General features: G+C 49.1%; 2 protein-coding genes and 1 long non-coding RNA gene across 8 annotated transcripts in view; all 3 read right to left on the reverse strand.

The window, feature by feature from the left end:
• Positions 1-10,635: 10,635 nt before the first annotated feature.
• On the reverse strand, positions 10,636-37,344 carry LOC138722124 (uncharacterized). Its single transcript, XM_069859981.1, has 6 exons — positions 36,998-37,344; positions 34,114-34,229; positions 13,951-14,041; positions 13,496-13,617; positions 12,533-12,622; positions 10,636-11,854 (listed from the first exon to the last, which is right to left on the reverse strand). The coding sequence occupies exons 1-6, from the start codon at positions 37,342-37,344 to the stop codon at positions 11,733-11,735; spliced, it is 888 nt and encodes a 295-aa protein (XP_069716082.1). The 3' UTR covers positions 10,636-11,732.
• LOC138721729 (uncharacterized) lies at positions 19,638-25,379 on the reverse strand. 2 transcript variants are annotated; one of them, XR_011337609.1, is made up of 7 exons: positions 25,296-25,379; positions 24,531-24,808; positions 22,793-22,915; positions 22,064-22,354; positions 21,706-21,815; positions 20,924-21,020; positions 19,638-19,879 (listed from the first exon to the last, which is right to left on the reverse strand). It is a non-coding gene; the product is annotated as an uncharacterized lncRNA (long non-coding RNA). The 2 variants fall into 2 exon arrangements; XR_011337610.1 differs by lacking the exons at positions 24,531-24,808; positions 25,296-25,379 and adding exons at positions 23,517-23,654; positions 23,742-23,826.
• Positions 37,345-41,070: 3,726 nt separating the features above from the next.
• The window catches only part of SMARCD3 (SWI/SNF related BAF chromatin remodeling complex subunit D3), a 69,699-nt gene continuing 40,048 nt past the window's right edge, over positions 41,071-70,721 (reverse strand). For all 5 annotated transcript variants that reach the window (XM_069859099.1, XM_069859096.1, XM_069859095.1 and 2 more), the window contains exons 4-13: positions 66,660-66,782; positions 57,146-57,268; positions 55,264-55,359; positions 54,062-54,163; positions 51,892-52,053; positions 51,388-51,485; positions 49,487-49,622; positions 47,239-47,361; positions 43,881-43,982; positions 41,071-43,782 (exon numbers count right to left, since the gene is read on the reverse strand). In XM_069859099.1, the coding sequence (XP_069715200.1) occupies positions 43,729-43,782; positions 43,881-43,982; positions 47,239-47,361; positions 49,487-49,622; positions 51,388-51,485; positions 51,892-52,053; positions 54,062-54,163; positions 55,264-55,359; positions 57,146-57,268; positions 66,660-66,782 (1,119 nt within the window). In that variant the 3' untranslated portion in view covers positions 41,071-43,728. The remainder of the gene's footprint in view (positions 43,783-43,880; positions 43,983-47,238; positions 47,362-49,486; positions 49,623-51,387; positions 51,486-51,891; positions 52,054-54,061; positions 54,164-55,263; positions 55,360-57,145; positions 57,269-66,659; positions 66,783-70,721) is intronic.

Below are 70,721 nucleotides of genomic sequence, written 5' to 3' on the forward strand. Positions count from 1 at the left end.
CTCTGTCTGTAGGGCTCCTAGTTCCTCTCAAACACGTCAGCTCTTCTTTATGTACACACGTGGCTTTACAAGACCCCTAGGCTGAAATGTTTCTCTAAGCTCCTGCTCAGAGAACTGCTGCTGAAAAGATCCGTGTGTTGATATCTTCAAGATGTCTGAAGTAGTAGAGCTTTAGGACATTTTCTTCCCCTCTCCCCACCCCAGCGCTCCATAACTTAGAGGCGTGGGACCCTAGCTGACTTGCTTTTTGTACGTGCCTGGGATTCACAGAACCCTGCAACTGGAGCCTGACTGATGGTGTTGCAGCAGTGACCGTATTGACTTAGTTCTGTGAGAGGAAGGGCCACAACTCAGCTGATAAAAGCACAGGCTGTCTCTGTCCTTGATGTAAATACAGGAGTTTCACAGCCTTTCCTCTTATGTCTAGGGTCTGTTATTACAGTTAACATCTCTGTGACAGCTTTATTGTTCTTCTCGGCCTGGACATTTTAGCCTGATGACTACACAAAAGATGTGGCTGTATGCAATGGTAAGGCTGTTGGGAGAAGGGCAAGAAGAGGATCAATAACAAAGAGTTGAAAAGGCCCTTTAGAGTTTGTTGCTTCGTTGGCTGCTGAGAAATAGCACAGTCTCTGTGATTTTGCTACTGTATGAGACAGATCAAAGATGCTTAATCAATGCTCAATTCTATCTAAATGATGCATGAGAGTATGATTATGTAATGCATAGAATCACCAGGTTGGGAAAGACACATTGGATCATTGAGTCCAACTATTCCTATCAAATACTAAACCATGTCCCTCAGCACCTCATCCACCCATCCTTTAAACACCTCCAGGGAATGTGACCCAACTACCTCCCTGGGCAGCCTCTGCCAGTGCCCAGTGACCCTTTCTGTGAAATATTTGTTTCTAATGTTCAGCCTAAACATTCCGTGGTGGACCTTGAGGCCATTCTCTCTTGTCCTGTCCCCTGTCACTTAGGAGAAGACCCCAGCTCCCTCACCTCCACAACTTCCTTTCAGGTAGTTGTAGAGAGCAATAAGGTCTCCTCTCAGCCTTCTCTTCTCCAGGCTAAACAACCCCAGCTCTCTCAGCTGTTCCTTGTAAGGCCTGTTCTCCAGCCCCCTCACCAGCTTTGTTGCTCTTCTCTGGCCTCAGTCCAGAGCCTCAACATCCTTGTGGTGGGGGGCCCAGAACTGAACACAGGATTCGAGGAGTGGTCTCACCAGTGCTGACTACAGAGGGAGAATAACCTCCCTGGATCTGCTGGTCACGCCGTTTCTGATCCAAGCCAAGATGCCATTGGCCTTCTTGGCCACCTGGGCCACTGCTGGCTCATATTCAGTTGGCTGTCAACCAACACCCCCAGGTCCCTCTCCTCCAGGCAGCTTTCTAGACAGACTTCTCCTAGTCTGTAGCACTGCATAGGGTTGTTGTGCCCCAAGTGCAGGACCTGCCATTTGGCCTTGATAAACCTCATGCCGTTGGACTCAGCCCAGCAGTCCAGCCTGTTCAGATCCCTTTGCAGAGCCTCCCTGCCCTTCAGCAGATCGACACTTCCACCCAGCTTAGTGTCATCCTCAAACTTGCTAAGGGTGCACTCAATGCCTTCATCCAGGTCATTGATAAAGACATTGAACAGGGCTGGACCCAGCACTGAGCCCTGGGGAACCCCACTTGTCCCTGGCCTCCAGCTGGATTTCACACCATTTCCCACCACTCCCTGGGCCCTCCATCCAACCAGTTTTCCACCTAGGAGAGCGTTCGCCTGTCCAGGCCAGAGGCTGACAGTTTCTCAAGCAGGATGCTGTTAGAAACTGTGTCAAAGGCTTTACCAAAGTCCAAGAAGATACATCCACAGCCTTTCCCTCGTCCAGTATGCAGGTCACTTTGTCATAGAAGGCGATCAGGTTTGTTTGGCAAGACGTGCTTTTCGTAAACCCGTGTTGGATGGAACTTGTTGATATGCTTCTTAAAATCGTATCTCAGAGAGTAAAATATTCACTGTACTCTGGACAAGTTTTTAACAAGGATTATTGATACTTAATCAATAATGATGAGCTCTATGAGCTCAATAAGCTCTTCAAAAAGGAAGTCCTAGCAGCTCAGCAGAAAGCCATCCCTGTGTTCCGGAAAAAAAGCCAGCAGGGGAGAAAGCCAGCTTGGTTGAATAAAGAGATCTTGAGTGATATCAAGAAGAAGAGAAATGTTTATGGGCTCTGGAAGAGGGGACAGGCCTCTTGGGTGGACTAGAGGAGGGAAGTGAGATTGTGTAGGGAAAAAATCAGAAGGGCTAAGGCTCAGCTAGAAATCAGATTGGCCAAGTCTGTGAAAGATAACAAAAAATCTTTCTACAAATACATAAATAATAAAAGGAGGACTAGGGAGACCATACAGTCCCTATTGGACGCAGAAGGAACAACAGTGACAGGGGATGAGGAAAAGGCTGAGGTACTTAGTGCCTTCTTTGCCTCAGTCTTTAGTTGTAAGGAGGGTCGTTCCATCTGTGTACAAACCCAGGAGCTAGAGGAGCATAATGAGGCTCCCGTGATCCAGGAGGAGGTGGTCAGAGCCTTGCTAGCCCAACCAGACACCCACAAGCCTCTGCGGCTGGATGGGATCCACCCAAGGATATTGAAAGAGCTGGCAGATGTGCTGGCCAAACCCTTTCCATAATCTTCCAACAGTCCTGGAAGACTGGGGAAGTCCCACTGGACTGGAGGCTGGCTGATGTTGTGCCCATCTACAAGAAGGGTCGCAGGGAGGACCCGGGGAACTACAGGCCTGTCAGTCTGACCTCAGTGCCAGGGAAAGTCATGGAACCATAGAATCATAGAATAACCAGGTTGGAAGAGACCCACCGGATCATCGAGTCCAGCCATTCCTATCAAACACTAAACCATGTCCCTTAGCACCTCGTCCACCCGTGCCTTAAACACCTCCAGGGAAGGTGAATCAACCACCTCCCTGGGCAGCCTGTTCCAGTGCCCAACTGGAAGAGATGATCTTGAGTGCTATCATGAAGCACATGCAAGAGAACCAGGTGATCAGGCCCAGTCCAGACAGGTTCACAAAAGGCAGGTCTTGCCAGACTAATCTGATCGCCTTCTATGACAAAGTGACTCGGCTGCTGGATGAGGGAAAGGCTGTGGATGGATCTTCCTAGACTTCAGTAAAGCCTTTGACACAGTTTCTCACAGCATTCTGCTTGAGAAACTGTCACCTCTGGTCTGGACAGGCGCACACTCTCCTGGGTGGAAAACCGGTTGGCTGGCCGGGCCCAGGGAGTGGTGGGAAATGGTGTGAAATCCAGCTGGAGGCCAGGGACAAGTGGGGTTCCCCAGGGCTCAGTGCTGGGTCCAGCCCTGTTCAATGTCTTTATCAATGACCTGGATGAAGGCATCGAGTGCACCCTTAGCAAGTTTGCGGACGACACTAAGCTGGGTGGAAGTGTCGATCTGCTGGAGGGCAGGGAGGCTCTGCAAAGGGATCTGAACAGGCTGGACCGCTGGGCTGAGACCAATGGCATGAGGTTTAACAAGGCCAAATGGCAGGTCCTGCACTTGGGGCACAACAACCCTATGCAGTGCTACAGACTAGGAGAAGTCTGTCTAGAAAGCTGCCTGGAGGAGAGGGACCTGGGGGTGTTGGTTGACAGCCAACTGAATATGAGCCAGCAGTGGCCCAGGTGGCCAAGAAGGCCAATGGCATCTTGGCTTGGATCAGAAACGGCGTGACCAGCAGATCCAGGGAGGTTATTCTCCCTCTGTAGTCAGCACTGGTGAGACCACTCCTCGAATCCTGTGTTCAGTTCTGGGCCCCCCACCACAAGGATGTTGAGGCTCTGGAAAGAGTCCAGAGAAGAGCAACAATCATAGAATCATAGAATAACCAGGTTGGAAGAGACCCACCGGATCATCGAGTCCAACCATTCCTATCAAACACTAAACCATGCCCCTTAGCACCTCGTCCACCCGTGCCTTAAACCCCTCCAGGGAAGGTGAATCAACCACCTCCCTGGGCAGCCTCTGCCAGGGACCAATGACCCTTTCTGTGAAGAATTTTTTCCTAATGTCCAGCCTAAACCTCCCCTGGTGGAGCTTGAGGCCATTCCCTCTCGTCCTGTCCCCTGTCCCTTGGGAGAAGAGGCCAGCTCCCTCCTCTCCACAACCTCCTTTCAGATAGTTGTAGAGAGCAATGAGGTCTCCCCTCAGCCTCCTCTTCTCCAGGCTAAACACCCCCAGCTCTCTCAGCCACTCCTCATAAGGCCTGTTCTCCAGCCCCATCACCAGCTTCGTTGCTCTTCTCTGGACTCGCTCCAGAGCCTCAACATCCTTCTTGTGGTGAGGGGCCCAGAACTGAACAAAGCTGGTGAAGGGGCTGGGCACCCAGTTACGTAACCGAAAAAGGTTTATAAAGAAACAGCTAAGTTCAATAAACTGAACATTCACTGATCACATTGATCTCTGCATCTTGATTCCATGCTCCTGTCAACATCTTTGTGCATTTGGAGGGGCTGTGGTCCCATTTTTGGGATCCTGAGGCTTCTCTTGGCAGTCTCTGTGCCCATTGTTTGAGTCTGTGCCTATTCGGGGGACTTGTTTTTTGGATCTCTGAGCCCATTTTGGGGGGTCTTAAGTTTGGGGTTTGGGTCTCCAGACTTGTTTTTGGCATTTCTGTGCCCATTTTTGTTGTCTCTGGCCTTGTTTTGTGGGTGTCTGCGCTCTTTCTTTGTGTCTCTACTCCTATTTTTGTGCTCTCTGTGCAGGTGTCCCCCCACATGCTGTATTAATCGTAGGCCTGGCTGAGTAAAGAGCTCTGGCTGGAAATCAGGAAAAAAAAAAGAGAAAAATATACAAACTCTGGTAGAAGGGGCAGGTAACTCCTGAGGACTACAAAGACAAAGTGGGATCGTGTAGAGAAAAGAATCTGAAGGATTAAAGACCAATTAGAATTCAGATTGGCCCATTCTCTGAATGATAATAAAAAATCCTTAAAATATATTGATAATGAAGGAAGGAACCAAGGAGAATCTCCATCCTTCATCGGATGCAAGGGTAAAAATAGTGACCAAGGATGAGGATGGGTAAGGTGCTTAAGACCACCTTTGCCTCAGTCTTTAGGATTCAGCCCAAGGGTAATGAGAGCTGGCGGAGGTGCTTGCCAGACTTCTTTGTATCATCTCCCAGCAATCTGGAGGAATTCTTACCCCAATATTACTAATATGTTGCCTGAACTTGCCCCTTCATGCAACTGCTTGGCTGTGAATCTAATGATTAGGTGATTTCTGAAGTCTAGCAACGGAGACGGAGCTGAAGTTGTCTCTGCTAAGAGTGAGAAAGAAATGGGCTTTAGCCCAAACTTAGAGTAAACCTTCCCTAGTTGACATCTGTAGCAGTAAACAAAATGGCTCCAGTAGTCGACTGGTACAGTCACACGTACCGCTGCTGAATCCACGTGGCTTCACAGAGTGGGTCCTTGCATCCAAGTTACTAGGACCCGTTCCAGAATCAGTTGAGCTCCAGAATTGCAACTGATAGGTCTTTGGGCCAAGAACCAAAGTACCAGTACCGAGGACTGGTCTAACGCTACAGCTATTTGCAATTGGCCAAGTAGAAAAGTACGGATCCCTCAGTACGTGGACTTAATACCATAATAACAAAATAGATTATTTATTTCAGAGTGCAGACTGAATCTTGATGCCACATACAAATAATTCAATAATACATCCACATTTTAGGGCTACGAGCAGCAAAAGATTGTTCAAGTAGTGCATCAGTTAACAGCTAAAGGGAAAAAAAAAAAAAAAAAGAGAAGAAAAAGAGCAGCCAATGAGATCTTTCCTGCTGGGAAAACAGACTAAGAAGGAATTGAAAACTGCAAGCTGTGACTTGGTATGATTACCTTCACTGCTCCAGGCCTACAGCAGCTGCCTGAAATGTTCTAGAGATTTCAGAAAGCTTTGAGACTGATGGGAAACCAAGTTCCATATACTGCAAGGCTCGAGAGTGGATTTCTAGGCAGGAGATCTACCATTACAAGAGAATTCAGAGCAGCTGGAGGGGTTTTGTTCATCTTTTTGTTTAGATCCAAATCTTTTTGCTTAGATCGAAATCATAAGCTTCGAAAGAAAAATCTTTTGGCATGAATTGACTGAAGAAAACATTTCTCTGTGTGTATTTGAGAGACTCTGTTATTGCCCAATTAGTTACTTAGCTATTGCAGAAAAAGTTTTCCTCTGCTGTCAGAGGCTGCTTACAGCTTACAGCAAGATAAGGCTTTTTATTTTCTCTTCTGCTAAGCTATTGAGTCACTTCTTTCAGTTAACTCTGCTATATTCCCAAGGGATAAAAATCACATTACCTGAAAAGCATCCAGAAGTTAGTCTAAGTCCGAACAGTTGCACTAAAGCTTCATACAAGCGGTCAATCTGTCAAAGCTAACAAATAAGGGGGCATCCTACCCATATTGCGAGCATATGGAAATTATCTTTCTTGAGATACAAAAGCAATTGAAATCTTCATTGAATTTAAGTTCTCAAAGTGAAGAAACGGCATTTTTTTTTACTCCGTGAAAAAAAGGATTTAAAGGTAAGGAAATAAGTATATATATTAGCTGAACTGACAAAGCAGAAAGACAAGGTGAACTTAGGTAAAGCCATATTTGAAGAAATATGGATAAGCAGTTTTTTAAAACCTGTCCACACGCAGAGTAGAAAAGTTTTAGTAGCTAACAGAGGAAGATGGCGAGCGCAAGTATAATCTTTTGGAAAAAAACTACCAGTGTTCTCTTAAATATGGTAATACCTTTATCCTGGGATAATGGACTCCTTGACCTTTGGCATTTGAGCTCATTTATCTCAAGGTATAGTAATTATTTCATGAACCTAAAACACCCAACCATGTTGCAACTTACAATTATTAAAACATTTTTAGTCTTAACCAAGCAGACAGGGAAGAACGTGAGCTGCACTTGGGGAAGGAGTGAAACATCATACCAGCTCAGATGCACACACATATTGACATGTCAGCCATCTCAGGAAAGCTTCATTAACTATAGCAGAGCTACACAGATGACAACTGTTGTGGGTCTGCTGGCCCAATATCTTAAATATAGATGCATCTCGTCAGGTCCCATAGACTTAGATATGTTCAGGTTCCTCAGGTGGTCACAAATCTCATCATCCCCTACAGTGGGAGGGGTAGTTGTTGAGTACCTCAGCCTTCTCCTCATCTTTTGATATGAAGTCACAATTTTCATCCATCAGTCGGGGGTTATGCTTCTTTTAACCTTCCTTTTCTGGTTGACATACCTGTAGAACCCCTTCCCTTGCCACGTTCTGCTCCGGCTGTGCCTTGTCCTTCCTGACCCCATCCCCACACAAACGGGCAGCATCCCTCTACTCTTCCCAAGTTCCCCGATCCTGCTGGCACTGCCAGTGCAGTTGCCTCTTGTTCTTCAGTTTGACCAGCAGGTCCCAACCCAGTGATGCTGGTCTCTTCCCTTCCCTGCCCAATTTCCTACAATGTGGAACGAGCACTCTTGCACTTTATGGAAAGCATCCTTAAATATTTGCCAGCTCTGTTCTTCTTTCTTGTTCCTGAGGGCAGTATCTCAGGGGGTCCTACTGACTAACTCCTTGAAGGGCTGGTAGTTTGCTTTCCCAGAATTTAGGGTCCTGACTATACTCATTACCTGCCCCATAACCCTCAGCACTTTGAACTGCACCAATGAGCGATCACCACAGTTCAGGCTGCCCCCAATCTCAGTGTCACTGATGAGCTCCTACCTCATCCATCTTACTATGTCCACACCTCTGAATTGCTAAGTAGTAGTGAGAAGGCGCTCTGTAATTTATAGAGCCTGCAGAAGTTTTTAAAGAAAAATAGAAGTTATACATTAAGTTTTTGTATCATATGGTTCCTGTTTAAGGTTCTTCAGCCCTCCTGGGCCCCAAAACTGAACAAAGTGTTTGAGGTGCAGCCTCACCAGTGCTGAGTAGAGGGGCATAATCGCTTCCCTGGTCCTGCTGGTCAAGCAGTTTCTGATAGAGGTCAGGAAGCCATTGGCCTTCTTGGGCACGCTTGGGCTTAGAGTCAGTGTTGGCCCTCTCGCTACAAGACAGGCATTGAGGAGCTGGAGCGTGTCCAGAGCAGGGCAATGAGGCTGGTGAAGGGGCTGGAGAACCCGTCTTAGGAGAGGTGGCTAAGGGAACTTCTTTAGCTTAGAGAAAAGAGGGCTGAGGGGAGACCTCATCCTGCTCTGCAGTTCCCTGAAAGGAGGTTGGAGCAAGGCAGATGTACCTAGAGACAGGACAGGAGGAAATGGCCTCGAGTTGCACCAGGGGAGTTTCAGATTAGATATCAGGAAAACTTCTTTCATGGAAAGGGTTATCAGACACCAGAAGAAGTCACTCAGGGAAAATGAGGTGCTGAGGGATATGGTTTAGTGGTGGATGGGTACATTCGGACTCTGATCTCAAAGGTTTTTTTCCAACCAAATGATTCTATGATATGAATTCAATTATTTTATTTTCATTATGTCAGTAATGATGAGAAAAAAACAGTAAAGAATTTTGAAGTTTGCAAGTCAGTTGAGACTTTCCTTTGAAATAAGATTTTTATTTGCTTTTCCTAAGTGCTTAAGTGTTTTTTTTCTGTGTATGTTGAAGTAAGTTAGAGTATAAAGTAAAAAGTAAAAATAAAGACATTGAAAATACAGACAGAAAATATTTATTTGATGGTGACATAATTGGTTTTTTTAAACAAGCAATACCATGACTGAAATTGCAAAGTCATATTCTTCACCGCACTTAGTCACACTAGAGTTAAGGCCACAGTATTTGTGAGTATTTTGTTTATAAAACATGCTATACAGCTAGAAGTGCACAACCATAAAGTCTGTCTTTCCACTGGAGTTACTAATATATTGCAAGTTGTGAACCTCGACCCCTGAGCGAGCACTGCTTCAGAAAACAGTTCATCAGGTCAGAAATAATCAGATGGACCTTTAATTCTCTGTGGAATAACATTAATTACATTCCTTAGAGAAGTACCGTCGCAGAAAGCACTGCAGAAAGGACTAATTCACAAAAATAGTTTTAATGGGTTCATGTTTCAGTGCTAGGGGTTTTGTGGATGTATTCTCCCTCCCCTCTTCTTTCTTTAAATCACATGAGCTATACCTTGCACCATTCAAAAGTCATTATAAGAGTAAGATCTACTGAACTGTACAGAATCATTAAATCCATAAAACAAGTTTGACAAATCTAAATACGCAATTAAAAAAAAGACATTTCCCAGTGACTCCTACTACTTTTATACGTTCAAATATTTTAAGCTTCTGTAGTGACTGCTTAGAGTATTCAGGTATGCCTAACACTCACGTGTGCCGCCTTTTCAGCATCATAAGCATTTCATAAACAACATCAATAGCAGTAGATGGTTTTTCCCCTCAAGATTAATTTTTTGATTTGTTTTCAAGACAGCACTTAGTGAGAAAGACAAAAGCAAGTCACGGTTGGGGCTTTGCTTACCTAAGCCAGAGGCGGATGGCATTCCAGGGACAGGGAAGCACCATCAGAATAACTGCCTTGTACAGTATTCATCACTCAGATAATTATCACTTTGAGTTGCACTGCACTTACAGGACTAGGGGATGCCCTACACTAAGCTTCCAAAAGAGAACTTCTGGCCTAAGCCCTTTAATGACTACAATTTAAGCCAAACTGATGAATAATCAAACAGTAAAAAGCTGTACCCATAAAAGGGATATTGAGAAATGTTATGAAATGCACAGAGCCTTTATGCACTTTGGGTGGAAAAGGAGTTTGAAACATGCCTAGATCATGCAGATGCATATATTTGGTCAGACAGAGGGCTCCTTCCCCTCCCAACTGTTTGTATGGATTCCAGAAGCTTTGCCTTAAAATTCAATGAAGAAAAAAAGATGCACTTGATATTAATACAGCCACTGAACTCCAGACTCCACAGTTTGTCATTATTACGGAGAAAATATTCTTCTTCCTATGGACCGGCAAATAGGAATGTTTGGATTGGCATTTCCTCAGTGACTAAAGATGCAAGACATGGGCAGATGATCCATATCAGGTCCTAATTATCATTCTTGCTTCTGCAGACAGTCACTTTCTGATCTCATGATAATCTCCGGCCTCACATCAATAAAGGAGTCAGGCATGGCAGCAAGCCCTCCACGCTATAGGGGAGAGGAAAACAGAGCCTGTTTAACAGAGGGAGTTCCCTAGCTCCAGGGGAAGGCGCTTGCAGTTATACAATTGTTTTGGTTACTCCCTGTGTGAAATTTTATGTGAGGATGTACTGCAGAAGCCAGAACCAAACCGAGGGCGTTTTCCAAGCAATACACAGCAACTCCAGCTGAGAGAGACACGATGTGGACAGGGCTGGCAGTGCCCTCTGCGCTAACTCGCATAAACCTCACTGCATCCCAATGTGAAAACCAGTTCACCCTGCACAATGGCTCCATTAAGTACCTTTACGGAACAGAGATTGCCAATTGTATTTAACTGTGCCAAGCCATGTGATGGTTTTGGAACAACTTCTAGAAAGGGCAGAGACCGAGTTAGGGCTGAGCTCTATTTACAGTAAAATTGTAGCAGTTTTGTTCGGCATAACAGTCTGAAATAAAATACATAAAATATGAAAAAAAAAAACCAGCTTGGCTAGGAAGAGGCAAGCTAACAGTTTTCTTGGGCATTTCGTCAAAAAGGCAAACATAATTTTCAACTGCTTATGACACAAACCCCAAATCAAACCAATGACCTCTGGGAAAAACAGTAACAGATATTGCTAAAACTACACTGGAAATCTGGAAATCTTATTTAGGCTGAGCCTAAATCCTTAGGGCCCCAATAGATTAAAAAAAAAAAAAGCTAAAAAAAAATAATCCCTACTTCTACTAATAAAACAAGAACAAAGAAAGACGACATTGACTGCAAACGTTTGTGGTAACATTTCTCTGAAGCTGCCACATTGCAAACCAGTTTTACTCTAAGACTAAAAAGCAAACCCACAAGCAAAAGCATTACCTGAAACTCACAGAAGAAACGATGACAGTAGGCTCAAATGCACCACGAAGAAAACCACTCAACTGTTCAAAACCCAGCAAAGAAAGGAAGAAAGGCAGGCTTCTGTAGCCCCTTCCTTCACTGAATGCTCGAGCTGCAGGTGAGAGCCAGCTCTAAATCAAGAGGCCTTTTAAGGGGCAAACTCTTCACCTGTACCTAATTGCTGACCACAGGTGTGGCACAGACTTAACCAACCCAACTATGACCTTCAGAGGTTTTTGAACAAGACCCACCCTTTTAACAGCATAACTATAGCATCCCCCTTAGGATGAGTAATAAGAAATTACTCCTAAGTATAAAATGTTGGTGGTTTACTGAAAGTTCAATGTATGACAGCCAGGCTTGATTGAAATGACATAAAATTATAGATGTTATTAAGCCACCAAACATCAATTATCATTGTTAAAAAACTGTACAGATTAAAAGATTCCTTCCATGTTCTGGCTGCTGAGATACAGTGCGTGGAAGCGTATTGGTTACAGGTACATACAATATGCTTTACATAAGCACAGTTCCATCTACCATTTAGATAGAACTGAACTTCTATTAAACTTCTTCAATCTGTCTCATGCAGTAGCAAATTCAGAGACACTCCCAATTCTCAGCAGCGGGATTAGCAGGAAACTCTAAAGGGCGTGTTCCACTGTTTCTTGCCGATCCTCTTCTTGCCATTTTCCCAGCAGTCTTCCCGTCACATACAGCCACGTCTTATGCTCAGTCATGAGGCTAAAACTCAAGTCCAATAAAGCTGTCATAGAGAAAATAAAAAAGAGAGCAGACATAAGAGGAAAGGCTGTGTATCCCCGCCCTCCCCCTGGCCCCATGCGGCACCCTGGGCAGGGACAGGAGGGTTTCAGGGGGACGGGAGGGACACGGGGCGCTGTCCCTCTCCCAGTCCCAGCCTGCATCCCATTGGCCGCAGCCAGCGGGAGGGCAGCGCGCTGCCGTGTCTGTGGTGCGTGTAAGCATGTACGAGGCATAAACATAACAAGCACATGGCGTGTGTGGCGTGTGTGACATGGTGCTTGTGTGTTCAAGGCGTGTGTGTGTCATGTGGATGGGGTGGTTGTGGCATGAGCCTGGCACATGCACAGCGTGTGCATGGGCGCAGTGGCGTACGCAAGGCTTGTGCATGGCGTATGCATAGGGTGAGCATAGCGTGAGCCTAGAATGTGTATGACGTGTGCATGGGGCACTCACCTTTGCCTCGAAGCAGAGCCCAGCCTTCAGGTCTCACGGCCCTTTCTTCTCCTTCACAAAACCAGGATCGGGAATCGGGTTTCAGTCACCTCCCATGACAGAACCCCCCAGCCGTGTGCAAGTTCTCCCCAGAGAAACGGCCCTAGTTCCCTTGCCGGCCCCCAACAGAATGACGCTCACGACGTCTGTTCTCATCCGTTTCAGCAGTGGAAACTCCTTTGCTCACCAGGCATCAGCGTTTCTCCCCACTTTGAGTCTAGCTGGCCGCTTGCCTCGCTCTGGTTTTCTCGGCCTTGCAGCCCATCCTCGGCCCGCTCTAGAGGGGAAGAGAAAGCGGAGGTCGGCTTTCACACGGCTCCGAGGAGACACACCACCCGCAGGACACTTTTTATGTAAGCGCGTCACCCATCTCCCATGTGCCCCCTCCCTGCGCGAAGGGTGTCTTTGGTGCAACAACCCACAGGCAGCAGCAGGGGTTACTGCAGTCGGGGAATCCCCAAACTTCCCTTTCTATGGGACCTGGGAGCATACAGAGCCTTCTGCGTTCGCTTGAAGGATGAGATCTGCCCAATCTGTGCAGAGAGAGGCAAAAGAAGCCACTTCAGCTGCAGACACCCTCATGCTAAGGAGGCTCCCGGTGCTGCCGGCTCTCGTGTGGCGAGGACGCCCAGCACCATGTCACCTTTCCACCCCTAGAGCTGGTCCCTCTGGCTTAGCAAGCAGATCGGCGGTCCCAGCACACGGCCTCCACACGGGAAAAATTCAGACCCACGGGACGACCCCACAACAGCTTCCAGCTGCAGATACCAACAGCGAAGCTACCCGCTTAGTTACACCACCATCCGTCTCCACGCCAAGTGAACATGAACGTTCCACCCTTGCAGGGCCCTGAGGTGCCTCTGCAGGCTCGTCAGGGATCCAACCGCCTTCTGAACAGCGTCAGACGGCCTGCGCACATTCTGCTTGGCAATCGCCTTCCCCGGGGCTTTCACCCGACAGCCCTGACACAACATCAACTCGTGCGTAAGCGCACGCATACACACGTGCAAAGGAACGTTAAACGGCAACAACACGAGGCCTCGCTCGGCAACGATGCCATGAAGATGGTCCCACAGCCCTTTCATTTAGCCAGCGGAGAGCAGATAAAGTTCATCCTCCTCCTCCCTCCGTGCCGTGCCAGCTCACTCACCGTTACTCCTCACGACGGGATGGAAGGTGGAAGAATATCGGGCTTTGCAAAAGCAAGGGAGTTCTGTGAGACTTTTGCCAGGTTTTCTGCAGCAAGGACATTCTCCAGACTGGCTTCTTGGGCTGCGAGGAAAGAGAGACGTGCACGATACGTTAAGGAATTTTTAACGCCACCTCGGAATACCATCACGATGCTAAGAGAGTCATTTGTCCAGTTACAGGTGACAATCGGAGCTTAAGTAAGAAAACAGATAAAGCCCCCCACCCCCACACACGATGAATGACGATGTGGTCAACGACAGGACCACGCCACTGGCGCAGAAGCCGGGCCGATACACCGAGCCCTCATCCACAGAGAAACAAACGGAGGAGCCAGAAGCTGCTCCCCAAACCAGGAGTCAGCATCACAAATGTCACCCTTGCTCAGAGCTGCAAAGCGGACGTTTCTCCTCTCACCTGAATGGCAACCGCTTCCGTTTCACCCGTGGGCACCCTCCTCTTCTTCCGCCGCGAGCGTATGAGAGAGATGGGAAGGCTCCACAGCGCTCTGCAAAGATGAGGGACCTCTAAGAGGTGCGTCTGCATTTCCCCAAGGTACTTGAGGTACCTTAACTCTACAGTTACCGTTAAAAATGCAACAACTCCCCTTCCGTACCACTGTTACGGGACATAGTTTAACACAAACACTAAAAAGAAGTCTAAAAAGACGTTAAGCCTCAAAATAGGTGAGAAGGCTGAACAGGTATTCTGTGTAACTGGAAACAGAGAAATGCCTGAACCAGGAGGATCTGCAGCAAGCGTAACGGATGTTGCACCGTTATAAACCCTGTGACACAGAAGGGTTTTAAATGCAAAGAAGCCTGGTTGTAGAAGAGAATCAAAGAAGCGACCTCCCTCCTGGCACTCTCTACACTAACATAAAAGCGCTTTCCAAAGCTCCCCTTCTCCTCCTTTCCCTCTTCACGTGTGTGCAGCGTGCTTGCAGTGTGGCTGGCATGTTATCTTCATGGCATGTGCTAGCATGTGCATGGCGTGTGTATGGTATGTATGTGGCCCATACATAACATACGCATGGAGTGTGTGGCATGCGTGGCATGCTGCCTGCATGTGGAAGGCGTGTGCGTGACATGTGCTGGACTGTTGTGGCATGAGCCTGGAATGTGCATGGAAGCAGTGGCGTGTGCGTGGAGTGTGTGGCATGTACACAACACATGCATGGCATGCGTGGCCTGTTGCCTGCGTGTGCAATACATGTGTGTGGTATGTTGCTTGTGTGTGCAAGGTGTGTGCGTGGCTGGTGTGTCATCTTCATGGTGCAAGCTAGAATATGCATTGCCTGTGGATGGCATGTACACAGCATGCACATAACATGCGCATGGCCTGTGTGACATTTTGCGATGTGTACCAGGGCTCTGTGGCGTGTGTGGCATGCCACTTCATGTTCGAAGCATGTGCATGGGGTGGTTGCGGCGCTAGCCTGGCATGTGCATGGTGCGTGCATGGGCAGCACAATGTGCATGGGGGAGTGAATTGCATGTGTGGGGCGTGGGCCTGGCGTGTGTGTGGCATGTTCATGCTGTGAGGCGTGCACAGGGTCGGCTGGCAAAGCCCCTGGCACCCTAGTATTGTTGTCTCGATCCAGCGTTCACTAAACGTCACATACTAACCCAAAGTGGAGAACACTCCAGCTAGTGCCGTCAACTCGATTGACGGTGATTAGCAAAGAGGAATGAGTCCTGAGAAAGCCACGTACCCGAAAGCTGCTGGCCTGGAGGACACGGCCACATCACTTCTCCCCCTCTCCCTGAGGAGGGGTCAGGATCCCGCAGGGGCTCTCTCATCGCCAACACTTCCGTCAGATTGTCTCTGCTGACAAAGCAAAAAGAATCATAGAATCACTAAGTTGGAAAGGACCCACTGGGCCATCGAGTCCAACCATTCCCATTGATCACTAAACCATGTCCCTCAGCACCTCCTTCACCGGTCCCTTAAGCCTCTCCAGGGAAGGTGACTCAACCCCCTCCCTGGGCAGCCTCTGCCAGTGCCCAATGACCCTTGCTGTGAAAAATTTTTTCCAGAGGCCAGCACCCTCCTTCTCCACAACCTCCTTTCAGGGAGTTCTAGAGAGCAATGAGGTCTCCCCTCAGCCTCCTCTTCTCCAGGCTAAACACCCCCAGCTCTCTCAGCCACTCCTCATAAGACCTGCTCTCCAGCCCCCTCACCAGTTTTGTTGCTCTCCTCTGGACTCGTTCCAGAGCCTCAACATCCTTCTTGTGGTGAGGGGCCCAGAACTGAACACAGGATTCGAGGAGCGGTCTCACCAGTGCCAAGTACAGAGGGCACTTACTTCCTTACTATTAAAGACTGAGGCAAAGAAGGCACTAAGTACCTCAGCCTTGCCCTCGTACCCTGTCACTGCTGTCCCTTCTGCACCCAATAGGAACTGAACACTCTCCCTAGTCCTCCTTTTATTGTTAATGTATTTATAGAAAGATTTTTTGTTATCTTTCACAGACTTAGCCAATTTGATTTCTAGTTGGGCCTTAGCCCCCCTCATTTTTCCTCTGCACGATCTCATTTCCTCCCTGTAGTTCACCCAAGATGCCTGTCCCTTCTTCCAAAGCTCATAGACCCTCCTCTTCTTTTTAATGTCTCTCAAGATCTTCCTAGTCAACCAAGCTGGTTTTCTCCCCTGCCGGCTCCTTTTCCGGAGCATGGCGATGGCTTGCTGCTGAGCTGCTAGGACTTCCTTTTTGAAGAGCTCCCAGCCCTCGTGGGCTCCCCTGCCCTTAAGGACTGTCTCCCACAGGACTTTGCCAACCAGCCTTCTGAACAGTTCAAAGTCTGCCCTCTGGAAGTTTAATGTGACTGTTGTGCTAATCTCCCTCTTCACCTCACCTAGAACTGAAAACCCCATCATCTCGTGATCGCTTTGTCCCAGGCGTCCTCCTACCACATCCCCCACAAGGCCTTCTCTGTTCATGAACAGCGGGTCCACGAGGGCACCTTCCCCTGTCAGTTCACACACCAGCTGTGTGAGGAAGTTGTCTCCCACGCACTCCAGGAACCTCCTAGACTGCTTCCTCTCCGCTGTATTTTACTTCCAGCAGATATCTGGAAGTTTGAAGTCTCCCACGAGGACCAGAGGGAGCAATCACGAGACTATCCCCAGTTGTTCATAGAAGAGCTCATCAGCTGCTTCTTCTTGGCTGGCTGGTCTGTAACAGACTCCATCACAACATCAGCCTTCTTGTGGGCTCCCCTGATTTCAACCCACGGGCACTCAGTCCCAACCTCCCCATAATCCTGTATCAAAGCAAAAGGAAGGAGCTGTTACAGCAAAATACTCCAAGTAACCGTGGTTGAAATGAACCCCCCCTGCCCCTGAACCTCCCTTTCCGCTCCTTCCCCTCTTCCCCACCTCCTTCTTTCCCCCCTTCTCCTCCCGTTGTGCCCCATACTCCCCCCCTGCTTTCCCCCTCTCTCCCCTCCTTCCCTTCCCCCCCTCCCTCCTCCCCCTCCCGAGCGGGGATCTCCCCCGCGGGGCCGCACGCCGAGCGCAGACGCAGCCCCGAAGGCCCCGACCGCCCCTGAGCCCGAGCCGGCCCCGGGAGGGCCGCGGCTCACGGACAGCGAGCCCGGAGCGGCGCCGCCGGCCACAGAGCGCTCCCCCGCGCCTCTCCGGGCGCCTCTGACTCACCCGAGCCCGGCCCCGTTCGAGCCGCTCCCGACCTGGGAGGGACACGGGGGCCCGGGGGGCGCTGTCCATCTCCCAGCCCCAGCCCGCACCCCGTTGGCCGCAGTGGCGGCGGGCGGAAGGGCAGCGGAGAGCAGAGCCGAGCCGTCCCGAACGGCGCCGCGCGGACGCAACCCGCTCTTCGCCTCTCTCCCCGCCCCGCCCCTCCCGGCTCGCCCGCCCCTGTGGGCCGTCCCGTTCCCCCGCCCCGGGCTGCAGTACCGCTCCGCGGCCACGGCGCGGCAGCACTGAGTCCCCGCCCCATTCATCCCGAGCGCAGGGATTCCGGCCAATGGGAGCGCTTGCTGCAGGGCCCGCCCTACAGCCGCTCTGCGGGCGTTGATTGGCTGGCGGGCGCTGAGTGGAGGATCCACTGCGCATGCGTGCCGTACAACATGGCGGCGCCCACAAGCAGTCATTGCGCATGCGTGCAATCCAACATGGCGGCGTCCATGTACACTCACTGCGCATGCGTGCAGTCCAACATGGCGGCGCCCATCAGCAGTCACTGCGCATGCGTGCCGTATAACATGGCGGCGCCCATAAGCTGTCAATGCGCATGCGTGCCGTACAACATGGTGGCGCCCATCAGCAGTCACTACGCATGCGTGCCATGCAACATGGCGACGTCCCTAGGACTCACTGCGCATGCGTGCCGTACAACATGGCGGCGCACCTCATGGAGCCGCTGCGTTCCGTTTAGCATGGCGCCCGCTGTTCCCGCGGGGCCCGTTTCAACGGCAGCCTGCCGGCACCGAGCGGAACCCAAGGCAGCCTGAGCGAGCCGCGCGGGGCCGAGCCGAGGGGACTCGTGCACCCCGGGCAGGGGCGGGGGAGCTTCAAAGCGGGACGCGGGACGCTGTCCCTCTCCGTTCTGCACCGCTCCCCTCCCCGCGCCCCGCCCTGCTCCCCGCCCCGCCCCTGTGGGCCGTCCCGTCCCCCTCAGCCCCGGGCTGCAGTACCACTCCGCGGCCACGGCGCGGCGGCACTGAGTCCCCCCATTCATTGCCTAGGGTATCGAATGGCTGTCCGTTCCGCGCTCTGATTGGTCACTTCTCGATCCCACCTTGACAGCGCTGCCTTCTGATTGGCTGTGTCTCCACGCTCTGATTGGTCGATTCACAATCCCACTTTGCCAGCTCTGTGTTCCGATTGGCTGCGGACTCCGCGCTCTGATTGGTCGCCTCTGGATCCCACTTTGCCCGTGCTGTGTCCTGTGCCCGTTTGATGGACGATTTGGCCCAGTTTGCCTTTATTTGCTCAATTTGCCCTTTTATGGGCAATTTTCTCAGTTTGCCTTATGTGCTCAATTTGCCCTTATATTGTTAATTTGACCTTTTATGGCAATTGACCCAGTTTTCCCTTACAGGGTCACTTTTCTCTTTTATGGCAATTTGCCTGTATATGGTCAATTTGCTCTTTTATGGCAGTTGGTCAAGTTCGCCCTCATATACTCAATTTGCCCCTTTATGGCAATTTTCGGGTTTATGGCACTTGGCCCGGTTTGCCCTTATATGGTCAATGATCGGGCCCCTGGGCGCCCCCCGCCCGGGGCTGCAGTACCGTCCGCGGCCACGGCACGGCAGCACTGAGTCGCCACACGTCCCCGGGCTGCAGGACCGCTCCGCGGCCACAACGCGGCAGCACCGAGCCGGGCGAAGCTCTTTTTGCCGTCGTTCCCGTTTTTACCGTTTTCTCCCGTCGCGGGTTCGATCCCGACGGGCGCCAAACCGCCCGGAGCAGCAGCTCCCGCGGCGCTGCCCGCACACCCTCCCCCGCTGCCGGGCTCCGCAGCAGCGCAGACCCCGCCTGCCTTCCCCCGGGCTGCCCCTTCGCTCCGGTCCCGCGGGCTCCGCTCTCCCTGCCGAGGGGCCGCTCGCTCTCCGAGCCCTCTGCGGCCGGGAAACCTCACTGCCCTGCACCGCTCTCCCTCCGAGCGGCGGCTGAAAGGGAGAGGTGGCGCCTCCAGGGGAAAGGCCGCGGCTTTCCCCGCTCCCGCACGCCGTCTCCGGACGACGGACGCCGTTCCGACGGGAGGCCCTGCGGCTGTGCCATAGGGGCAGGCTGGAAAGGAACAACTGACCCGCTGCAGGAAAGGACATGGAATTCCAGTCCGACACGAGGGGACTTTGGAAGCGGCAGACGCATCGACAGCGAGAACACTTCCCTGTCGAACGCCCACACGCCATCGCGATCCGGCACGTGCCCCCGGCCGCCAGCGAGCCCATCTGAGCCCATCGGCCGCCCGTACAGCGTGCAGCTGGCTGCCAACTCGGAGCCTGCGCAGCACAGCGCTCCCCGTGCCGGACTGTGGCTCGCGGCGCCATCGCCACGTGCCCCGAACGGCCTCCGCCGCCACCTTCTTTCTTCATTTCCAACACTGAAAAAGCAAAACATGTAACAGCAGTCGGCGACCAATCAAAAGCTTTAATGTGGACACCACTGGTTTACACGGGGTTCCTCTGGCTTCCCCACACCTGGGCAGAAGAGGCCAAAGGATCCTTGGAGACAGACACGCTCTTCCCAGTCACGCAGCAAAGGTGGCGGCAGCGCGACTGGGACAGAAGGTCTGGATGAGGCCGCGCCTTCCACCTGGGCGTGGGCAGGAGGAGAGGAATCCACTTCCTAGGCCGCACAGAGGAGAGAGACCTGCAAGAGGGAACACACAGAAAGGATCGTTAGCAGGGCGATGAGATGAGGTGGCCCTTGGCCCCAGGACAAAAATGCTTTCCTCCTTCACCCATGTTTCCTTCTCTGACCTTCCAACTCCCACAGCCCCTGCTCTACAGCCCCCCCAAAGCAAGCCGAGAAGAGAATCTCCTTCAAAAGAACGGCCAAGGGTTTCACTCATCCCACCCAAAAGGAAACCACAAGGAACGGGAGGACTCGCCAGATGGAAAGCAGTGTCACCGGACCAAGTTTCAGGAAAGTCCAGAGGGAACACGATTCATTTTAATAGTTATTCAGTTAGACGTACTTGGTCAAAAAGAGAAAGGAAACCAAACCAAGTCTTACCCACTGTAAACTCGTTACGCTAAGATGTTCTAAATCACGCCCATGTGACAGCCCAGCGTAGAAAAGCAGCCCGGGCACCCTGCTATTTATCCTCCTCCTGAGGCACAGAAGGCTCCCTCCGGCACGCCTCTTCTCTTGCCGGGGTCAGACCTGCAACGCGCCGGCTGGCAGGAACCACGTCACTGCACGCAACTCGAGGTTGGCCCAGACTACAGGCCTGAGAAACACGCGCGTGGAGGCGAGAGGTGCGACGGCAAGGCAGCTCTTCCAGACACACGTGCCGGCACCCGTTCAGCAAGCGCCTGTCACCAAAGCCTCTGCAGGAGAGGACTCAGCCCGGCAGAGAGGGGCAGCGATCGGGTGAGGCATTTTGGTTTAGTTCAGGCACACGATATTTGTAGGAAGGAACAAAGCCTGGTTTGGCCTCCAAAGAACAAGATGCCTGGATGCGAAGCGAGGCCACAGAGACCACATGGCACTGCCCGTGTGCCGTGCCTCAGATGCAGGTCACTCCCACCCGCACATCAAGCATAACAAGAACGGAACCGAGTGTAGGTTTGAGGCTGAGCAGCCGCACAAAAGCAACCGCTCCCACTCCTCTCCGCCTGTCAAGAGAGCAGAGAGCAATGAGACCTCCCTCCTATGATCACATGCAAGCCCATCCACGCCAGCAACTACCTGAGACGTCGGGAGACTTCGGCACGGTCAGTGGCTGGTTGCCAGCTTCACTTCTACGCTGCCGTATTTATTTGCGCACCGGGTTTGCCTCGTGAACCTGTGAAAACAGCAATCAAAGCCCAAAGGAAGCAAACGCTTGCAGTTTTGACGAGGGTGAAACTGGCAGCAGGGGAGTGGGGTTGGGGGGGGATCATCGGTGCGAAGAAGGCAGGAGGCGCCTGTCAGTAAGTGCGCTCGCTGCCTCCGGCACTGGAGTGAGCCACCAGGAAGACGCGAGGCACGTTTCGAAGTTGTGGATTTTACAGAGATCATTCTGCTTCCACAACCATGTTTGTAGAGCTTGGCAACCCAGCCAGCTTGGCAGAGCTGCCTCTGTCGTTTGCGGGGCTGGCTTTCGGAGCCTTTTTTCAGAGCAGCTGTAAAGTTAACGAGGAGTCAGTTTGCAACAGGGAAAGTGGAAAAGACAGTCTGAAGGCAGCTCAACAGCGACACTGGCTACTTTAGTATGCTCTTGCATAATCCCTCTTGGGGTTACTTCACAGCTCCCTTTTTGTTGCCGGCACAAGGAACAATTTTGTTCCTCACATTGAAAGCAACGCTTCCCTTCGCACAGGTTCGCCTGGCGAAGCACATCGCACCCTAGTACTGTCGTCTCGATCTGGCACAGACTCAAATGCGATGCCGTCACACGCTAACTCGACGTAGAGAACGCTCCAGCTCGCACCGTCAACTTGACCGACGGTGATTAGCAAAGAGGAGTGAGTCCCAAGAAAGCCACGTACCTGAATGCTGCTGGCCTGGAGGGTCAGCCATGTCGCTTCCCCCCGACTCCCTGGGGAGGGGTTGGGATCCCGCAGGGGCTCTCTCATCATCAGTTGTCAGACTCTCTCTGCTGACACAGCAATAGGAAGGAGCTGTTACAGCAAAACATTCCAAGCAACCGTGCTTGAAATGAACTCCCCCTGCCCCTGCAGCTCTTGCCACCGCACACGACATCCCAAAAAAGCGACCCCCCCCATCCTCGCTCTTCACACGGCTCCGAGGAGACACACCACCCGCAGGACACTCTTCACGTAAGCGCGTCACCCATCTCCCATGTGCCCCCTCCCTGCGCGAAGTGTCTTTGGCACAACAACCCACAGGCAGCAGTAGGGGTTACTGCAGTCGGGGAATCCACAAACTTCCCTTTCTACGGGACCTGGGAGCATACGGAGCCTTCTGCGTTCGCTTGAAGGATGAGATCTGCCCAGTCTGGGCAGAGAGAGGCAAAAGAAGCCGCTTCAGCTGCAGACATGCTCATGCTAAGGAGGCCCCCGGTGCTGCCGGCTCTCATGTGGCGAGGACGGCCAACACTGCGTCACCTTTCCACCCGCAGAGCTGGTCCCTCTGGCTTAGCAAGCAGATCGGCTGTCCCAGCACACGGCCTCCGCACTGGAAAAATTCAGACCCACGGGATGACCCCACAACAGCTTCCAGCTGCAGATACCAACAGCGAAGCTACCCGCTTAGTTACACCACCATCCGTCTCCACGTCAAGTGAACATGAACGTTCCACCCTTGCGGGGCCCTGAGGCGCCTCTGCAGGCTTGTCAGGGATCCAACCGCCTTCTGAACAGCGTCGAACGGCCTGCGCGCATTCTACTCGGCCATCCGCCTTCCCCAGGGCTTTCACCCAACAGCCGTGACACAACATCAACTCGTGCGTAAGCGCACACATACACACGTGCAAAGGAACGCTAAAGGGCAACAACGCGAGGCCTCGCTCGGTAATGATGCTGTGAAGATGGTCCCACAGCCCTTTTGTTTAGCCGGCAGAGAGCAGATAAAGTTCATCCTCCTCCTCCCTCCGTGCCGTGCCAGCTCACTCACCGTTACTCCTCACGACGGGACGGAAGATGGAAGAAGTACCAGGCTTTCAAAAAGTGGGGCTGTGCTGCGAGACTTTTGCCAGGTTTTCTGCAGCAAGGACATTCTCCAGACTGGCTTTTTGGGCTGTGAGGAAAGAGAGACGTGCACGATACGTTAAGGAATTTTTAACGCCACCTCGGAATACCATCACGATGCTAACAGAGTCATTTGTCCAGTTACAGGTGACAATCGGAGCTTAAGTACAAAAACAGACAAAGGCCCCCACCCCCACGCACGATGAACGACGATGTGGTCAACGACAGGACCACGCCACTGGCACAGAAGCCAGGCTGATACACCAGGCACTCATCCACAGAGAAACAAACGGAGGAGCCGGAAGCCATTTCCCGAACCAGGAGTCAGCATCACGAACGTCACCCACCCCATTTCCCACCACTCTCTGAGCCCAGCCATCCAACCAGTTTTCCACCCAGGAGAGCACGTGCCCGTGCAGTCCAGAGGCTGACAGTTTTTGAAGCAGAATGCTGCGAGAAACTGTGTCAAAGGCTTTACTGAAGTCCAAGAAGGCAACATCCACAGCCTTTCCCTCATCCAGCAGCCGAGTCACTTTGTCATAGAAGGCGATCAGGTTAATTTGGTAAGACCTGCCTTTTGTGAACCCGTGTTGACTGGGCCTGATCACCTGGTTCTCTTGCATGTGCTTCACAATAGCACTCAAGATCACCTGTTCCATGACTTTTCCCAGCACTGATGTTAGACTGACAGGCCTGTAGTTCCCTGGATCCTCCCCACGACCCTGCTTGTAGATGGGCACAGCAACAGCCAGCCTCCAGTCCAGTGGAACTGCCCCAGTCAGCCAGGACTGTTGGAAGATGATGGAAAGGGGTTTGGCCAGCACATCCACGGCTCCTTTAATACTCTTGGGTGGATCCCATCTGGCCCCACAGACCTGTATGTGTCTAGCTGGGCAAGCAAGGATCTGACCACCTCTCCTCTTGGATCATGGGAACTTCATTCTGCTCCTCTAACTCCTGGGTTTGTACACAGAGAGAACAACCTTCCTTACTATTAAAGACGGAGGCAAAGAAGGCACTAAGTACCTCAGCCTTGCCCTCGTACCCTGTCACCATTGCTCCTTCTGCACCCAATAGCAATTGAACAGTCTCCCCAGTCCTCCTTTTATTGTTAATGTATTTATAGAAAGATTTTCTGTTATCTTTCACAGACTTAGCCAATTTGATTTCTAGTTGGGCCTTAGCCCCCCTCATTTTTCCTCTGCACGATCTCAATTCCTCCCTGTAGTTCACCCAAGATGCCTGTCCCTTCTTCCAAAGCTCATAGACCCTCCTCTTCTTTTTGATGTCTCTCAAGATCTCCCTACTCAACCAAGCTGGTTTTCTCCCCTGCCAGCTCCTTTTCCGGAGCACGGCGATGGCTTGCTGCTGTGCTGCTAGGATTTCCTTTTTGAAGAGCTCCCAGCCCTCGTGGGCTCCCCTGCCCTTAAGGACTGTCTCCCACGGGACTTTGCCAACCAGCCTTCTGAACAGTTCAAAGTCTGCCCTCTGGAAGTTTAATGTGACTGTTGTGCTAATCTCCCTCTTCACCTCACCTAGAACTGAAAACCCCATCATCTCGTGATTGCTTTGTCCTAGGCGTCCTCCTACCACATCCCCCACAGGCCTTCTCTGTTCATGAACAGCGGGTCCACGAGGGCACCTTCCCCTGTCAGTTCACTCACCAGCTGTGTGAGGAAGTTGTCTCCCACACACTCCAGGAACCTCCTAGACTGCTTCCACTCCGCTGCATCGTACTTCCAGCAGATATCTGGAAGTTTGAAGTGTGCCACGAGGACCAGAGGTAGCAATCTTGAGACTATCCCCAGTTGTTTATAGAAGAGCTCATCAGCTGCTGCTTCTTGGCTGGCTGGTCTGCAACAGACTCCATCACAACATCAGCCTTCTTGTGGGCTCCCCTGATTTCAACCCACAGGCACTCAGTCCCAACCTCCCCATAATCCTGTATCAAAGCAAAAGGAACGAGCTGTTACAGCAAAATACTCCAAGTAACCGTGGTTGAAATGAACCCCCCCTGCCCCTGCAGCTCTCGCCACCGCGCACGACACCCCAGAAAAGCGACACCCCCCCCCGCTCTCTCTAGACCGACAACACAAAAGCGCTTTCCAAACCTCCCTTTCCTCTCCTTCCCCTCTTCCCCTCCTCCCCACCTCCTTCTTTCCCCCCTTCTCCTCCCGTTGTGCCCCATACTCCCCCCCTGCTTTCCCCCTCTCTCCCCTCCTTCCCTTCCCCCGCTCCCTCCTCCCCCTCCCGAGCGGGGATCTCCCCCGCGGGGCCGCACGCCGAGCGCAGACGCAGCCCCGAAGGCCCCGACCGCCCCTGAGCCCGAGCCGGCCCCGCGAGGGCCGCGGCTCACGGACAGCGAGCCCGGAGCGGCGCCGCCGGCCACAGAGCGCTCCCCCGCGCCTCTCCGGGCGCCTCTGACTCACCCGACCCAGCCCCGTTCGAGCCGCTCCCGAGCGGTGCCGCTGCGGCCGCGGGCCCCGGCGCGCAGCGAGGGCGGGCGGCGCCCGGGCCCCGAGCGGAGCTCGAACCACCCGCCCGCGCTCCGCCTCGGGCCGCCCCCCGGGCACTCTCCCGGCGCTGATTGGCCGCCGCTCGCTGAGTGACGCGCGGCGCAGCCAATGGGAGCGCTCTGTGCGGGGCCCTGCCCAGGGGCAGCCGAGCGCAGCCGCACCGAGACGAGCGCTGCAAAAACACGCGGAGTCGGGGCACGCGGGGCTGTCAGGGGACACAGGGGACGCGGGCACCCCGGGCAGGGACAGGGGACAAACGGGGCTCGGGGAGGACGGGGGCGGGGGCACGGGGGCCCTCGGGGCGCTGTCCCTCTCCCAGTCCCAGCCCGCACCCCGTTGGCCGCAGCCGGCGGCGGGCGGAAGGGCAGCGAAGAGCAGAGCCGAGCCGTCCCGAACGGCGCCGCGCGGAGCCGACAGCAGCCGAGCGGATCCGAGCCGCTCTGCGAACCGCCCCGCTCCCCGCCCCGCGCCGCCCGGCTCGCCCGCCCCTGTGGGCCGTCCCGTTCCCCCGCCCCGGGCTGCAGTACCGCTCCGCGGCCGCAGCGCGGCAGCACTTGGCACACCCCTTTCATTTCTTAAGGCATAGAAGGGCTGTAAGTTCCGCGCTCTGATTGGTTCTTTCTGGATTCCTCTTTGCCTGTGCCGTGTTCTCAATGGCTGTGGATTCCGCGCTCTGATCGGTCACTTCTCGATACCACTTTGCCAGCGCTGTCTTCTTATTAGGTGAGCGAGCCGCACTCTGATTGGTCCTTTCTTGATCCCACTTTGCTGTGCCGTGTTCTTATTGGCTATGCGTTCCAAGCTCTGACTGCTCGCTTCTCGATGCCACATTGCCAGCTCTGTCTTCTGATTGGCTGTGCTTTCCACGCTCTGATTGGTAATTTCTCAATCCCAATTCGCCAGCGCTGTCTTCTGATTGGCTGCATGAACCGCACTCTGATTGGTCGTTTCTCGAGCCTACTCTGCTTGTGCCGCGTTCGGATTGGTTTTGGCCCTTTTATGGTCATATTGCCCTGTGACGGCAATTGTCCCAGTTTGCCCTTATAGTCTCAAGTTCCTTTTTAACGGTCAATCTATCCTTTTATGGCAATTGGCCAAGTTTGCCCTTGTATGATCAATTCGCCCTTTTATTGCGATTTGCCCCTTACATCGCTTATTTGCCCTTTTATGATTTATTTATTTGCCCTTTTATGATTTATTTGTCCTTTTATGGCAATTTGCCCTGTTTGTCTTATATGGTAAATTTGCCATTTTATGAGCAATTTTCCCAGTTTGCCTTATATGCTCAACTTGCCCTTATACTGTTAATGTCACCTTTTATGCCAGTTGGCCCAGTTTTCCCTTATATGGTCAATTTGCTCTTTTATGGCAATTAAAGTAGTTTGCCCTTGCACGGTCAATGACAGGGACCCTGTGCGCCCGCCCAATCCCCCCGGCTGCAGTACCGCTCCGCGGCCACGGCGCGGCAGCACTGAGTCCCCCCGTTCTCCCCGAGCGCAGGGATCCCGCCCCCGGCCGCGCTGCCGACGCTGATTGGCTGCCGCGCTCTGAGCGACGAGCGGCTCAGCCAACGGGGGAAGGAAGCCGGGGGGAGGCGCGGCGTTTGAAAGCCGACGGGGCGGGGAGGGGGGGAGGATCTTTAACCCCTCGCTGTGTTTTGCGGAATCAAACTCTATAACTCAGGGTGCGCGGGGGGGTTGGGGCACGACTGTCGTTCCGTGTTGTGTTGTTCCGTGTTTCCATGTCGCTCTGTGTCGCTCCTTATCGTCTTATATGGCGAATTTGCTCTTTTATGGTGAATTTCCCCTTTTATGGTCAAGTTGCCTTTTTATGGATATTGGCCTTTATACGGTCAATTTTTCCTTTATGGTCAATTTGCCCTTTTATGGTCAATTTTCCCTTCTATTGGCGGTTGCCTCACTCAAGATGGCGGCGGTCCCATCCGTCTTCTTCCCAGTGTCCTCACTCAAGATGGCGTCGTGACCTCTCGTTACCCTCACTCAACATGGCGGCAACACCGACACGTCATGCCCTCACTCAGGATGGCGGCGAGAACCCCCCTTCCGCACCCGTGCCCTCACTAAATATGGCGGCGACACCAACACGCCATGCCCTCAGTCATGATGGCGGCGACACCGAGACGCCATGCCCTCACTCAGGATGGCGGCGAAACCCCGTGCCCTCACAAAAGATGGCGAAGAGATATTTTCCCCCCTTGCCCTCACTCAAGATGGCGGCGAAGACGACACGCCTTTCCCTGATTCAAGATGGCGGCGATAACCGTGCCCTACCTCATGAGGGCGGCGACACCGGAACGTCGTGGCCTCACTAAAGATAGAGGTAGGCCTGCCAGTCTCCCTCCCACGTGCCCTCAAGATTGCAGAGAATATAACACGCCGTGCCCGCACTGAAGATGGTGGCGAGCCCACCCGTCTCGCTCCTCGTGCCCTCACTCAAGATGGCGGCGACACCAATACGCCATACCCACACTCAAGATGGCGGCGAGCCCGCGCATTCTCACTCGCCCTTGCCCTCACTCAAGATGGCGGCAGTTGCCTCGTGCCCTCACTCAAGATCGCAGCGACACCGACACGCCACGTCCTCACTCAGGATGGCGGCGAGGACATCCCCCCCGGCCCCGCGCCCTCACTAAAGATGGGAGGGAAACCGAAACACCCTGCCCTCACTCAAGATTGCGGCGGGCCTGCCTGTCTCCCTCCCTGCGCCCTCACTCAAGATGGCGGCGATACAGACACGCCGGGCCCTCATTCAGGAAGGCGGCAACACCGACACCCATGCCCTCACTCAAGATGGCGGCGAGAATCCCCCGTGCCCTCACTAAAGATGGCGGTGAGACTTTTTTTCCTTGCCCTCACTAAAGATGGCGGCGTGAACCGTGCCCTCCTTAAAGAGGGCGGTGACACCGGAACGTCGTGGCCTCACTAAAGATAGAGGTGGGCCTGCCAGTCTCCCTCCCCTGTACCCTCAAGATTGCGGAGAATACAACACACCGTGCCCTCACTGAAGATAATGGCGAGCCCCCCAGTCTCTCTCCCCGTGCCCTCACTCAAGATGGCGGCGACACCAATACGCCATACCCTCACTCAAGATGGCGGCGAGCCCGCGCATTCTCACTCCCCCGTGCCCTCACTCAAGATGGCGGCGACACCGACACGCCCTGCCCTCACTCAAGATGGCGGCCGGCCCGCCCCGAGTCTCTCACCGTCTCTTCACTCAAGAGTTTTCGGTAATTCGCCCAGTTTGCCCTTTTAAGGCGTTTTCCCGGTTTGCCTTATATGGTCGATTTGCCCTTAGAGGGTCAGTTCGCCCTTCTATTGTTTTGGGGAATCACCCTCTCTCACTCGGTTAAGGGTTATGAAGCAGGTGTGTGTGATGTGCGGGCATATGAGACAGGGGAAAAGCTCGAAAAACTTAGAGGGCTTAGCTCACTGAAATACGCACTGTCTGCTAGCAAAGGCCTTCAAGACCCTGGATGGTGATAAGGGAGGAGCTCAGTCACTGATAAGGGGAAGCCGACTGCCTCCTGCTCTGCGGACTCGGAGCTCGACCAGGACGAGAAGGCGCCTGCGCACAGACTGGGCTCACGGACGATTCACGAGGAAGATAGAGGCGACTTCAGCCCTGAGCCCCAGACCACGACACTGCACCTGCGCAAGTATCTGCTTGTCAGACCATACGGTGTGTGAGTTAGGAGCATTAGCCCCTCGCACCCGCCGGCGAATAAACACATACCTGCTTTATAACCCTTAACGGAGTTATAGAGTTTGATTCATTATCCATTCCCTCCAGTTATACAATTGTTTCGGTTACTCCCTGTGTGAAATTCTATGTGAGGATGTACTGCAGAAGCCAGAACCAAACCGAGGGCGTTGTCCAAGCAACACACAGCAACTCCAGCTGAGAGAGACACGATGTGGACAGGGCTGGCAGTGCCCTCTGCGCTAACTCGCATAAACCTCACTGCATCCCAATGTGAAAACCAGTTCACCCTGCACAGTGGCTCCATTAAGTACCTTTACGGAGCAGAGATTGCCAATTGTATTTAACTGTGCCAAGCCATGTGATGGTTTTGGAACAACTTCTAGAAACGGCAGAGACCAAGTTAGGGCTGAGCTCTATTTACAGTAAAATTGTAGCAGTTTTGTTCCGCATTACAGTCTGAAATAAAATACATAAAATATGAAAAAAAAAAACCAGCTTGGCTAGGAAGAGGCAAGCTAACAGTTTTCTTGGGCATTTCGTCAAAAAGGCAAACATAATTTTCAACTGCTCACGACACAAATCCCAAATTAAACAAACCACCTCTGGGAAAAACGGTAACAGCTATCGCTAAAACTACACTGGAAATCTGGAAATCTTATTTAGGCTGAGCCTAAATCCTTAGGGCCCCAACAGATTAAAAAAAAAAAAAAAGCTAAAAAAATAATCCCTACTTCTACTAATAAAACAAGAACAAAGAAAGACGACATTGACTGCAAACGTTTGTGGTAACATTTCTCTGAAGCTGCCACATTGCAAACCAATTTTACTCTAAGACTAAAAAGCAAACCCACAAGCAAAAGCATTACCTGAAACTCACAGAAGAAACGATGACAGTAGGCTCAAATGCACCACGAAGAAAACCACTCAACTGTTCAAAACCCAGCAAAGAAAGGAAGAAAGGCAGGCTTCTGTAGCCCCTTCCTTCACTGAATGCTCGAGCTGCAGGTGAGAGCCAGCTCTAAATCAAGAGGCCTTTTAAGGGGCAAACTCTTCACCTGTACCTAATTGCTGACCACAGGTGTGGCACAGACTTAACCAACCCAACTATGACCTTCAGAGGTTTTGAACAAGACCCACCCTTTTAACAGCAAAACTATAGCATCCCACTTAGGATGAGTAATAAGAAATTACTCCTAAGTATAAAATGTTGGTGGTTTACTGAAAGTTCAATGTATGACAGCCAGGCTTGATAGAAATGACATAAAATTATAGATGTTATTAAGCCACCAAACATCAATTATCATTGTTAAAAAACTGTACAGATTAAAAGATTCCTTCCATGTTCTAGCTGCTGAGATACAGTGCGTGGAAGCATATTGGTTACAGTTACATACAATATGCTTTACATAAGCACAGTCCCATCTACCATTTAGATAGAACTGAACTTCTATTAAACTTCTTCAATCTGTCTCATGCAGTAGCAAATTCAGGGACACTCCCATTTCTCAGCAGCGGGACAAGCAGCAAACTCTAAAGGGCGTGTTTCACTGTTTCTTGTCAATCCTCTTCTTGCCATTTTCCCAGCAGTCTTCCCGTCACATTCAGCCACGTCTTATGCGTAATCATGAGGTTAAAACTCAAGTCCAACAAAGCTGTCTTAGAGAAACTAAAAAAGAGAGCAGACATAAGAGGAAAGGCTGTGTATCCCCGCCCCCGCCCCGGCCCCATGCGGCACCCTGGGCAGGGACAGGAGGGTTTCGGGGAGACGGGAGGGACACGGGGCGCTGTCCCTCTTCCAGTCCCAGCCTGCATCCCATTGGCCGCAGCCAGCGGGAGGGCAGCGCGCTGGCGTGTCTGTGGTGCATGTGAGCATGTACGAGGCATAAACATAACAAGCACATGGTATGTGTGGTGTGTGTGACACGTTGCTCGTGTGTGCGAGGCGTGTGCGTGTCATGTGGATGGGGTGGTTATGGCATAAGCCTGGCATGTGCACAGCGTGTGCATGGGCGCAGTGGCGTACGCAAGGCTTGTGCATGGCGTGTGCATGGGGCACTCACCTTTGCCTCGAAGCAGAGTCCTGCCTTCAGGTCTCACGGCCCTTTCTTCTCCTTCACAAAACCAGGATCGGGAATCGGGTTTCAGTCACCTCCCATGACAGAACCCCCCGGCCGTGTGCAAGTTCTCCCCAGAGAAGCGGCTCTAGTTCCCTTGCCGGCCCCCAACAGAAGGACGCTCGCGATGTCTGTTCTCATCCGTTTCAGCAGTGGAAACTCCCTTGTTCACCAGGCATCAGCGTTTCTCCCCACTTTGAGTCTAGCTGGCCGCTTGTCTCGCTCTGGTTTTCTCGGCCTTGCAGCCCATCCTCGGCCCGCTCTAGAGGGGAAGAGAAAGCGGAGGTCGGCTTTCACACGGCTCCGAGGAGACACACCACCCGCAGGACACTCTTCACGTAAGCGCGTCACCCATCTCCCATGTGCCCCCTCCCTGCCCGAAGGGTGTCTTTGGCGCAACAATCCACAGGCAGCAGCAGGGGTTACTGCAGTCGGGGAATCCACAAACTTCCCTTTCTATGGGACCTGGGAGCATACAGAGCCTTCTGCGTTCGCTTGAAGGATGAGATCTGCCCAATTCGGGCAGAGAGAGGCAAAAGAAGCCACTTCAGCTGCAGACACCCTCATGCTAAGGAGGCCCCCAGTGCTGCCGGCTCTCGTGTGGCGAGGACGGCCAACACCGCGTCACCTTTCCACCCCTAGAGCTGGTCCCTCTGGCTTAGCAAGCAGATCGGCGGTCCCAGCACACGGCCTCCGCACTGGAAAAATTCAGACCCACGGGACGACCCCACAACAGCTTCCAGCTGCAGATACCAACAGCGAAGCTACCCGCTTAGTTACACCACCATCCGTCTCCAGGCCAAGTGAACACGAACGTTCCACCCTTGCAGGGCCCTGAAGCACCTCTGCAGGCTCGTCAGGGATCCACCGGACGGCCTGCACGCATTCTGCTCGGCCATCGCCTTCCCCGGGGCTTTCACCCAACAGCCGTGACGCAACATCAACTCGTGCACAAGCGTGCACGTACACATGTGCAAAGGAACGCTAAACGGCAACAACACGAGGCCTCGCTCAGCAACGATGCCATGAAGATGGTCCCACAGCCAGCGGAGAGCAGATAAACTTCATCCTCCTCCTCCCCCTGTGCCGTGCCAGCTCACTCACCATTACTCCTCACGACGGGATGGAAGCTGGAAGAATACCGGGCTTTGAAAAAGCAGGGGAGTTCTGTGAGACTTTTGCCAAGTTTTCTGCAGCAAGGACATTCTCTGGACTGGCTTTTTGGGCTGCGAGGAAAGAGAGACGTGCATGATACGTTAAGGAATTTTTAATGCCACGTCGAAATACCATCACGATGCTAACAGAGTCATTTGTCCAGTTACAGGTGACAATAGGAGCTTAAGTACAAAAACAGAAAAAGCCCCCCCCACCCCCAATGAACGACTATGTGGTCAATGACATGACCACATCACTGGCACAGAAGCCGGGCCGATACACCGAGCCCTCATCCACAGAGAAACAAACAGAGGAGCCAGAAGCCGCTTCCAGAACCAGGAGTCAGCATCACAAACGTCACCCTCACTCAGAGCTGCAAAGTGGACGTTTCTCCCCTCACCTGAATGGCAACCGCTTCCCTTTCACCCGTGGGCACCCTCCTCTTCTTCTGCCGCGAGCGTATGAGAGAGATGGGAAGGCTCCACAGCGCTCTGCAAAGATGAGGGACCTCTAAGAGGTGCATCTGCATTTCCCCAAGGCACTTGAGGTACCTTAACTCTACAGTTACCGTTAAGAACGCAACAACTCCCCTTCCGTACCACTGTTACGGGACATAGTTTAACACAAACACTAAAAAGAAGTCTAAAAAGATGTTAAGCCTCAAAATAGGTGAGAAGGCTGAACAGGTATTCTGTGTAACTGGAAACAGAGAAATGTCTGAACAAAGAGGATCTGCAGCAAGCGTAACGGATGTTGCACCGTTATAAACCCTGTGACACGGAAGCGTTTTAAATGCAAAGAAGCCTGGTTGTAGAAGAGAATCAAAGAAGCGACCTCCCTCCTGGCACTCTCTACACTAACAACATAAAAGCGCTTTCCAAAGCTCCCCTTCTCCTCCTTTCCCTCTTCACGTGTGTGCGGCATGCTTGCAGTGTGTCTGGCGTGTGTGCGGCGTGTGCCTGGCTGGTGTGTCATCTTCATGGTATGTGCTAGCATGTGCATAGCATGTGTATGGTATGTACATGGCCCGTACATAACATACGCATGGAGTGTGTGGCATGCGTGGCATGCTGCCTGCATGTGGAAGGCGTGTGCGTGACGTGCTGGACTGTTGTGGCATGAGCCTGGAATGTGCATGGAAGCAGTGGCGTGTGCGTGGAGTGTGTGGCATGTACACAACACATGCATGGCATGCATGGCATGTTGCCTGCGTGTGCAATACATGCGTGTGGTATGTGGTATGTTGCTTGCATGCGCAAGGTGTGTGCGTGGCATGTGCCTGGCTGGTGTGTCATCTTCATGGTGCATTGCTAGCATATGCATTGCCTGTGGATGGCATGTACACAGCATGCACATAACATGCGCATGGCCTGTGTGACATTTTGCGATGTGTACAAGGGCTCTGTGGCATGTGTGGCATGCCGCTTGCATGTTCAAAGCATGTGCATGGGGTGGTTGCGGCGCTAGCCTGGCATGTGCATGGGGGCAGCACAATGTGCATGGGGGGTGAATTGCATGTGTGTGGCGTGGGCCTGGCATGTGTGTGGCATGTTCATGCTGTGTGGCGTGCACAGGGTCGGCTGGCGAAGCCCCTGCCACCCTAGTGTTGTCTCGATCCAGCGTTCACTAAACACGATGCCGTCACATACTAACCCAAAGTGGAGAACGCTCCAGCTAGTGCCGTCAACTCGATTGACGGTGATTAGCAAAGAGGAATGAGTCCTGAGAAAGCCACGTACCCGAAAGCTGCTGGCCTGGAGGGCACCACCACGTCACTTCTCCCTCTCTCCCTGAGGAGGGGTCGGGATCCCGCAGGGGCTCTCTCATCGCCAACACTTCTGTCAGATTGTCTCTGCTGACAAAGCAAAAAGAATCATAGAATCACTAAGTTGGAAAGGACCCACTGGACCATCGAGTCCAATGATTCCCATTGATCACTAAACCACGTCCCTCAGCACCTCCTTCACCCACCCCTTAAGCCCCTCCAGGGAAGGTGACTCAACCCCCTCCCTGGGCAGCCTCTGCCAGTGCCCAATGACCCTTGCTGTCAACAATTTTTTCATGATGTCCAGCCTGAACCTCCCCTGGCGGAGCTTGAGGCCATTCCCTCTCTCCTGTCCCCTGTCCCTTGGGAGAAGAGCCCAGCTCTCTCCTCTCCACAACCTCCTTTCAGGTAGTTGTAGAGAGCAATGAGGTCTCCCCTCAGCCTCCTCTTCTCCAGGCTAAACACCCCCAGCTCTCTGAGCCGCTCCTCTTCTTCTCCAGCCCCTTCCCCAGCTTTGTTGCTCTTCTCTGGACTCGGTCCAGAGCCTCAACATCCTTCTTGTGGTGAGGGGCCCAGAACTGAAAACAGCATTCGAGGAGCGGTCTCACCAGTGCCGAGTACAGAGGGAGAATAACCTCCCTGGACCTGCTGGACACGCCATTTCTATCTAAGCCAAGATGCCATTGGCCTTCTTGGCCACCTGGGCCACTGCTGGCTCACGTTCAGTTGCTGTCAACCAACACCCCCAGGTCCTTCTCCTCCAGGCAGCTTTCCAGACAGACTTCTCCTAGTCTGTAGCACTGCATAGGGTTGTTGTGCCCCAAGTGCAGGACCCAGCATTTGGCCTTGATAAACCTCACACCATTGGTCTCAGCCCAGCGCTCCAGCCTCTTCAGATCCTTTTGGAGCCTCCCGACCCTCCAAGACGTCAACACTTCCACGCAGCTTAGTGTCGTCAGCAAACTCACTAAGGCTGCACTCAACCCCTTCATCCAGATCATTGATAAAGACACGGAACAGGGCTGGAACCAGCACTGTGCCCTAGGGAACCCCACTTGTAGCTGGCCTCCAGCTGGATTTAACTCCATTTATGTGCTTCATGACAGCACTCAAGATCACCTGTTCCATGACTTTTCCCAGCACTGACGTCAGACTGACAGGCCTGTAGTTCCCTGGGCCCTCCCTGCGACCCTGCTTGTAGATGGGCACAACATCCGCCAGCCTCCAGTCCAGTGGAACTGCCCCAGTCAGCCAGGACTGTTGGAAGATGATGGAAAAGGCCCATAGACCATCTGGCCCCACAGACCTGTGGGTGTCTAGCTGGGCAAGCAAAGCTCTGACCACCTCCTCTTGGATCATGGGAGCCTCATTCTGCTCCTCTAACTCCTGGGTTTGTACACAGAGGGAACAACCTTCCTTACTATTAAAGACGGAGGCAAAGAAGGCACTAAGTACCTCAGCCTTTTCCTCATCCCCTGTCACAGTTGTTCCTTCTGCACCCAATAGGAACTGAACAGTCTCCCCAGTCCTCATTTTAATGTTATTGTATTTATAGAAAGATTTTTTGTTATCTTTCACAGACTTAGCCAATTTGATTTCTAGTTGGGCCTTAGCCCCCCTCATTTTTTCCCTGCACGATCTCACTTCCTCCCTGTAGTTCACCCAAGATGCCTGTCCCTTCTTCCAAAGCTCATAGACCCTCCTCTTCTTTTTGATGTCTCTCAAGATCTTCCTAGTCAACCAAGCTGGTTTCCTCCCCTGCCGGCTCCTTTTCCGGAGCATGGCGATGGCTTGCTGCTGAGCTGCTAGGACTTCCTTTTTGAAGAGCTCCCAGCCCTCGTGGGCTCCCCTGCCCTTAAGGACTGTCTCCCATGGGACTTTGCCAACCAGCCTTCTGAACGGTCCAAAGTCTGCCCTCTGAAAGTTTAATGTGACTGTTGTGCTAATCTCCCTCTTCACCTCACCTAGAACTGAAAACCCCATCATCTCGTGATCGCTTTGTCCCAGGCGTCCTCCTACCACATCCCCCACAGGCCTTCTCTGTTCATGAACAGCGGGTCCACGAGGGCACCTTCCCCTGTCAGTTCACTCACCAGCTGTGTGAGGAAGTTGTCTCCCACACACTCCAGGAACCTCCTAGACTGCTTCCTCTCCGCTGTATTGTACTTCCAGCAGATATCTGGAAGTTTGAAGTGTGCCACGAGGACCAGAGGGAGCAATCTTGAGACTATCCCCAGTTGTTCATAGAAGAGCTCATCAGCTGCTTCTTCTTGGCTGGCTGGTCTGTAACAGACTCCATCACAACATCAGCCTTCTTGTGGGCTCCCCTGATTTCAACCCACGGGCACTCAGTCCCAACCTCCCCATAACCCAGTATCAAAGCAAAAGGAACGAGCTGTTACAGCAAAATACTCCAAGTAACCGTGGTTGAAATGAACCCCCCCTGCCCCTGCAGCTCTCGCCACCGCGCACGACACCCCAAAAAAGCGACACCCCCCCCCGCTCTCTCTAGACCGACAACACAAAAGCGCTTTCCAAACCTCCCTTTCCGCTCCTTCCCCTCTTCCCCTCCTCCCCTCCTCCTTCTTTCCCCCCTTCTCCTCCCATTGTGCCCCATACTCCCCCCCTGCTTTCCCCCTCTCTCCCCTCCTTCCCTTCCCCCGCTCCCTCCTCCCCCTCCCGAGCGGGGATCTCCCCCGCGGGGCCGCACGCCGAGCGCAGACACAGCCCCGAAGGCCCCGACCGCCCCTGAGCCCGAGCCGGCCCCGGGAGGGCCGCGGCTCACGGACAGCGAGCCCGGAGCGGCGCCGCCGGCCACAGAGCGCTCCCCCGCGCCTCTCCGGGCGCCTCTGACTCACCCGACCCGGCCCCGTTCGAGCCGTTCACGACCTGGGGGCGCACGGGGGCCCTGGGGGCGCTGTCCATCTCCCTGCCCCAGCCCGCACCCCGTTGGCCGCAGTGGCGGCGGGCGGAAGGGCAGCGAAGAGCAGAGCCGAGCCGAGCCGTCCCGAACGGCGCCGCGCGGAGCCGACAGCAGCCGAGCGGATCCGAGCCGCTCTGCGAACCGCCCCGCTCCCCGCCCGGCTCTCCGCTCCCCGCCCCGCGCCGCCCGGCTCGCCCGCCCCTGTGGGCCGTCCCGTTCCCCCCGCCCCGGGCTGCAGTACCGCTCCGCGGCCACGGCGCGGCAGCACTTGGTACACCCCATTCATTGCCGAGGGCATCGAACGGCTGTGCGTCTGATTGGTCACTGCTCGATCCCCTCTTGCCATTCCCGTGTTCTGATTGGTTTCACTTTCCACGCTCTGATTGGTCACTTCTCGATCCCACCTTGACAGCGCTGCCTTCTGATTGGCTGTTCCTCCGCGCTCTGATTGGTCGATTCTCAATCCCACTTTGCCAGCTCTGTGTTCTGACTGGCTGTGTCTCCGCACTCCGATTGGTCGCCTCTGGATCCCGCTTTGCCCGTGCCGTGTCCTGTGCCGGTTTGATGGACGATTTGCCCTCTTCTTGTCAATTTGGCCAGTTTGCACTTATATGCTCAATTTGCCCTTTTATGGGCAATTTTCTCAGTTTGCCTTATGTGCTCAATTTGCCCTTAAATTGTTAATTTGACCTTTTATGGCAATTGGCCCAGTTTTCCCTTACAGGGTCACTTTTCTCTTTTATGGCAATTTGCCTGTATATGGTCACTTTGCTCCTTTATGGCAGTTGGCCAAGTTCGCCCTCATACACTCAATTTGCCCCTTTATGGCAATTTGCCCTTTTACGGCAAATGGCCAAGTTTGCCCTTATATGGTCAATTTGCCCTTATATGGTCAATGATTGGGCCCCTGGGCGCCCCCCCGCCCTGAGCTGCAGTACCGTCCGCGGCCACGGCACGGCAGCACTGAGTCGCCACACGTCCCCGGGCTGCAGTACCGCTCCGCGGCCACAACGCGGCAGCACCGAGCCAGGCGAAGCTCTTTTTTTACCGTTTTCTCCCGTCACGGTTCGATCCCGACGGGCGCCGAACCGCCCGGAGCAGCAGCTCCCGCGGCGCTGCCCGCACACCCTCCCCCGCTGCCGGGCTCCGCAGCAGCGCAGACCGCGCCTGCCTTCCCCCGGGCCGCCCCTTCGCTCCGGTCCCGCGGGCTCCGCTCTCCCTGCCGAGGGGCCGCTCTCCGAGCCCTCTGCGGCCGGGAAACCTCCGAGCGGCGGCTGAAAGGGAGAGGTGGCATTTGATAGACTCACAGAATCATTAAGTTTGGAAGGGACCTCTCAGATCATCCAGTCCAACCGTCAATGCAAACCGCTGTGCTTACTAACCCGTCCTGACGTGCCACATGTGCGCATTCTTTGAATCCCTCCAGGGATGGGGGCTCCACCACTGCCCTGGCCAGCCTCACCCCTCTTTCAGCAAAGATTTTTTTTCGTAATAAACCCAGCGTTGCCAACTCCACTACTAAACCACATCAACAAGTGCCACAGCCACACAGCTTTTTAATCCCTCCAGGGTTGGTGATTGCACCAGCTTCCCTGAGCAGACCCTTTCAGTGCTTGACAACCCTTTCAACGAAGGAATTTTTCCCAATATGCAATCAAAACCTCCCCTGGCACAACTTGGGGTTGTTTCCTCTTCCCACATGCCTTGTTTTGTGGGAGTAGAGCCTGACCCCTGCCTGGTTCCAGTCTTCTCTCTGGGAGCTGCAGAGAACGATGAGGCCTCCCCTCAGCCTCCTCTTCTCCAGCCTCAACAGCCCCAGGGCCCTCAGCCACTCCCAGAACTCCTGGGCTCCAGACCTTTCCCCAGCTCCGTTCCATTCTCCAGAGGCTTTCTAGACCCTCAAGGTCTTTCTTGGAGTGAGGAGTCCAAAACCGAACCCAGGATTCGAGGCGCAGCCTCACCAACACACGGATGGCAGTGGCGTTTCCTCACCTGGAGGCAGCAAGGATTGCAATGACACCGTCCCGCAGGCAGCTCGGCACCACAGCGCTGTCACCAGCGGGCAGCAACGTGGAGCATGGCAGCACCCAGGCGGCAGTACCGAATTTTGAGGTGGAGCCAAGACAGAAAGGTACACGGAAGAGGATGGGGAGAGGAAAGAAGAAGCAGGGTCAGGGAGCAGGACAGACAAAGAAAGGAAGGAAGGATAAAGCTGGAGGTGTAACTATGACATACTGGACATTTTAGAAGAAGGATTTCTGATTCTTTTATTAAAGAGGAACCTATGGACAAACCCTGTTGAGGAGGCAGCTGCATAATTCCTACCTCATTTCTAGGCATCCACGCTCCAGTCCCAGCTGCAGCTTTTGTGTTGTCTGAAACAACCGATATTGACCATGATCAATGTACTCCAAACGACCAAGCACATGCCCTGGGGAGGAGCCAGACCTATCCAGTAGTAAGGATTTCCCACTTATTCAGGATGAAAGCGTCTGAAGATGGATCCAGTGAGGAAATGAATTCACATGGGAATGATCTAAAGAGCAACGGTTCTCTTGTCAAGTGCCATTAAAACCCATAGACATACGTCCCTCTGTGTGTGTGTGTGTGTGCATGCACAGAAATTAACAGGAATCCAAAATCATAACACCATTGTCAGGAGCAGAAAGAAGCCAACAGTATCTGTCTTTGTTAAGACACATGAGGTTAGTGCAAGATGTACAAAGGAACAAAGTATTTATTGTTAAAAGCTTTTATACGAATTACTTGGCATCATACAATGAGGATGTGATGGCTACAGAGCAGAGGGAGTTTCTCTCTTTCTCCCTCCCATTTATTTACGTATTTGCTCACTCTCACAAACTCACAGTTGTGTGGGTTTTTTAATTCTTTTCTTCAGTGAGATTGGAAAGGTGTTTATCGTACAGGATCTGACAGAAGAGCCACATTCCATTAAACAACAGAGCAGTTACAGACAGGAGACCCCCTTTATTCAGGAAAAAAAGAGCTTGCTTTGCCCCTTGTCTCTCTGCACTGCCATAAAAGGGTTCTGAACACTGTTTTTGTGGTTTTTGCCCCAAAACCCAGCAACTGACTAACATTTTGTTGAAATCGGGAGCCCCAAGATCTGCATCCGTATCGATCTCTATTTTCACTCAGCTTCTGCAGGATAAACTCTTTAACAATGTGGTGTGAAACTCTGCCAGCTGATGCAATGCCTGCACTACAACCACCACCCTCCTATGTTGGACAACTGAACGCCTGCTGAGAACAGCGGAAAATGTTTTGATGCCGTCTCAGTCACCCATGGAACAGTTGGTTCTGTCCCACAGGTCCATTCCCAGGCTCTATATGGTTGAGGCTGGCTCTATCCCGTGTGCTCCCAACATATACATACACGCGTGCACAAACTACACCAACTTACATGGGTTGTGCTATTCCCAATGTACCCTATACATCATCCCGTGCTCTATCTTACTGATACCGCAGTGATGCTCTGCTCTATCTTTTTACTGTTTCCCATTGCTGTGTTCCTCTCTTGGCTCCATAATCAAACATATATTTTCCATTTAATTTCTAAGGAAGACTTGCTCTGAATCCTGACTCATGACCACAAAGGACTAAAAGGGTGTTTCAAACCAGCCCTGTCAACACTGTTTTCCTTCTCCTGGTACTCTGGAATTCTGTTTTAGCCCATTCCTAGTTGGATGCTCTATTTTATAACAATCTATATTATCATCAAACCATTACCTACCTTCAATGCACAGAATGCATTTTTTTAGTATGCACAGATTTGTATCGTGCTGTGGCAGCAACTGAATACCCCAGAACATCATCTTGTCATCGTTTATACACAGAAAAAGCCAATCACCCTGAAATTAAAATGAATTTATCTTTCAGATCCACCACAATAACATGCGTATTCAGCACTACTGCCTTTCATCTTTGTATGCCCAAGCAGCATTTGGTCTAGTTCCTCCCAGTTTTGCTCCACTATTTCTCCACAAATAGAACTTCCCTTTCTGCACACAGGCAAGCTCCTGGCAGCACATCTGCAACAGAGGATGAGAATTCTCTCTGCCCCTTCAGTAAATGGCCCAAACTGCTTCTGAACAGAGAAAAAAGCATCACCATCTCAAACCGGAGTTTAACCAAAGGAAAGACACCTGACAGCTATTCATAAGACTCACCATTAGTGACCAGTCTTTTTAGGTACAGGAGGAACATGGACAGCGGGAGATATGTGGATATTAGAGATGTTTGGATTGCCATCCTCAGTGTCATCAACAGTGGCTGACTCATGCATGTGCACACAGCCTAGGACAGCATTGGTGCTGGACACGGAGTTACCTCCCAGTGATGGTGGTGTGACCACTGGGCAGCAACAAGGTTTGTTTCATTAATTTGCTCAGAAAGAGACTTGGGAACAGACCCATCCAATTAACCTTAAAAGCAGGCTGTACCCCGTTCTGCTGCCAGCTGTGGCACATGACTGAAATACCTCTATACAAATACAAACAGGATTTGCTGGCAGACATCCGCAGGCATCTATGCCAGTCCCACGCCCTTCTCGCATCCTTTCCTATCAGTCTCTGCTTTCCTTATTCCCGGAGACTGAATGCAACCCCTAAATGTAGCTGCTCTGTTTACCACATACAAAAAAAGAGTTTAACGCACTGAACGGCATGCACACAACAGTGTAATAAATATGGAAGCACAGTAGCCGATGGCCCCCTCTGCTTTCCCTGCTAACGCTCGCTTCTCATCCTATTAACGGTGTCTGAAAGTCAATAAGATTTCAAGTCACTCGCTGTCTGGCAGCCTCACAGCCCCTCCATATATGCAGTTTAAGACTGCAGGATTTCCTGTTTTACTATAAAAAGAGATTTTAAGACAAAAAAATTCCACAAGACCATCCCTCGTAAAAGGCCTCAGGCAAAGAGGCATAACTGCTTTTCCTTACCCCAGTGGTTTTGCATGATGATACTGCCATCCTGTGACTGTAATCAAACGTGAATTTACTAAGGTATCTCTGAACACAATGGACACAGTAAAAGCTATGGCACAATTAGTGTGAAGGCAGAGGCATTAAATAAAGGGTGGAAGAGAAGGCTCTTCTGTGACTGGACAGAAAAAATCTTTTAGTTCAACTAAGAAAAAACCTGTCAAAGGTAGCAGAAAAGCACTCTACTGCAGCAGAATATGTCATTCAGAAAATCTACCTTCTGTACCATGTGTGAATTTCATTCTCTTTCCAAGAAAGTGAAAGAAAAGATTTGAAAAGGAGTAACTCAGAAGAGGATTCCGAGTGCCTCATCGTCTGGACAGAATTATACTTTGGCAGCTGCTTGTTGGACTATAAATCATGTTGGGCCATTAATGACAAACTAGTCCATGCACTACAAAAAATGAGGGGGAGGGATTTAATGATGTCCCTCCATCCAAGTAATTACGCTATAAGTTCCTACAGTCTGAATTTGTCATACACTTACAAAGAAGATGGTTTCCAAGGGATAAGTTCTCTGTGCTAGTTAAGGCTGATTGATAGTGCTTTGTGATTTGACAGAATCCTATATAACCAGTATGCATCACATACAGGGGAACTAAATATTCATAGTAAGAGGTAGTTCACCTAGGATCAAGGTGTGAGGCCAATTCAGAGACTGCTGACATCCTGAAGGAAAGAGAAAACTGCCACTTTATATGAAGTTAAGCTTCTTGGTTTCTGCACCAACTTATCTACCAAGGGGGTTCTTTTCAGCGCTGATCCCTACTGGCCACAGAGGAACATTTAAGGAATCCTGTATTTTACCTGTACGGTTACTGTTAATACCTGCTATGCTCAAGGCAGGTATCAGCAAAGCACCACTAAGTAATTTTCATTTTCTCAGAATGCCTCACTTCTTGCTTCAGCCTCACCGATACTAAGGATGCTGAAGAAGCTCTTATCCCCGGGATTATTCTCTTCCTCTCAGTACCGCACATTGATCATAACCATCTAGAGAGACCCATTTCTGTCTACCTTCCACTGCAGGGGCAAGGGAAAGAGAAAGCACTGGAGTTGGTAGAAGAAATGTCCTGACTATATTTCTTTCTTCCAGAAGGGCTCTTCATTCCAGGAATAAAAAATCCTCCCAGCTTCTTGCATTGTTCCAGCTGGAATTAAAAACTCTATTCAGGAATATAAAGCATTCCACAGCTACAGGAAAGACTATCTTGTCTAACTTGAGAGAAGTTACTACTTGAGACTCTTGGGCAACACAGGATGAGAACGGCATTTATTTCACTAGATCTGTACTCTCCTGTAACAGCCATCTCAACCTCCCTCATCAGTGCCAGCCAGGATTCTACGCAGAGCCCGTTAGGATTTGATGTGTAGTGTCTGAACTTTCCGCTAAAACTTAATGATGTGCGTTGATGAATGAACCTTTAATCTTCTTTAACACTGACTCTTGTACGGCACTATCTCTGGCCCGAGATGGTCTGGGACACCCTCCATGGGCAAGATTTTCAAGGATCACTCTAAAGCTGGTGTTCTGACTGACATGTTGCTGGTACATTCTCAACCAGTCAGGAAGCAGGTCCATGTGTAACAGTGAGCTAAGTAACACTGAAAAGTCCGCTGGTTTGGTGATCATGATGCCAATGGGATCTTGTGAGCAGTACTTATGTGTTGCGTACTCCCAGAGATTGTTCCAGTTCCTGCCGGCGCTGCTGAATCTGAAAGAAAAAGAAAAACTGTCCAGTTCAGCAGATTCAGTTGTTCAGCAGTAGGAAGATCGACATACAAGCCAGCAGTGTGGGTAATTCCTTCATACCTTGCAGTAGAAATATCTGCTCACAGCCTCTTGAGACCACGGCTCGTGATAAAACTCAGCTCTGCGTTCTTCCTCTGGGTTTCCCACGACATCAGTCATCACCTGTGACAAAAATGAAAATACTTTTCACCATAGCATTTCTATCACATAGAGAAATATTCAGATTTACATGCAGTCAAAAATTATATACATTAATACATTAAAAACATTCAAGACTGCGCTCTAAGCCCAAGGCAAATGGATAATGAACGGCATGTGCGCTTACTACTGAAACAAGATGGTCACTTACCAACTGGGAACAGCTCCTAACCTCTGCTCCTCAGCTGGGCCAGGGAATCACCCTGGACACCAGCAGCTTCCCAGGCTAAGCACCATGATCTCTAACAACTAAATAGCATTGGCAGTTTAGTTCCAGTGCCGAGGAAAAGTCTCCCGGCACTGTATATTTTATTATCCAAAGAACCTCAGTAGTTATCCATACCTATGGTAACAGCTTGGAGTCGTTAAGGCATTCACACGAGACCAAAGCACAACTCTACACCAGTGTTGCCCTTAACTCAAAGCATGTCTTACTGTGATTCCAAGGAAATTTCTAATAGGGAAAGCCTTAAGAGAAAATAACCCTATCAAAATGCAAGGAACAGAAAATCCTAGTTATTCCAGAATGGTCACAGTCCTAAGCTGATGTTTCAGTCTCTACGTAACTGCCAAGAAAGAAAGATTTGAACAACCTACAAAGTGTTTAAAGAATTAGTGGACGGGACCACCTGAAAACTGCCATTAGGGACAAAGGAGCTGAACAGAGCTGCCAGCTCTTTAAGGACATTTTTTCTTGCAGCAAATGACACTGTAAGACACTGGACAAGGAAGGAGGGAGATGTGCATGGCTCAGTAAGGACCTCCTGATCAAACTAAAGTGTAAGAAGGAAATGCAGTGGCAGTGGAAGCAGGGACATAGGAATGCTGCCTGGATGTTTAGGGACAGGTTAGAGCTGCGGCACAGCCGGAGCTGAATTTGGCAAGGGATGCAAAGAATAACAAGAAGGGCTTTTACATGTATATTGCCCAGGAGAAAAAGGTGGAAAAAAAAAAAAGTATCCCGCCCCAGGTAAATAAGCCAGGAGAACTGGTGACAAACAAAATGGAGAAGGCTAAGTTAATCACAATTTCCTTGCCTCGGTTTTCAGTGGCAATCTCTTGAGTCACATCTGTCGAGTCCCTGTAGCTCAAGGGGGGAAAAAAGTCTCTCCTATCACAGAAGAAGATCAGGTTTGAGACCATCTGAGGAACGTGAAAATATACAAGCCCACAGGACCTGATGAAATGTGTGCCAATGTCCTGAAGGACTCAGCTGGTGTAGTCACTAAGCCATCCTCCAACATATTGGACAAGTCACAGCAGTCAGGCAAAGTCCCCAGTGACTGGAAAAAAGGGAGACATTACGCCTGTAACATCCATATTTTTAAATGGTAAAAAGGAGGCCTGTGGGAACTCCAGACCAGCCAGCCTCACTGCTGTACCCAGTAGGATTATGAAAGTGATCCTGCTGGAAGATACATGAGAACATATGGAAGGCGGGACGTGACCAGAGACTGACAGCTTGGCTACACCAAAGGCAAATCACACGTAACTAACCTGGTGGCATCTAGGATGGAATGACTTCATTGGTGGATAAGGGCAGAGCAACTGATGTCATTACTTGGGTTGAAGCATTCCTCAGTATCAGAACAGAATGAAGGATAAAGGGATTTGGAGCAGCCCTGCAGAGAAATATCTGGGGATACTACTATATTAGACATGAGCTGGCAATGTGTGCTTGCAGCCCCGAAACCAACCGTATCCTGGGCTGCATCCAAAGCAGTGGAACCAGCAGGGCAAAGGAGGGAATTCTGCCCCTCTGATCTGCTCTGGTGAGACACCACCTGGAGTCCTGTGTCCTATTCTGGAGTCGTCAGCTCAGGAAGGACATGGATCTGTTGGAGCTAGTCCAGAGACTATGGAGATGATCCAAGGGCTGGAACAGCTACCATACAAGGACAGGCTAAGAAAGCTGGGGTTGTTCAGCCTGGAGAAAGCTCCAGGGAGACCTTAGAGCAGCTTCCAGTATGGAAAGGGGCTCCAGGAAAGCTGGAGAGAGGCTCTTGATCAGGGAGTGCACGGATAGGATGAGGGGAAATGTTTTGCTCTGAAAGAGGGGAGATTGAGATGAGAGCTTAGGGAGAAATGTTTTCCTGTGGTGGTGATGAGGCTCATGGCGCAGATTGCCCAGAGAAGTCATGGCTGCCCCATCCCTGGAGGTATTCAAGGCCAGATTGGAGGGGCTTGGAGCAACCTGATCCAGTAGGAGGTGCCCCTGCCCATGGCAGTGTGGTGGAACTGGATGGGTTCTGAGGTCCCTTCCTGCCCAAACCATTCCATGATTCTGCAATTCCATAAAAAAAAAAAAATTCCGATGACAGAGTCTCGAGCAACACGATCAAGGGTAAATACAGAATTATTAGCATCTTTTTCAGAGTAGCACTGTGCAGTCATGACTCTGATGCCAGCAAGGCAGAACATTACAGAAAAGGCCCTCATGGGACCAGTGGTCAGTGAGAGAGAACGCTGACAACTGTGAACTGTGCTGGCTATGCAGCTAGAGAAGCTCCAGAACACTTCAGTTTGAAAGTTCAAGTCAAAGGCTGCTTTATTTAAACATTCTTTAAGACACCTGTCCCCCTTTGAATATGATATAAATAATAACAACCATAACCTTAGCAGAGTTTTGGAAGGCTATTGACCACAAACTAGACACCGATATTTGAAAGACGCAATGATTTTACTATAATGATTTCACGGATTCATTAATGCAACTGGGTTGGAGGCGTCCAAGTTAAAGACATGAAGTATGAAACTTTATGAAGAACAAATTATTCATTTTTGCTGGCAAACCACCAAATGTCTATATATTCCATCTCGTCGGTATTTCAAATCTAGGCTCAAAGACATCAGATATTTAATCTGCCTACTTCTTAAATAAGATTATATTATGAACTGACAAAACACCTGGATTATGTTATTGCACTTTCGGATACTCCTGCTGAGCCTTATGCGGCTTTAATTTCACTCCAGTCTTGCTGTCTGACCACAAATTCACCTACCATCCTCACTAAGCACCACTGTTCCACTGGAAGTGGAACACAGCCTAAACTGCCTTCCCTGTTTTTTCTTCTCCTGCTCTAGTATCACAGTATTCCACTCATTGTCTGTCTTCCACCGATTTTCCATCCTGGATGTTTTAGCCATAATCTAGACACATTTAGATAAAACTCTTACGTTCTGGTACAAACTGTTCATTTTTCTTCAAACTTTAGCTCACCTTAAGATCCCTACTTTGGGACCGAAGAAGGTCTTGTATGTATCCTTTGGGATCTTTGGAGAAACTCAGCATGAAATCACGTTGTATTTTTAACTGATTTATGGATTCGATTGTCTCATGAATCTGATAGAAAAAAAAAAAGAGATGTTAATTCCTCTCATGCCCCAGTGACCTCGGGCATCTTTGTAGTACTCCTAAGGTACAAAGGTGACAATTCCACACTACAAGCTTGTGCAGGCTCCCATTGCTTTTTCCCTTCAAAGAGGGAGTTAATTGCAATCCTTCAATGACATTTTGGTTTCACTTGTACTCCTGCAATGCAGGTATGTACAGGATTCTTCTTCACCTCCTGCGCTGGACTGCTGGACAGCATGCTATCTACAACAGTGAGGAGCTAAGTCATGTCAAAGTACTATGCGGTAATTCCCATGTATAATCAGTCTTCCTGCCAATTTAGGGATTTTTCAAAAAAGGCAATATATAAATAAGTCTTTAAACAGTGCCCAATACAAGAAAGTGGTTATTCCCTGGTTAACTGTCATCATAGCTTAAATACTCTCCTGCGACCCTTCAAATTTCTAGCGATTGCCTCATTAAGTTCATGTTAAATGAACTCATGTAACAGCCAAAACTTCTTCTTATGAGAAAGCCTATCAAAGTCACAATGGCTGCAAAAAAAGAGCGTGAGCAATGGGAAATCAAGAGTACGGGAAGTTTATAGAAAATGAGTCATATCTTCAGAAATACTAAGAAAGAAATGAGCGATAACCAGCAGGGAAGAATGAAGACTCCAAAGAGAAGTCAAGGTCCTATAATCACTCTGGATAACAAAATCAAGTATGATCGTGGGAGGAGAGCTAATGAACTGTTTGCACATAGACACACAGAAAAGAAAACTGCTGCTGCCCTGTTCCTCTAAAATTCTAGTTTGAGACTGCAAACCTATCTTGTTTAATTTCATGAATACATCTGTTTTGCCAAAACAGCTAATATGGCCAGGCACATGGGGAAAATAATCCTGCCTTGATCTAGCTTTGCCATCAAGTCCACTCGCGTAGGCACAGCTATACGGCATGTTAACAGAAGAGAGCTGACATCAACTTAAAATCACTCCTTATTTGGGAAAACGATGTGGCTCTGCTGGAGAGAAGTCTACTGGCAGGCACCGAGTTTCCACTAGAGGACTCTGTGGCAGCACCGCAATAAACGTACAAATGAGAACAGTGCCGCAGTCAATGCCAGCGACTTCCGTAACTTCACTGATCACAGCTGCCCTCTGCTTATCAAACGCTCAAAAAAGAGGCAATAGAGACCTGGGAAAAGTGAGCTGGCCTGGAAACAGAGCAATCCCATGCATGCTGAATGGAGGCATATGTAAGCTGGGAGCTAACCGGCTGCACAGCTGTCTTGCTGCAAAGGACCGTTCTCCAGGGCCATCAAACACAAGATGCTGCAGCAGCTATCAGAAGCCACAGGACCACCAGTGTCCAACCCCCTTTTTAACAGCATGAAGACCAGAGTTTAACTTATCTGTTTGTACTGGAGGTAAACAAACAGAAAACGGGCCTGATAGCATGTCATATAAACCACCTCTGGTTCACAAGGTCATGCCTCTTCTTCTTCCCATGCTCTGAGAAGTCATTTTTGCTTGTCCCTTGCCAAGCCAAACCAGCCATGTACATGTATGCTGAAAGCTGGCCGGGAGTTCCCACACCACAAACCACTCACACAGCCTGCAGAGCTCAACAATGCCGTAAGATAGAGACTATTGTTTGAAATGCACACGATCCCCTTTCAAGAACACTGAAGACAGGTCTGCCAGACTGCTGCCAGTGATTTTCCTACCATGCAGTTTCCATATTTGCACCTCTGGCACAGGGCTGCATGCACAAAACACACCCGGAGTAAGAGCTTCTCTTAGCTGTACCTCACAGCAATTCAGCGAGATACCACATGACCTCTCAGTAAAGTTACAAACAGTTCCAGTGATTCTTGAATGCCAGGGGATTCATTGTGCTACCTGTGAAACTCTGCTTCTATCACCTCGACAACTGTGTCAGGCCCTAGATCAAACTCTAAGCGGAAATGCCACTCATCTCTTTGCACTCCCACTGCATGTGGCAGATTCATCCCTTGAGAGCACACCTCTGTCTCACAACATCCTTGTCTCTGATGTGTGACACCAAAGCCATGTGAAGGCACACAGTAAGTGTATTTGCCATGTGATACTTTACGCCCAAGCTCATACCTTGTTGTCTAGTGCTGTAATCTCCTGTTGGTTCGCTGTTGAAAGAAGAAAACTGCTCATCTGTCCCTTTAAGGGGTCTTCAACTTCAACATCTATGTCATAACAAGCTGTCTTCTTCTGATCGTTGGGGTCAACACTATCGAGAGTATAACAGAAGATCATGAGAACATAAATATTCGAATAAATACCCACCCAACCCAGAATACGCTCCTTGATAAAGCCTGTTGCAGGTCTGTTGCATATGCTGTAGGAAGAGTTTAAGAACAAGTTATCTTTATATACCTGTATATCCTACTAGTACATCCTCTCATCTTTCATCAGCTAGAAGTCAGAGACTTTTGAGCTGGAGATTTTGTCCAGAAGAACAACTTTAATGGAGAGAGTCTTTATTACCTTGTCTAACCTCTTCCTGAAACCTGCTAGAACTCTGGCCTCCAAAGCTATCCCTGGTGGTAAACACCAGACTGGTACAGTTTCTGCTCGACTGCATCTGTTTTGAGATAGAGTAAGAAGAACCATACGCTGACATTTTGAATGTGAACACATCACAACATTTTATTTGATTCTCAGTTCCTTCTCTAATAACTCCTAGCACTGTAATTGTCTTGGCAGCTAGGCAACACCGTAATGATTTCTGGCTACTTCTTAAGAGGTGGCAGTGAGTTTGAGGACCACCACTTTTTTGTAAAGTTGCTTGATTAACTCTTCAAAGACTACAGCTATGTATCAATGAGGACCTCTGCTTTTTTTGGTCCATCAAACAAGTCACTGATTTGTCTCCGATGACAGCAGATACACAGCTATCCATCCGCATTGTAGTCAAGATGCTTTTTGATAGCTCTAATTTATGTATTCAAATGAATCAAAACGCAAATGTTATTTTGATAGCCTATGCAATATTTAAACTTCTTATCGCATGTATTACAAAATTTAAAATAAAGAATTCAGTTTTAAGCATATTCAGAAATATTTGTTGTCAATATCCTCTAGGAAATCAAATCACTACGCTCAATTCACAATAACATCTAAACACTCAGAATCAGAGTTTTGACCAAGACCACAAAAGAACTTGTGAAAGTCTGAAACATCTTGACAGAAAAGTTGCAGCCCCAAACGTTTCATCTCCCACCCCCTAGTTGTCAGTTAAATACGGAATGTTCTGGAAGTGCCCTGGATAGGGGGAAGTTGTCTTTCATCTACTATGCCAGAAATACACCTGTTTTGACAAAGATGCCAGAAGCTCAGTCTCTTGGTCACAACAGCCTTTTCTGAACCTCGGCATTCTTAATTGTCAGTCTCTAGAGATCTCTGACCAGTTAGCGTTCTTAGAACAGGACTAACACCCAAACAGCAGACCCAATCCCAACAAAGCATGCATGGACTGGCCACTGTGTTCGAAATTGTAATACATTCTACGTAATAACTCAGTGATTGCCCATGATGCACAATATCTTACTTCAATTCTTTTCTCCCCTCCCCCAAGTGGATTCAAATTCTCTTTCCTCTATCCTTAGGGAAGAAGCAACCAACTCTCTCAGTGTATTCCAGCACGGATAAAAGCGATAAGGATTTGGTTTTCATATCCCTAGAAAGTTGGTAGCATTCTACTGGAAGTAATTCAGAATTGTATAAACCAGAATGGCCAGGTTGGATGGGGACTTGGGTGGCCTGATCTTGTGGGACATGTCCCTGCCCATGGCAGAGGGGTTGGAATTAGATGATCTTTAAGGTCCCTTCCAATCCAAACTATTCTATGATTCTATGACACAAAGAATAAACACCCAACAAAGTCTACCTGGAATATATAAATGCTGGATTCTGGCCCCTACTGCTGCAGCTGTTTCTATATTCTACGGTGAAGGCTTTGCACGTGCCGGTGCGGAGCGGATGGAGCTGCTTACCTGATGATGTGGTTAATCACAATAGGATCTGGTGGGAGCAGCAGGTTAGTGAGCCTCTGCGGAATTTCAGAGAACTTTAGCCGTGGACAGTCAAAGATCTGGAATACATAACACACGTTATCCTTGTCCAAAACCTAACAGGTCTACGTGGGATCTGGCAATAAGAATCAGGAAATTATTTCATGTTTCTTAGTATAAAATGATACATTGGGGTGAGTGGAACAGTAAATCAATGCAGTGAAGCAATCATGCAAATTCCTCCTTCCTGGAGAGGCCACAGCTTCTGTGGGAGCACTGAACCACCAGAGGTGGGTTTTCACAACACTGGCAAGTGGGGAAGGTGGTTATTACATTGCTTGAAGTGACTACTGAAACCCATTCAGTGCTGAAGAGACTGCAAGTCCTTAAGGAAAGACAGAAATCAGTAATTTTTGTTCATCCGACATTTGCAGGTGCATATTACAGTTTGCCTCTGAAGAGCTACTGTGCCCAAAGAGGAGTTACCTGCTGGAAGTACTTGTCACAGTTGATGTACTCCTTGTCATGGGAGTCTTGCAGCTTATTTGTTTTGATGTACTGCCAAAGTGCCTGGATGATGGCCGATCGTGTCTGAGTGTGGATCCCCAGCAACCGCGCTAACCGTGGGTCCAGCTTAAACTGCGGAGGCTGCAACAGAAACAAAAGGAGATGGAGACAGCAACAGAGAGAGAAGTAGACATGAAGAGGGATGAAGTCTCAGCTTTAATCCTTGAGGACTCTGTTCCCCAAGAAAAGCACCCATTCAGTGGCAGCAGCTCCAAAAATGCACTGCTCAGTTGCGTACCACTAGCAGTGCTCCAGAACTACTTTAGGGCTTGAAAAGAAAGTGGGGATGCTTGAATGTGCTCTGCATGCCGACTATCTGCATCCTGTGCTTTGGGGAACAGCAGCTTGCGTGCAGACTCAGGGAAGAGTTTTACTTCTCAACGCTGATATGTAGTTTGACTTTAAGGAATGGGAGGAGAAAATGAACGGTCCTTCCTGTGCACGACTGGAGGGTAATCACAGAGAGGGAGAATGAAGTCAGGATGATGCTTCTGCTGTTGCTAATAACTGCTCTGCTGCATCATGTCAACAAAGCACCTTGGAACTCTGATTTTCAGGCATGTTCCCAATATCCTGCTGCATACCAGAAAATGTACCCACCCACAACTAGTCAAGGGACTATATTTCTTCTCTCAGCCGCTGTGATACAACTCTTCAACTGCTCTGTTCTGCATCTCTAGTAATACATGTTCCTTGGATACCTTGGAATTTGGTGTCTCTTCAAGTGTGTCCCCACGTTCAAGCTTAATATTTGCCACATTATTAGGCCAGGATGACTCTGTTGGGTGCTAGGTCAGCCAAAGCCAGCTTTATAACAAACCCAGAGAGCATCTGTTTTTTAAGTGTAAATTTATAATAATGGTGAGCACAGCAACCATCATTATATTGTCTTAACAACAAAGATTCTCAATGGCCGTATCAGCATTCCAGTTAGCTCATACACTCCCTAAAATTAATAACATTTTTTTTTCTCTGTTAACATGAATTGGAGCGCCTTTATCCTGAATAGATGCTATTTGCATGAAGGGGAAAGAGAATGGCACAGCATGAGTTTTCTTTAAGTTGTATAATCAAAACGTATCTGAGGCTGAATTGCCACAAAAAAAGAGAGATCCCATCTCCTCTTGGCAGTGCATTCCTCTCTGTTTCCTTAAGACGGCAATATTTTTTTCAGGGATAGTTCCAGTCAGATCAGTGAGCTCCACAACCACAAAACTCCATCACTTGTGCCAAGAACATAGAGACTGTAGCAGTGCACACCCACAAATGAAATGAAAGTGGTTCCTTTTGAGGAGCTTAAGCCTTACAACAGCTTAAAACAATCTGAAATTCTACCCAGGAACCTCTTTTACACTCATTTTACATTTTTACACTCAAGGCAGAGTAATCTAATTTTGCCAGTTGTTTTTTTTTCCTGTGACTGGGATCAGAGAACTGATTTGGAAGTAACTTTTGTTAGTTTCCAAATGGATCAGTTCCCTGACTTATGTTCAGCTCATAAATAGTATGAGTGCAATAGTACTAACACCGACAAAAGAGGGGAAGCAGGAATGCCTAATGAGGCCTAAAAGTGATACCAAGGCCAGCCCATACAAGGCAATGTTGTCTTATGCCAGATTAGGATGAAAAAATGACCAAAACTTAACAGATCAGGAGAGCTGTGCAGTCTGCTCTCAAAAACAGCTGCTGCCACCACACAGTGACCTCTGGTGCCACTGGCAAAAGCCACTCCTTGGAATTTCTGTGCAGAACCACACACATAACCTCAGGTGCAACTTCTGTGACTGTTCTCCAAGAACCCTGAGGTGGAAATACATATTCTTTCTGCAGGAAGGCAACAAAAATACTAGTTACCATAGTGCCAAGAACAATATTTTGCTAAACTATAATAGAAATTTACTTGACGTGTCCCCTTTACATGGTAAATCTGTTGGTTTGGTATCATTCTAACCTCAATGGACTACATGAAATCCTGAGTCCAAGCATACCAGTTTTGATGTCTAGGATGCCTTTTTGATGACAGTATGCATTTGTTGTGTGGCACTAGGTCCCCATGTCTATATTTCCAGACAAAAAGCAGGGCACTGACCTGGTAGTCCAACATGAGGAGTAATGTGCACCGCACGCTGACATCGCCAGGTCTTTTCACCTGGAAACCATCTGTCTCCTGGGTTGTGGGAGTTCTGTGCCACTGTCAAAGGCAAAACCAAGCCAGATGGTCAGTCTTTTGTCCACTGACGTTCACCGAGGTGTATCTTGCATTGTGCCACATAAAGATAAGACAAGCATGAGCCTCCTGAAGATCTTGCAATTTGTAAAAAATAAACCCACTACACAGAATCACTAGGTTGGAAAAGACCCACAGGATCATCAAGTCCAACCACTCCTATCAACCACTAAACCATGCCCCTCAGCACCTCATCCACCCATCTTTTAAATACCTCCAGGGATGGTGACTCAACCACGTCCCTGGGTAGCCTGTTCCAGTGCCCAATGACCCTTTCTGTGAAAAATTTTTTTCTGATGTTCAGCCTGAACCTCCCCTGGTGGAGCTTGAGGCCATTCCCCTTGTCCTGTCCCCTGACACCTGGGAGAAGAGGCCAGCTCCCTCCTCTCTACAACCTCCTTTCAGGTAGTTGTAGAGAGAAATAAGGTTTCCCCTCAGCCTCCTCTTCTCCAGGCTAAACAACCCCAGCTCCCTAAGCCACTCCTCGTAAGACTTGTTCTCCAGCCCCTTCCCCAGCTTCGTTGCTCTTCTCTGGACTCGCTCCAGAGCCTCAACATCCTTCTTGTGGTGAGGGGCCCAGAACTGAACACAGGATTCGAGAAGCGGTCTCACCAGTGCCGTGTACAGAGGGAGAAGAACCCCTCTGGACCTGTTGGCCACGCCATTTCTGATGCAAGTCAAGATGCCATTGGCCCTCTTGGCCACCCGGGCACACTGCTGGCTCACTACAAACACTCCAAATAATTTCTTGCTCTGCCCTTAGAGCTCAGCTTTATGCACAACCTGCTGTGCCATCAACAAGCTTTACTTCTTATGAAAAACACACCCAATTTTTTTCATCATCACATACTTTCTCTTCTGAGACATGCACTACGTCACCATGACATCTGGTTTTAGCCAAGACACCTTCTGTTAGCAGACATTCTTAAAAAGAATGGAATTTTGAAAACTATGAAAATATCTTAAGCGAGATCATGAACGCAAAGCGACTTAAGCACTGCAGACAGTGGGCACATGACTGTCTATCTTTGCTGGTATCAGTTGTGCATGCCTAAGCGTCTTACCTCCACCAGGTGGTTGTCAGGTCCATACAGATCTTTGTCCAGTTCAATAACCAAACTCTTAAAAAAGGATGAAAACTTCCGTTTCTGTTTGCTGAGCTGCACAGTCAGAAGAAACAGAAATGTTTAAGGCTGTGCATATTAGCTTGTGTTCCAGGCTTCCTTCCCAGGCCTTCTCTTTCTCTTGAATGTTAATTCCCATCTAGACCACAAGCGCGACCAACCTGATTGAGTCTTCCCTCTGACGCAAAAGACGCAAAAGGGTAAGACGCAAAAATCTCAACAGCATTGGAATAGCACACATTTAAGGAAAGACTTTCCTGACTCTCTTCATGTTATCGGAAAAGACTCGCTTGTGATGTGGACGTGGACCTTTTGGAGTGGGTCCAGAGGACGCCACAAACATGATCTGAATGCAGGAGGACAGGCCAAGAGAGCTGGGGTCATTTGGTTTGGAGAACAGAAGACTCCAGGGAGATCTTAGAGCAGCTTCCAATATGGAAAGGGGCTCCAGGAAAACTGGGGAGGGGCTCTTGACCAGGGAGTACAGGGACAGGATGAGGGGGAACGGTTTTGAACTGAAAGAGGGCAGATTGATATGAGATATTAGGAAGAAATGCTTTCCTGTGAGGGTGGGGAGGCCCTGGCCCAGCTTGCCCAGAGCAGTGGTGGTTGCCCCATCCCTGGAGGTGTTTGAGGCCAGCTTGAAGGGGGCTTGGAGCCCCCAATCCAGCGGGCAGTGTCCCAGCTCATGGCAGGGGGTTGGAACTAGATGAGCTTTGAGGTCCCTTCCAGCCAAAAACATTCCAGGATTCTAAGGATTTATTTTAACAGCTCCATTATTTTGATGAATGCTGACTTTATGGTCTGATTTATCATATAACAGTAAATGTTCCCGATTAATCATACACTAAGTAAAGGTGTTTCATTTTACATTTTGCTTTTAATTTAATTATCAGTATTCGGTCTTTACTACACAGCTCATGCTGTCTAAATTAAAAACTAGGAGGTCTATAACCACATAATCTGACTTTACATACAATACAGCCCACTGGATTTCAATGAATTTCTTCTTATTTAATACAGAAAATCTTTTAGAAATACATCCCCCTTCAACTTAAAATTTGCCAGCAATCAAGAGCTCTTTTGTTCCAATAATCTCTTTCTTTGTTAAAACATACGCTCTGATTTCTAAACTGAGTTTAACTTCACTTTCCAGATATTGCTCTGTTATCCCTTCATCCTCCAGCAAGATTAAGATTCTGTTTCCTGTACATTTATCTCCAGACAGAGAGCCGTGCCTTGAAAGCCTTGCCCTCTCCAGACACGTATGTTCTCTGCCTCTTGATCCTATCAAATACCTCACTTGTGAAGTCTATTCAAATAGGTGAAACCTTTATTAGGGAAGTCCAGCCTTCCCTGAGGAACGCTAAATCCATCACTGAGGTTTCTGAGGACGCCAGAACTATAAGACTTTTCTTCAACCCTTGCTCTGACCATCCACACATCCTCTCGTCCTTCCTAAGAATATGAACTACCTGCTTCTCCTTGTTATCCTGTTCCTCACAAGATGCAGTGCCTGCTGTAGGCTGATTTATCACACCTCTCATGACTTGAACTCTGCTACATCTTTCAAGGGAATCATCTCAGCCCTGTCCTCTCCACCTCCTCCTGAAGTCTGCTTTGTTTCCTGCTGCTCTCCCTGCCCCTTCCCAATATTCTAGTTATATATAGCATTATCCCTTACTCTGGCTGGACATGGCACCTTCCTAACAGCAACAAACCAATGTTTCCATCCAGAGACGGTGTCCCTGGTGCAGTCCACCACCCCACAGGACAACCTCTAGATCCTCGCCAGCCCCAGTGAAGTAGAGGTGAGTCATACATCATCCAGGAGCTTCCCCTCCACTCGCAGCTCCCACGAAGCAATGCTGCCGTCGGAGTCATCAGCATCAGATTTTGCAGGATTAAATGTGTTGGAGATGTAGAGTCTCAGTTTCCGCTTTTGCTTTTATGTAAACAGAAAAAAGAGAAGTACACATCCAGTTAAAGTCCAAGACCTAAGGAAGCCAGAGGGAAGGTGACAGTTCCTCAGATAGTAGAGACTCTGCACATTTAGCAGCAGGTTATACTGAATTTAAAATCAGTTTACATACAGGGAGACACACATAAGAGCTGAATCTGAAACCTTTTTAGAAACTGACGGCTCTACAAACATGTCAAGATCCACTGTTGGTGGAGAAAAACAGGAGGCCGCAGGGTCAAACCCACAAGGCCACACATCCTGTACTTCTGGTTAGATACCTGACAGATCGATATAAGAAAAGCACGGTGTGATGCCCTCCCTGTCTGGATCCCAGTGGTTCACTAGGACTTAGCTGCAAACCTCTTGCTACACCAATGTCTTTCACAGCGGCATCATAGAATCATGGAGTGGTTTGGGTTGGAAGGAACCTGCAAGCCCATCCAGTTCCATCCCCCTGCCATGGGCAGGGACACCTCCCACAGAATCAGGGGGCTCCAAGCCCCATCCAAGCTGGCCTTGAACACCTCCAGGGATGGGGCCCATCTTCCCTCTGTCTCACTGACAGCCCTCCCCCATGCTCCAGCTGGCACAATCTCTCCCCCCGGGCTCTGCCAGGCAGAGTGCACCTTAGGACATGGCAAATGCCAGGCTGTAGCTTCCCCTTCACCTGCTGAGCCACCACACTTTGGCAGGAACCACACAGCCAGCTGCAAAGAGAGGCTGGTGGTCACCACTGCCATAACCAGTGACTCCAGACCTGACCGGTGGCTGGATCTGCCCAAAACATTCCAGAAGCAGTCTAAAAAACCGCAGAAAAAGGCCTTTGGCTACAAACATCTTGAACAGCCAAATGTGTCCTTCACTGGGCAGTAATGTATTGAACCATAAAAATTCCAGCCTCCAGAACTACCTTTCTGAAGCTGCTGCCAGCATGTCCACCTCTCTTTTGTTCCCTTATGAGCTGCTGCTCCATTCTTCCTTCTTTCTACCCTTCCCAGAACTGCTACTACATCCTCTTCTGTACACAGGTCTAGTGTTGCCAGCAGCACTACAGCTCCTCAGACAAGCTGTCTAGGAACAGCTCTGCTCAAGACATTCTGAGAGGCTTACTAACTTACCTTCTGGTTCCAGGAACATGATGGCACATGAACTTGTGTGCACTGATCTCCAACAGTGGTGATCTATACTTGGAGCAGTGGCATTTAAAAAACATACATTTAGGAAACATACATTTAGGAATCCTCAGCAAAACATCAGAACCACAGCTCTACAAATGGACATTTTCTTTGGATTAGCAGACTACTCCTCCTCCACCACGACCTTCCTCCTGCCAGCAGCAAGACATTACTGTCCCCTCAGTGATGTGAGATCCCGGCAAAGGTCCAAGAGCTTGGTCTGGATCCCTCCTAAAGGGACCTAACCAGTGAATCACAGAATCACAGAATAACCAGGTTGGAAGAGACCCACCGGATCACCGAGTCCAACCGTTCCCATCAAACACTAAACCATATCACTCAGCACCTCATCCACCCGTGCCTTAAACACCTCCAGGGAAGGTGACTCAACCACCTCCCTGGGCAGCCTGTTCCAGTGCCCAATGACCCTTTCTGTAAAGAATTTTTTCCTAACGTCTAGCCTAAACCTCCCCTGGCGGAGTTTGAGGCCATTCCCTCTTGTCCTGTCCCCTGTCACTTGGAAGAAGAGGCCAGCTCCCTCCTCTCTACAACCTCCTTTCAGGTAGTTGTAGAGAGCAATGAGGTCAACACCTTAATCACTCACAGCTGTGCTGCTATCACAAGGATGTCTAGTATGGGAAGATGTCACTTCAGAGATCACAGAATCACAGAATAACTAGGCTGGAAAAAACCTCCAGGATCATCAACCTATCAACCTATCAACCATTCCTATCAACCACTAAACCATGTCCCTCAGCACCTCATCCACTCATCTTTTAAACACCTCCAGGGAAGGTGACTCAACCACCTCCCTGGGCAGCCTGTTCCAGTGCCCAATGACCCTTTCTGTGAAAAAATTTTTTCTGATGTTCAGCCTGAACCTCCCTTGGCGTTCATTCCCAAATGCCTGGTCCTTGGATTATCTAACCCATCAGTGCCAGTTTCATCCTTTCAGTCACCAGATGATACAGACAGTAAAAACTAAGCTTAGGGAAGAAAACCAAAATGGAACTGGTTGGTGTTTTATAGCCACTATACAGATCATCTAGGGGGATTTTGACTGGATGATCTTTAATGTCCCTTCCAAACCAAACCATTCTATGCTTCTATAAAGTCTCCTTGGCTGAAGACACACAGCCAGAATCACTGCGCTCAGTTCATTCATCAGTACCACCACAAAGACAAAACTCAACAGAGGGGAACTTCACAGAGACCTGACCACCATTCTGAATCAAATAACCTCGTCCGAAAACCAGTCAATGCTTCATCTGCTTACCCTCTAACTGTGAGACACAACTTCAACACCCATCTGCGACTTACCCTCAGCAAAATGAATTTGAATCAGCAGTCATGTTACAAAAAAAAAAAGCTTTCCCCAAAAAGTACTGTTTTTCACTTACAGTTTCTCCTTGAGAAAAAGAAAAGGAAAAAAGGATATGTGACTGAAGATTGGTCATGGAAGTGACAAATGACAGCAGAGGTCCCAGCTACAACAGCAGCACAAATGGCAGGAGAGCTCACACAGAATGAAGGAGGCTAACAGGAATGCTGGAGCAGCAGAACTACAGCTTTTTCTCTCTCTTAGCTCTTCAAGATATAGCAAATATCGTGTTAAGCTGAAGTAAATGGGTGAAATGCTGGAAATCCATCAAATCCTTCAGAAAGCTACCTCTGGTTTATACTGCCACATTCATTCTGTTTCCATTAGCATTAAACCCTTAAAAAGTCAAATCGGAAACTTAGCATCTGTTTGCTATCCCCAAGACAGATCTCCATAAATTGCTGATGCCAAGTTTTCATCAGTGAACTCTCGACCAGCACACAACACCTCCATGGAAGTTGTACTTAGGATTTCAGACAAATTAACTTATTGGCGAACAGTCTATTGCTGACTGAATCAAGGAAATCTGGCTGCCGATCCTGTGTTAAGAGCTTACTCTGCATATTGCAGGGATGGATTTCTTTGTACCTCAACAGAGCATAAAAACCTCAGGCATAAGCCACCAGAAAGATTAAAATCTGTGTTTCTGTCTGCATATGGAGTAAACGTTTCAGAGTTTGACAAAAACGGTTTAGGAAGCAAAAAAGAACAGTGGAAGATAAAGTAGCCTGGAGACTATACATCGGGAGACAAAAAGAACCATGACCACTTGAACAAACGTTCAAGTTTGACCATTAGAAATGAAACAGAGAGTGTTTGTATCAGAACTGGAATACAAAGGCATCACTCGCCCAGAAGAGCAGCAAACAGATATGTCAGCATTTGTTCAAGAAAAAAAATAGAGCGAGGTAACTTGTGATAGGTAACAAATGACAGAAAAGAACTTAAAAACGGGCAAGCCAAAGCAGGGAAATCAGTGACTCCATAGAATGTGCAAAATGTAGGAGCACTAAAAGCAACTACCCAATATTTACTGAGTGCAAAATTGCACCAACACATGAAAAACACCTGCAGACAGCGCTATAAAAGCTTCAACAACAAAAAACCTCCCAAAAAGTTGAACACATGTTACAGAGGAATAAAATGGAGAATAGCAAGCACACTAATCTACAAAATCCATTATAGCAGCTTATGTGGCAGTTGTACGCTGTCCCCTCTTGGGAACAACTAGAAGGTGGACACTGACTGGTAACAGAAATACCTTGGTACACTGGAGAATTCTTTCTCTACAGTGACTGAGAGGGATGAATTTTTTACTGAAGGAAACAGGCTAAAGAGCCTGGAAGACATATTTAAAATATAGGCTGCTCTACAGAAGGATATGAGGTGTTTGTGTTCTACTTATCTCACAACGCAAAAAGCAGAACACATAAAACTATGCCACAAGACCATAAATTCTAACCTGATCAATGGAAGGATGTCACACACACCATCCAAAGCACAACAAACCACATTGAACCCGTAAAACTTGTCACAGAACACAGGCTTACAACTTGCAAGTTTTTAAGGCAGAAGGCTTCATTGTCGAGTTCTATTTCCTGTGCCATACAGGCTCTCATCATTCCTCAAACAGGACAGCTCTTTCTAAAGGACATTCAGTGTTGGCTTAAAGACTTGACATAATGGAAAATCTATTACATCTCTGATATCTTGCTCTAGAGGTCATAGATGTGCACATTAACCAGTCCAATGATTTTTTTTTTTAACTACCAGCTGTTGGAACAATGGTCTTTAAACAAAAAAACAACACAACCAAAAAAAACCCCAAATCCTCCAAAACAGGGAAGAGCCTAGAGTTGCTTTATTACGTACAGATCCCAGGAATAGCCAGCCACATCAATATATGCGAATTTTAAAAGACGTCAGACCTTTCTGTGTCTTAATATAAATTGATCTCCAGTGATTGGAATCCAGATGGAACTGTTACACGTTGGGCAAGATGACCTCCCACCATGGCCTCTTCCAACCTCAACAATCTGTGATCCTGTTGCTGGTCACTGTTAGCAAGGATGCTGATCCACACCAGCCTCATAATTTCTGTTGTCTGCACATGGGAGAGGGTGGGCAAGTATGCAAGATTTAACCACACTCTCATTCAATACTTAAGCTGGTTTCTGGTGGGTTAAGAACACACATGACCTTTGCCTGTTTGTCTCAAGGCTGAAGAACGTTTTGCCCAGTAGCCATTGATTCAGTCCTAGCTAGCTCAAAGCAGGGTGGTTTGCTAAGGCTGCAGGCACACCTCTGGCAGTGAGTAACTATCCAGGCAACAAGCCAACCAGTAATGCAGGAACACGTTAGCATGGTCCATTGGCATGGTCCAGTGACAGCACATGTAAGAACCCCCAGATCAGCCCACAGGAGACAACCTGGGGACAACTAGGGCCAAGTTTGGGGTGCCCAAAAGGAGACGGTCCACGTAAAGCCCTCCAGCTCCAAGATGACCCTCAAAGATCATTACACATGTTAAAGGAAGGACAGTAAGACAACCAGAAGCTATGACCCAGCCCTCCCAATATACAACCATGTACTAATTGAAGGATACATTCATTGCCAGACTGATCTCCTCACACAAGAAAAACAGTCAGCTATTTGGCTTTATTTATTTTGTGAATTTTATGGTTGATGATTAAAGATGAGAAAATCCTTAATAAAATCCCCTCAATAAATTGTTTTGTTTAAATTGAAACTGCAATAAATTCTGTTTTGCCTTCATATTTCTATTTCAAATGGTTTGTGCAGACATTTTCCCTGAAGAGCTTTAAACATCTTATCAAAGCCACTGTAGCGCCCGATGGAGCCCAGCACTGGGCCCCAGGGGTACTAAGCTGGCTGCAGCAGTAAGTCTGGGTCTGTATCACAACATGCTCTTCAGAACCCACGAGGACAGAATTTCAAAAATGAAATCTTATTTCTCCACCTTGATTTGGATGAATTCTGCTTCTCTGACAATTACATCCTCTTTCTGATTTCAAGCCTAACATTTATTCAGTCACCTTTTCCCCCTTATTCTTGTGCTGGCATTGTCCTTCAGCCTAAACATCACTACTTTTCTTCCCCTCCACCACAAAGGCAGACAGTCCCAGTGCCTCCCAGTTTTTGTGTGCTTGCGTATTCAAGCTGAGTGACATTCACAGAGAGAATCTTCCTCTCCCTAGATTGTTCCTGAAGCTCTTTTTTCTCATCATCATTCTAGTTGGAACTGTTCATTTTGAGCACCAATGACACTGAATTCCAGCTTTAACAATCAGTTGTGATGTCAGTAGAGTTTCTGCAGTGGCACTAGGACTATGTCCAGTTACTGACATATCCTAAGACTTATTCTTTCAGTTGCATCACATTAAGTATAAGATTGTTATTATCAAATCATAAACCTCACCTTTAATGATATTTCCAATCAATGAGCAGCTTTTCTATGGCAGAAACGCCTCCAGTTAACCCCAGCCAGCACCAGGACCAACGTGACAATCACAGACAAGCAAGTGTGCTGCCCTTGTGCTGCAGACCACAAAGTGCAGAAGGGAATTCACAACAGCTAAAAAGTGTCAGAGCTGACATTGCTCCCAGTCACCCTAAATTTGCTTTAGTCATCTCCACCTCCTTCTCCACAGCATCCCATGAAGAAAAAGTAAAATGTATTTTGTGGGATGAGTCATGAATCGCTGTCTTTCAGCCAGGTGACACCTGATTCAAGCCCTGGGATGACAACTATCTCAGTCTTAAAACGATGTTTACGTCCACAAGTGATTGGCTTCCTCAGGCTTAGACAATGAGAAATCAGTGCTTTTCAGGGCATGATTTACCTATATTCTTTTAAATATCTTCTATGTGAGCGGAGCTGTGCCCTCAACTCTGCTACCCACACTGACTAAACCTCTCGCCTATAAAGGCAGCCCAGAGTAACTTGCATGCATATAAATAAACACAACGGAGATGTCTATACATAGCCAAATAAATCCCACTCCCGAAGTCCACCATAGCCCTGGCTGTCCAGATTTTCAGTCACACATTCTTCTGCAATGACATCAACCCGCTTGGAGTTGAGCCACAGTTTCTGTTTCCCTCAGGCCACGGAGCTTGCTATATCTGTACCCCTGGCCACACTGCAGCCTGCCTGACTCCCTCCTAAAACTTCCTTTCTGGAATTCTGAACAAATATGTGGGTGAGTCTTCTGTAAGGTCAGTGCAAGGACTCTTGTGGCACACAGCAAAGGCTGCTGCGCAGTGGAGAGATTCTGAGAACTTCATGGCAGGTGTGGCCCAAGGATGCAAGACTGACAGAAGAGGAGGAGAGAACACGAGTACCCAACAGCCAGAAAAAAGACAAGGCAGGATAGGATGAAGGGGAATGGTTTTGAGCTGAAAGAGAGGAGATAGAGATGAGATCTTAGGAAGAAATGTTTTCCTGTGAGGGTGGGGATGCTGTGGCCCAGGTTGCCCTCCCTCCCCCCAAGAAGTGGTGGCTGTCCCCTCCCTGGAGGTGTTCAAGTCCAGGCTTGACAGGGCTTTGAGCCCCCTGATCCAGTGGGAGGTATTCCTGCCTGCGGTAGGGGGTTGAAACTGGATGGGCTTTGAGGTCCCTTCCAGCACAAACTATTCCATGATTCTAGGACTCTAGGATCCAGACTGAAAAAGCTGGCAGCAGAGCAGGGTCACTAGTGGTGGTAAAGGGAGCTGGCCAGTGGTGAAGGCCATTTCCTCCCCATCAACCATTCTCACAGCCCCTAGGTCTCCATGCATTTGGAGCGTTCCCACAGCTCTTATCTGTTTCAGCAGTGCTGCTCTTCACAGAAGATCCAAGCAGGATCGACAGGCCTGGCATACTTTATGCACTGTCCTCAATCAAAAGTATTTGAAACTTTTCCCCATAAAATTTCTCCAGTATAATTCATCTGCAGACACAAAAACTGTCCTGAACAACTCTAAGCCATAGACCTGTGGTCCCCAAAGACTGGTTCTAGCTACAACTCAGTCGCTGTGACCAATAATAACTGCAATTACAACTGATAATTCCAAGCAGCCCTGCATATTCCCTATGGATTATCACATATCTCAGACATTAAATTTTTCCCAGGATTACAATTCCAGTTTGGGAACCACTGTTTTAAAGCAGATATTTCAAAATCACAAGAGCTTTGCTGAGATGTGAAAACAGACAACTTTTATTGCCGATCCCAATGCTCCAGCTACACCAAAATGAAAACACTTTGCATCAGAACAATCCACATTTACTGAGTTTCAGCTCTATTTTGGCAGGTCTGGAATTTCACAGCTGCTCCATTCTCTGACTGGACATGGATTTGAAAAGCACCTGTCTGATCATTCTTCAGATGATCACCAGCTGAGCAACTGATATTTAAAACATGTTTCCTGAGCCCTACAGGGAAACAGTATTTTCTGCCCCCAGTTTCTGCAGGCTGCTGTGCCTCCCACAGTCTTCCCCATGCCTGGCCCTGGATATCTCCATCGTACAGCTCAGCGCTGAGGCCTTATGCACTGGGCAGCTCCCCAGTTGGAGAGTTTGCCATGAAACAAACGTCTTCCCGCAGATTTATGAACACAAGCCTAAGTCTCCAATTACTTTTAAATGCAACCAAGGTCCCAGGTGGTTTGAAATACTTGTTTTCTATTACATGAGGAAGCTGAGACGAATTATTCCCTTTTAGAGTCCAATCTAGTGCATACAACTCCTCTTGATTACAAACTTATGCTTTAAATCATCCATGCTTTGGTTTCCAACCTATAACATGGGTAACTTAATGGAGCTTAAGTTCTTCCTTTTTTTTTCTTTCCTGTTTCATACATATCAATTGGAAAAACATCAGAGGTAAAACCTTCCATGTCCTATCAGGTACCTGTGCAGTGACAAACAGAACAGAATCCTGATCTCAGTTAGGCTAATACCATTGCTGCAGTACAGACAAGAGCGATGGCCTTACTTCACAGCAGACACAGCTACAGAACTACTCGTGCTACAGGATCTACTGTACGAGTGAGGATGGCTATTCAGTACAGTCACAAGAATTTAAATAAGACATGGAAAGAAATCTTTCACAATGAGAGTGGCCACACTATAGAACAGATTGCCCAAAACAGCTGTGAAACCTCCATCCTTAAAGACTTTAAATACCCAGTCAGACCTTGACAACCCTGTTTTCAGCAGGAGGTTGGCCTGGATGACTTCCACAGCTTCCTCCTACCTAAACTTTTCCATGATTCAGGTGAGTAGACCCATAAAAATTAGGAAAAGACCATTTCAGGAGGATATGAATGGCAAAATGACTTGCAGAAAATGTCACTCCTTCTTTTTTTACCCAAACTATCCTTTTACAGACCACATAAAGGCATAAATTCTTGCAGGAACTGTAACCATTTTTCCATAAGTAACTCCTCGCATTATACGATCTGTTATTCCATAAATTCAGCTTTTGACTGAATTCTGACAGAATTTAACACATCTCTTCTGCACACCCCTCTAATCTTTTACTTTTTTAGTCATTCTAATACAAAGTTCCAAACCAGCATTTATTAATCCTAAAGTGATTATTCCCCTTATTAAAGGCTTTCAGAAGTTAGAGCTGGTAACATCCACAGAATTTTCTTCCCCATGTTTCCATGCATGCTTCTCCATAGCTGCTTGTTCTTAGGAGCTTTGTCTGCCCTGTTTCAGAGTACCCTATTAACAGATCACCCCACCATTTAACACAAGGGTTATTTTTTTCCCCCTAACTCAATCTACACAATTTTCATGACGTACCTTCATTGGCCTCTTCAGCGCTTCCTGAATATCCACACGCTTCCGCATAATGGTCTGGTCTAGTTTGCGTTCAAAGGCCAACAGGTCCATGTAGGCCTGGGACTCAGGAACCAGCTCCCGGATCTAAGAAGGAAGCAAGGAATATCCAAGCACTGGACACAAGGATCTGCTATGTTCCAGATCAGCAACACTGACACCTTCTCTGCCCCTAGAGAGACATTCTAAGTAGCTATCCCTAAGACAGCCGTTCACAGTTGGTGGGGCAGTCTCAGGCATGAACAAGAATATGACTGAAAAGCTGGAGCACAGACTGGGGCAAATGAACACTGGAACACTCTGGCTGGCTCCCCAAAGATTGAATCACGGCTATCTTTTTCCGAGTGAGGCTTTGCCTGGGAGCTGCTGTTCTCAACAACACAAAGTACTATAAATTTGTCCTGTTTAAACTAAAGAAGTGCTGAAAGTACAGGGTGAGGGTTTGCACCAATTTTTTAAAACCAAGTGCTACCCATCTGCAATGAAAACTGACATTTAGGAAGTCAACTTCTGTCAACACACAAAATTGAAATTGACCTTCCCATCAAAGTTTCAACACAACCAGTGATGAGATGGCAACCTATGATCCTGCCAGTTTTTATTGGTGTTTCAATACATCAGCTATGCTACATTAGCTCTATCAACCATCTGCCTTTTTATTTTCCCTTTTCCAGAGAGTCAGCAGAGGAGGTGATATGAGTACGGTAGGAGGAGGACCTAATGAACGAAGCTTAGAAATGGTCAGGTAAACCCTTACATGGAAAAGGTGGTTCTTATCTGGGAATAACTCATGAAGGTGAACCATAAAAGAAAGGAACTCTAAGTAATTACAATAAATCTACTGGACTACCTCATCTACTTCTCTGATACTCACTCTAGCTCTCACAGAACTAAAATATAACTAGTAGAATGCTTCTGTTCCACAAGAATTAAAAGCTAGTTGGTTTTCTCGTTTTGCTTCAGATTCAGAACTCTATAGATTTAATTTGGTGTAAGACAGGAGCACCTGTGTGAAAGATACCAGGCATACAGCTCTTTTCTATGCTCTGCAAGGACAGCATTGTCTCTCTGACAGTATAGGAAAGTTGTGCCCCTTAGTACCTACAACAGCCTGAGGCACGAAGCTCCAAAACTGCAACAGGCCGTGTGTGAAGTACCATCTCCTTCTGCTCACATTGGACCTGCCATCTGTCAGCCTCACTGGATGTCATCTTCTTGCACAGCTGTAGCGGCAGTGGGCACATTCCCTGTGCACTGTCTCCATACTGCTTGTATGTTTCACGGATTTTGTCATCCCTTTCCTAATATTTTTCTTTTCCATCCTGAAGAGGAACTATCCTTCTCTCTGCCTTTAGACTGGTCGAGACTATCAAATAAATGACTCTTTCAATCTTATTTGTTTGTTTTGAGATGCTAGAGCAACCTGCTCAATTCACAGCAGGACTGAGGCTCTGGAGAAGTGGAAACCGTGGAGCAAAACCTGTGTTCAGCTGTTGCAGAACCATTGTACTTTTAACTGCTTGTATTCTTTCACAAAGGCTCCTCATCCAGAGAATACTAAAAGAACGTGAACCCTTTTATGAGCGAAGCACGAAGAGCAAGCATTGCCCTGGAAACACCAGGGAGCTGCCAGACAGCTCACAGAATGAAGACAGCCAGGCAATGCTTCCCCAGTAAATACAAATCTTCGGACCAAACAAAGCCCCCCCGATGTTTTTACCCTGTCCCACACAGAAGAAAAGATTCCTCAGTTCCTTCCACACAGAGAAAATTAATCATGTTGCGCTGCAGTCAATTAAAAATTCCAGACACAGAACACAGCTTCAGTCTTTTAACTCCAAGTTCCTGCACAGTCAGTTTGTGAATCCCAAGGCACACGATGAAGCCAGGAGCTGGGCTGCCCAGCCCTCATGATAACAGCTGTTCTGCAGCTGTGAGACTACCTTTCTGGGTGGTTTGCAGGGCACTGGGCCCCGGATCTGATGACATTTTCAATGTGTTTGTAGAGACAGCAGTAATCTTCAACAATATTCCTGTTCCACACTTTGACATCTTTTACTACGCGGAAGTGAAAAGGTGTTTCGTATTCCGTTCCTCAAACACAACTGGACATTAAACATTTTAAGATGTTAAGAACAAGTAAACACTTAAAAATCAGATAACCCTGCATGTAATTCCTTTAACTGCAAATGACTGTGGGTCGGGAGAGGATCTGGGAGAAGAATTCCACTTGCTGGTGTTTGTATCTTCTCCAGACACGTGTTATGGTCCCAGCAAAGATGGGATACTGGGCTAGTGCAAAGCTCCACTCAAGCCAGTTTGTGTGAAAATTCACGTTTCAAAATTGTTAAAATTAATACGAACAGATTATTACTAAATTATGCACTTTTATCCTTGATTTCCGTGGAATTTTCTATTGATGGTGACAAAAGAATGGAAAAATTATAAGTGGGGCCACTGAGGAGGCTGTGCAGGGAACAGCACAATGGGAGAAGCCCTCACAATCCCCTTGCAAAAGCAGCAAAACGTGGAAGCTGCACCAGAGCTGGAGTAAACCAATCTGCATGGCTCAAGAAACAGGGAAAGTCTGAGACCAGTGAAAAGCTGCAACACTGCAGTCCCTGGGATACATGTGATAATATCACAGGACATCTTCTATGAGTGGCACAGCACGACAGCTCGGCAGGCAGTGACAAGAGCCCATGTGCCAGGGAAGGCTTGATCCTAACACTGAGAGCTCCACTCCCGGGGTTGGGAGAAGACAAGGTGCCAATTTGGTTGTAGTGCCATACAAGCAGACAATCTAAAGTCTGACCCTGTTGTGAGAACCTGTGGTCAAGATCAAATACCTGCTCTTTTTTCCAAAGCCTGCCATAAGAGGGCTGCCACTGTCCAGCCCTGTCAGTGCCCCTGCTAGAGGCTGATACGTAAGTGTGCAGACCATAAAGAACGGACAGAATACTGATAGGAAATGACAGGAAATGCAGTGCCAGTGACAGAAAAGCTGAGCTTAAGATGAAGAGAGATTTTTTTCTTGAGTTGCACTCATTGCCACTGACACATCCAAGATCAGAAACATGAGGAGAAACAGACAGGAGGCTGCCCACTTCTGCAAGGAACAAAATCATCTCCCACGCTCCCAGCACTACACAGGCTACAAAATGCAGGTCCCCAATGTCCTCCTGTTGCAAACAGGCCAACTCTTCATTACCCTCTCTTGAAAAAAAAAATAGTAATAATTTCTGCCACTTCTGCCATAAGAAGATGTAGGATCTGGGAAATGCACTTTAGGCACAGACACATTTCTAAAGGGAGCTGTTTGGATTTTAATTGACATCCCTAGTGAAGCACAGACACCAGCAAACCTAAGAACTAGGTCTCCATCAGCATCTTGGACTCCAGCATGACTGTATGTAGAAAACCTTTCACCAGCAGGATCACCCTCTCCCCTTCTCATGGTTGGACAAACCCAGCTCTTTGCAGCTTCTCTTGGCAGCAGGCAGGCGCTCCAGCCTCCAGGCATCCTTGTGGTCCTCTGCAGGCCTCACTCCAGGATGTCTCAACTTCCTGGTCCTGTGCCCAGACATCCAGATGGAGTTTCTCAGGTGTGGCACAGCAAGAAACAGCCTCTTCCTTTGACTTGTCAGCACCACTTGTGCTCACACAGGAGAATGAAGTAGAGAGGCTGAAGAGCTGTACAAATCCTATCAGCACTGATAGGAATTTGAGGCCCAGTGAGAAGAACAGCAGCCAACACTAAAAGAGAAGCAGGTCACAGAAGGAGAAGCAGTTTGCTGTTTCCAAGCTGCACTCCACTCAGGAAGCTCAATGGAGAAAAGCAGAGACACACAGCTATGCAGTCAGAACGGTTTCCATCTGCACTCCTTGTCTCAGGATGGGCAGGCAAGGAAGCTGAAGGAACGGAATGGTGAATCACAGTCATGGTGCCTGGGAAACAATGCAATGACTCAGAACTAAGAGAAAGTAGGACATTGACCAGAAGTGATGAGGAGGTGAGGCCTGGAG

Source organism: Phaenicophaeus curvirostris, chromosome 6 (genome assembly GCF_032191515.1).
Source record: "Phaenicophaeus curvirostris isolate KB17595 chromosome 6, BPBGC_Pcur_1.0, whole genome shotgun sequence".
NCBI lineage: Eukaryota > Metazoa > Chordata > Aves > Cuculiformes > Cuculidae > Phaenicophaeus > Phaenicophaeus curvirostris.

Excerpts from the sequence above, each read along its gene's own strand:
- LOC138722124 (XM_069859981.1), bottom strand. The coding sequence starts at position 37,344 with ATGGGGTGTACCAAGTGCTGCCGCGCCGTGGCCGCGGAGCGGTACTGC. Across the intron at positions 13,618-13,950 it reads CGGAAGCGGTTGCCATTCAG|CCCAAGAAGCCAGTCTGGAG; the intron begins GTGAGAGGAGAA and ends CTTTCCTCGCAG. Across the intron at positions 11,855-12,532 it reads GGGAGAAACGCTGATGCCTG|CTTTATTGGACTTGAGTTTT; the intron begins GTGAGCAAAGGA and ends TCTCTATGACAG.